The sequence below is a fragment of the Hyperoodon ampullatus genome (assembly GCF_949752795.1).
Source record: "Hyperoodon ampullatus genome assembly, chromosome: 1".
Classification (NCBI taxonomy): domain Eukaryota; kingdom Metazoa; phylum Chordata; class Mammalia; order Artiodactyla; family Ziphiidae; genus Hyperoodon; species Hyperoodon ampullatus.
Window position 1 is genome coordinate 155,882,510 of NC_136914.1, and position 72,089 is coordinate 155,954,598.

The 72,089-nt window shown below is 38.7% G+C and overlaps 1 protein-coding gene across 1 annotated transcript; it reads right to left on the reverse strand.

Annotated features, from left to right (window-relative positions):
* Positions 1-23,838: 23,838 nt before the first annotated feature.
* RPL34 (ribosomal protein L34) lies at positions 23,839-28,531 on the reverse strand. The gene is made up of 5 exons (XM_079724829.1): positions 28,479-28,531; positions 26,394-26,467; positions 26,213-26,312; positions 25,797-25,900; positions 23,839-23,966 (listed from the first exon to the last, which is right to left on the reverse strand). The coding sequence occupies exons 2-5, from the start codon at positions 26,456-26,458 to the stop codon at positions 23,882-23,884; spliced, it is 354 nt and encodes a 117-aa protein (XP_079580955.1). The 5' UTR covers positions 26,459-26,467; positions 28,479-28,531; the 3' UTR covers positions 23,839-23,881.
* Between the last annotated feature and the right edge of the window lie 43,558 nt (positions 28,532-72,089).

Genomic DNA, 72,089 nt, shown 5'->3' on the forward strand with positions numbered 1-72,089 from the left:
TAATTACATAGGAACACTTCCAGTAGGCACTTGGTTCTTACTGAAACAGATATTTACACTGGATACAAATTTTCCTTCCTTGCTCACAACGTGGCTACCAAAATCACTATTGTGTGGACTTGGGGAATGCCTTATTCAGCATCATGTTAAACCACAAAGCATTGCTTCTGGCCAAGAAACTTGTTTGACAGCAGATGAATTGTGGCATCTGGCTCATGTTCATGGAATTCACTGGTTTTATCATGTGCACCATCACCTTGAAGCAGCTGTGTGGAATGGCGGAATGGGCTTTTGAAAAGTCAGTAATTATGCCAGATTAATGTCAGCACCTTCTGGGACTAGGACAATGTCTTCTAAGATGAAGTATGTGCTGTAAATAAGTGATCGATATATGATGCTATTTCTCTTAGAGCCAGGATTCACCAAGTCCAGGAATCAAGTGTCAAAGATGGGAATGACTCCTCTCATGGTTACTTCTAGTGATCCACTAGTGAATTTTTTGCTTCCCATTCCCTAAAACTTTGGGCTCTGCTGGTCTAGAAGTTTTAGTCCTAAGGGAGGAATACTTCCACCAAAGGACACTTCAACGGTTCCATTATGATGAATGAGACTCTCACCTTGCCCCTCAGTGTCCTCATGCCATTGAATCAAAAGGCAAGTAGGGGGTACTGTATTGACTAGGGCAGGTTGACCTTAACAACCAATTATATTGTCACCACAAAACGGCAGTAAGGAAGAGTGTGTCTAGAATGCAGGAGGTGCCCTGAGGTGCCTCTCAGTACCTCCGTATTCTGTGATTAAAATCTATGGAAAACTTAATAACCGCATAGGGGCAGGGCTCTTAACAGCTCAGACCTTTCAGGAATTAAGGTTTAGGTCACTCTGGCAGGCAAGAAACCACAACTAGCTGAAGTTTTTTGCTGAGGGCAAGGGGAATATGGAATGAGTAGTGGCAGACTGTAGTTATAAATACCAGCTATGCCCATGTGAACAGTTGTAGGAATAAGCACTGTAATAGTTATGAGGAGTTTTCTTTATTTTGATACAAACATATTTATATGTATATTCACCATTTTTCTCTTTTTTCTCTCCCGTTCTCCTACCAGGTATAGAATATTTGCTGATGGTATTTTACCTCTCAGTGTTTAAGTTACTGGATATCAAAGAAGGAATATGACTTATCTAGAAGACAGATGATTATCACCCCAAAATGGATAAAAGGACTTTTTTTTTTCTCTTTGGAGAGACCATGTTACAGTCGTATGAGGGATAGTTGCATTATGTTAGGAAGAAGCATATTGTTACTATTGCTCTTATTTGAAAATTAAGTTAAATACAGTTCAAAAAGGTAAACATGGATGCCAAGTTGACAAGGGATAGACTGTGGTGGATTTGTATCATATCAATTTAGCTAAGCTGGAACTATATTTCCCAGAATCCCTTTACTGTGTTGTTCTGAATTAGTGTGGGCCCCAAGTGACACTATTATTTTTTAGACATTTTTTAAGCTAGTGAAATAAATTTCCAAATAATTATCAGTTTCTTATGAAACATTTAAAATATCCAATTGAAAATAGCACATTAACTAAATGAATTATGAAGCATCCATACGGTAGAATACTACACAACCATTAAAAATGATAGTGTAGAATTTTATCTTCTGAAATGGACAGATGTTCATAATAAGTTTAAAATTATGAAAATCAGACCACAAAATTGTATTTAGGGTATTGGCCCAGTTGATATTGTATGCATTTTCTGGGCATTATATGTTGAAAAAAGTCTGAAGGGACATAAAGGTTATTAATAGCTATGTGATGAAATTATAGGTCTTTTCCCCTTCTTTGAAACTGTATGTATTTTCCAATTTTTCTATAATAAACATATATTACTTTTGTAATTAGGATTCAAACTTTTAATAGTGTTTTGTTGGAACACAGCAGATATCTTCTTTCTGGTGTTTCATTGGCACATCTGTCTCTCTACCCAGGTATCGCTCACTGCTGTATTCTGTAAGGTATAAATAATAATGCTTCCCAAATTTGCTTCCATTCTAAGTAAGAGTGGTTGGATGTTTATTACTATGCACCATCAGATAGTCAGCTGCAGTATCAGAAACTCAGCATCTTGAAGTCAGGGTCAACATGTTTTTCACCACTGAATTTCCTGCACCTCTCACAGTGCTGACACATAGCAGGACTCATTAAATATTAGTTGAATGAATCGATGAACAAACAGACCCTTGGCGCTTCCATCTCTTTGATCTTCCATCTCTTTGATCCTTCAATGTATCATCTTAACAATTGCACTTCCTTAATGTTTCTTTCAGGTTTTTTTCCATATAAAGTTATTTATTTATTTATTATTTATTTTTGGCTGTGTTGGGTCTTCGTTGCTGTGCGTGGGCTTTCTCTAGTTGCGGCGAGCAGGGGCTACTCTTCGTTGGGGTGCGTGGGCTTCTCATTGCGGTGGTTTCCCTTGTTGCAGCCCGGGCTCTAGGCGCTTGGGCTTCAGTAGATGTGGTGCGCCGGCTTATTTTCTCTGCGGCATGTGGGATCTTAGTTCCCGGACCAGGGATCGAACCCACATCCCCTGCACTGGCAGGTAGATTCTTAACCACTGCACCACCAGGGAAGTCCCAGTGTTTCTTTAGTTTGCTCCCGCCTCTCCATCTTCCCTACAACGTGTTAGTCCAGACTCACATCATCTCTTGCCCCAGTTCTCTTCACATTGAAGCCAAGATGCTTTTTCTAAGAAATTGAAAAAAAAATCTCAAAATGCCAATCAAGATGACAAACTTACTGCTAACTAGAGAGAAGTAAGCTGGATCAAAAGTAAAATTTGGACTGTTTTTATTCGTTATTATCTTCTTTCTTTTCTATCTCATAGCTCCCTTCCATATTTTAATATCTGTTTTGTGGAAATTGTGGGTATACTCTGAAAGCATCTGTCTTCTCTTCAGGAGAGATGGGGACCAAAAATGGCAAGCAGTGGTGCTGGTCATGATAAAGTTCACCATTTGTTTCCTCCTACATTCATCAAGCATTTGTGGAGCATGTAGCAGAGACAAGCACTGTTCTATGCAGTGGGGGTATCTGATTCCTGCCTCCAGGAAACTCATTCTAATCAGAGGAGAAACACACACGCAATTAATGGCAGAGCTGTCTGAGAAGGGCATGCTTATTGGAGGTTTGCACCAATTGCTTTGAGAGTCCTGGAGTGATTCATTATCTCAAGTAGGAAAAGGCAGGTTTACAGAGGAGCTCGATTTTTTTTTTTTTTTTACATCTTTTTTGGAGTATAATTGCTTTACAATGGTGTGTTAGTTTCTACTTTATAACATAGTGAATCAGTTATATATATACATATGTTCCCATATCTCCTCCCTCTTCCGTCTCCCTCCCTCCCACCCTCCCTATCCCACCCATCCAGGTGGTAACAAAGCACCGAGCTGATCTCCCTGTGCTATGCGGCTGCTTCCCACTAGCTATCTATTTTATGTTTGGTAGTGTATATATGTCCATGCCACTCTCTCACTTTGTCACAGCTCACCCCTCCCCATCCCCATATCCTCAGGTCCATTCTCTAGTAGGTCTGTGTCTTTATTCCCATCTTACCCCTAGGTTCTTCATGACATTTTTTTTCTTATATTCCATATATATGTGTTAAGGAGCTTGCTTTTGAGCTGAGCACCAAAGGAAGAGCTGGATTCCTTAAGAGTCAGGAAAAAGCTGTTCAAGAATGAGGACCAGCCTATGCAAAGGCAAAGAGGTGGGAGAGTCCAAAAGAAGCTGAGTGGTTGTGTACAACAGAGAGTAAAGGAAGAATGGCTGGAGATATGACTCAAAAAGGAAAGAGGAACCTGATTGTAGAGGGTCTTTCATGATGCATTTAAATTTTATTATGTAGGCAATAAAAAACTGTTGAAGGATTATTTTTTAAATGAAATAGTTGTGTGTTTGGAAGATGGATGAATAGCAGGAAGATGTGAGGCAGAGAGAACTTTTAGGACCTTCATGTGGGAGTCTATGTGGCAGATGATGAGTGTCTGCGATAGACAGGAGGAATGAGGAGAGCAGGGGGGTTGATGATGATGGAAAGATTACAAAAGATCTTTCACTTGTGGAAGCAGTTGAATTTGATCAACAAATAGATATGAGGCCTGGTTACTCTGGAGAGAGAAGGCTCTGGTGAAAGTGAACTGTGAATTATGGCCCCAGGCAACTCTGCAGCTTTGCCCAAGAGCTGGACCAAAGAAGAAGGTCTTTCCTGGAGCCGGAGGTGGAGCCTGGGGAAATGGCCAGCATCACTCAGGGCTTCGGTGGATACAAGAGCCAGGTCGGAGCATGTCCCCCCAGGGACTTTGATTATAGGTACACACCCGGCCCATCACCTCCAACCCACACAAGGCCTCTCGGAGGGAGATACAAGGAACAGGTTGCTGAGGTCATGCCATCTGCCTGGTGAGAACTATTGTTCTAGAAGGACCCTCCAGGAGTGGACCTTCGTAGGATTGGGAGAGAGGCCAGGGTTAGAGATCCAGGAGTCAGCAGCATCTGGGTGATAGTGGGAGTCATATCAGTGGATGAACTGCCAAAATATGAGATGGAGCAGGCAGGGCTTTTGTCTGGAGGGATCATGGATCTCCTTATGGAGCTGATAAAAGCTATGAGCTCTCTTCCCAGAAAAGTGCCCACACACACCCACTGAATGTGGCTATAATTATAGCAAATTCATAGAGTAAAGTTAAAAGGGTGAGAGGGAAGAGAGTTGAAGACGATGCCTAGGGAATCACCCACATGCTTAAGAGGATACTACAAAGGAGATATAGCAAGATCAAAGGGCCATGAGAGAACAGGAGCAGAGAAAGCTCAGGAGGGGGAGTTTCCAGCAAGTCACGTGGAGTGAAACTGAACAGAAGCCACTGGATTTGACAATTGGTCATCAGTAACATTTGTCCAGTAAATATTTTATTAAGTGCACAATATTATGGTGACTTAAGTGCGGATCTGACTCTATTACCAGACACTGTCCTAGAACATGGTATCATGATCAATGCCCATAAATGTTTGGTGAATTAATTCATTAATTTCAGTACCGTGGTGGCAGGAGAAGCCAGACTGCAGAGGGAGGAAGTGAATGGGAATTTAAAAAATAATAGTAGTGAATTAATATAGGATTTATCCCTCCCAACACAGCTGGGTATGAAATGAAGAGGAGGGCTGAGGTGGTAGCTGAGAGGGGTTTTTAAAGATGCTGGAACTTGGGCATGTTTGTATAAGATAGGGGAAGAAAATTGTGGAGAAGGAGGGACTGAAGGTGGCAGAAGGAGGAGAGGGGGGTAACTAACAGCAAAATTAAGGCCATGGTGAGAGTGTGTGGATGGAGCCCACCAGAGTGAAGTTTACTTTGGAAAAGATTTGAGCCTTTTTTTTTTTTTTTTTTGGCCATGTGCAGCATGTGGGATCTTAGTCCCCCAACCAGGGATCGAACCCATGCCCACTGCATTGGGAGCACAGAGTCTTAACCACTGGACTGCCAGGAAAGTCCCTGGAGCCATCTTCTTTTTTTCTTTAATTTTTTATTTTTGGCTGCGTTGGGTCTTCATTGTTGCACGTGGGTTTTCTCTAGTTGCAGTGAGCTGGAGCTACTCTTCATTGTGCTGCATGGCCTGCTCATTGTGGTGGCTTCTCTTGTTGCAGAGCACGGGCTCTAGGTGCGTGGGCTTCAGTAGTTGCAGAACACAGGCTCAGTAGTTGTGGATCCTGGGCTTAGTTGCTCCGCGGCATGTAGGATCTTCCTGGACCAGGGATTGAACCCGTGTCCCCTGCATTGGCAGGCAGATTTTTAACCACTGTGTCACCAGGGAAGTCCCCCTTGAGCCATCTTCTAAAGAAAGAGAGCAGAAAGAAGATTAAAGGCACAAAGAAACCAACACTTAGTACCCTATTAAGCTGTCTTCCTTAAACCATCCAATGGGTTTATTAATTCCATTTTTTCAAATGAGGAAACTTAGGTTTACAGACATTGACAACATGCTCAACTTGACATAATCCGAAAGTGGCAGAGCCCTGGTCTGCTGATTACAAAGCCCACAATTTTATGTACATTAAAGTTTTGAGGTGCCAAATAGGCAAAGGGAGCTGCAGAAGTTCATGCCTAGTGGTTTCCATACTTTCAGATATTATTAGACCACTTGGAGTGAGTGTTGGGTCGAGGAGAGAGGCAAAGAGTTTGAGACAGCCTTTGTGAAGAGTGGATTACTATGTAGCATAAGGATCTAGACTTTTAAAAAAATTAATTAATATAAGATAGCCTCATCCACCAGAGGGCAAACAGCAGAAGCAAGAAGAACTACAGTCCTGTAGCCTGTGGAACAAAAACCACATTCACAGAAAGATAGACAAGATGAAAAGTCTGTACCAGATGAAGCAACAAGATAAAACCCCAGAAAAACAACTAAATGAAATGGAGATAGGCAAAATTCCAGAAAAAGAATTCAGAATAATGATAATGAAGATGACCCAAGACTTCGGGAAAAAAATGGAGGCAAAGATCAAGAAGATGCAAGAAATGTTTAACAAAGATCTAGAAGAATTAAAGAACAAACAAACAGAGATGAACAATACAATAATTGAAAACTACACTAGAAGGAATGAATAGCAGAATAACTGAGGCAGAAGAACGGATAAGTGACCTGGAAGACAAAATGGTGGAATTCACTGCTGTGGAACAGAATAAGGAAAAAAGAATGCAAAGAAATGAAGACAGCCTAAGAGACCTCTGGGACAACATTAAATGCAACAACATTCACATTATAGGGGTCCCAGAAGGAAAAGAGACAGAGAAAGGCCCCGAGAAAATATTAGAAGAGATTATAGGCAAAAACTTCCCTAACATGGGAAAGGAAATAGCCACCCAAGTCCAGGATGCACAGCGAGTCCCATACAGGATAAACCCAAGGAGAAACACGCCGAGACACATAGTAATCAAATTGGCAAAAATCAAAGACAAAGAAAAATTATTGAAAGAAGCAAGGGAAAAATGACAAATAACATACCAGGGAACGGCCATAAGGTTAACAGCTGATTTCTCAGCAGAAACTCTACAAGCCAGAAGGGAGTGGCATGATATACTTAAAGTGATGAAAGGGAAGAACCTACAACCAAGATTACGCTACCCGGCAAGGATCTCATTCAGATTCGATGGAGAAATCAAAAGCTTTACAGACAAGCAAAAGCTAACAGAATTCAGCACCACCAAACCAGCTCTACAACAAATGCTAAAGGAACTTCTCTAAGTGGGAAACACAAGAGAAGAAAAGGACCTACAAAAACAAACCAAAAACAATTAAGAAAATGGTCATAGCAACATACATATCGATAATTACCTTCAACATGAATGGATTAAATGCTCCAACCAAAAGACACAGGCTTGCTGAATGGATACAAAAACAAGACCCATCTATATGCTGTCTACAAGAGACCCACTTCAGACCTAGGGACACACACAGACTGAAAGTCAGGGGATGGAGAAAGATATTCCATGCAAATGGAAATCAAAAGAAAGCTGGAGATGGGCGTCCCTGGTGGCACAGTGGTTGAGAATCTGCTTGCCAATGCAGGGGACATGGGTTCGAGCCCTGGTCTGGGAAGATTCCACATGTCACAGAGTAACTAGGCCCGTGAGCCGCAACTACTGAGCCTGTGCGTCTGGAGCCTGTGCTCCTCAACAAGAGAGGTCGTGACAGTAAGTGGCCCACACACCGCGATGAAAGGTGGCCCCCACTTGCTGTAACTAGAGAAAGCCCTCACATAGAAATAAAGACCCAACACAGCCAAAATTAAATAAATAAATAAATTTATATTTAAAAAAAAGAAAGCTGGAGTAGCAATACTCATATCAGATAAAATAGACTTTAAAATAAAGAATGTTACAAGAGACAAGGAAGGACACTACATAATGATCAAGGGATCAATCCAAGAAGAAGATATAACAATTATAAGTATACATGCACCCAACACAGGAGCACCTCAATACATAAGGCAGCTGCTAACAGCTTTAAAAGAGGAAATTGACAGTAGCACAATAATAGTGGGGCACTTTAAAACTTCACTTACACCAATGGACAGATCATCCAAATGGAAAATTAATAACTAAACAGAAGCTTTAAATGACACAACAGACCAGATAGACTTAATTGATATATATAGGACATTCCATCCAAAAACAGCATATTATACTTTCTTCTCAAGTGTGCATGGAACATTCTCCAGGACAGATCATATAATGGGTCACAAATCAAGCCTCAGTAAATTTAAGAAAATTGAAATCATATCAAGCATCTTTTCTGACCACAACGCTATGAGATTAGAAATGAATTACAGGGGAAAAAAATGTAAAAAACACAAACACATGGAGGCTAAACAATACCTTACTAAATAACCAAGAGATCACTGAAGAAATCAAAGAGGAAATCAAAAAATACCTAGAGACAAATGACAATGAAAACATGACGATCCAAAACCTATGGGATTTTGCAAAAGCAGTTCTAAGAGGGAAGTTTATAGCTATACAAGCCTACCTCAAGAAACAAGAAAAATCTCAAATAAACAATCTACCCTTACACTTAAAGGAGCTAGAGAAAGAACAACAAACAAAACCCAAAGTTAGCAGAAGGAAAGAAATCATCAAGATCAGAGCAGAAATAAATGAAATAGAAACAAAGAAAACAATAGCAAAGATCAATAAAACTAAAACCCGGATCTTTGACAAGATAAACAAAATTGATAAACCATTAGCCAGACTGATCAAGAAAAAGAGGGAGAGGACTCAAATCAATAAAATTAAAAATGGGGTTTCCCTGGTGGTGCAGTGTTTGAGAGTCCACCTACCAATGCAGGGGACACAGGTTCGTGCCCCAGTCAGGGAAGATCCCACATGCCGTGGAGCAGCTGGGCCCGTGAGCCATGGCCGCTGAGCCTGCACATCTGGAGACTGTGTTCTGCAACAGGAGAGGCCACAACAGTGAGAGGCCCGTGTACTGCAAAAAAAATAAAAATAAAATGAAAAATGAAAAAGGAGAAGTTACAGCAAACATCACAGAAATACAAAGCATCCTAAGAGACTACTACAAGCAACTCTATGCGAATAAAATGGATAACCTGGAAGAAATGGACAAATTCTTAGAAAGGTATAACCTTCCAAGACTGAACCAGGAAGAAATAGAAAATATGAACACACCTATCACAAGTAATGAAATTGAAACTGTGATGAAAACTCTTCCAGCAAACCAAAGTCCAGGACCAGATGGCTTCACAGGGGAATTGTATCAAACATTTAGAGAAGAGCTAACACCCATCCTTCTCAAACTCTTCCAAAATATTGCAGAGGAAGGAACACTCCCAAATTCATTCTATGAGGCCACCATCACCCTGATACCAAAACCAGACAAAGATACTACAAAAAAAGAAAATTACAGACCAATATCACTGATGAATATAGACGCAAAAATCCTCAACAAAATGCTAGCAAACAGAATCCAACAACACATTGAAGGGATCATACACCATGATCAACTGGGATTTATCCCAGGGATGCAAGGATTCTTCAATATATGCAAATCAATCAATGTGATACACCATATTAACAAACTGAAGAATAAAAAGCATATGATCATCTCAATAGATGCAGATAAACCTTTTGACAAAATTCAACACCCATTTATGATAAAAACTCTCCAGAATGTGGGCACAGAGGAAACCTACCTCATCATAATAAAGCCCATATATGACAAACTCACAGCAAACATCATTCTCAATGGTGAAAAACTGAAAGCATTTCCTCTAAGATCAGGAAGAAGAAAAGGATGTCCACTCTCACCACTGTTATTCAACATAGTTTTGGAAGTCTTAGCCACAGCAATCAGAGAAGAAAAAGAAATAAAAGGAATACAAATTGGAAAAGAAGAAGTAAAACTGTCACTGTTTGCAGATGACGTGATACTATACATAGAGGATCCTAAAGATGCCACCAGAAAACTACTAGAGCTAATCAATGAATTTGGTAAAGTACCAGGATACAAAATTAATGCACAGAAATTTCTTGCATTCCTGTACACTAATAATGAAAAATCTGAAAGAGAAATTAAGGAAACACTCCCATTTACCACTGCAACAAAAAGAATAAAATACCTAGGAATAAACCTACGTAGGGAGACAAAAGACTTGTATTCAGAAAACTATAAGCCACTGATGAAAGAAATTAAAGATGATACCAACAGATGGAGAGATATACCATGTTCTTGGAGTGGAAGAGTCAATATTGTGAAAATGACTATACTACCCAAAGCAATCTACAGATTCAATGCAATCCCTGTCAAATTACCAATGACATTTTTTACAGAAGTAAAACAAAAACTCTTAAAATTTGGATGGAGACACAAAAGACCCCGAATAGCCAATGCAGTCTTGAGGGAAAAAAAATGGAGCTGGAGGAATCAGACTCCCTGACTTCAGACTACACTACAAAGATACAGTAATCAAGACAATATGGTACTGGCACAAAAACAGAAATATAGATCAATGGAAGAAGATAGAAAGCCCAGAGATAAACCCATGCCACCTATGGTCAACTAATCTATGACAAAGGAGGCAAGGATATACAATGGAGAAAAGACAGTCTCTTCAATAAGTGGTGCTGGGAAAACGGGACAGCTACATGTAAAAGAATGAAATTAGAACACTCCCTAATACCATACACAAAAATAAACTCAAAATGGATTAGAGAGCTAAATGTAAGACCGGGCACTATAAAACTGTTGGAAGAAAGCATAGGAAGAACACTGTTTGACATAAATCACAGCAAGATATTTTTGATCCACCTCCTAGAGTAATGGAAATAAAAACAAAAATAAACAAATAGGACCTAATGAAACTTCAAAGCTTTTGCACAGCAAAGGAAACCATAGACAAGACGAAAAGACAACCCTCAGAATGGGAGAAAATATTTGCAAACGAATCAACGGACAAAGGATTAATCTCCAAAATATATTAGCAGTTCATGCAGCTCAATATTACAAAAACAAACAACCCAATCCAAAAATGGTCAGAAGACCTAAATAGACATTTCTCCAAAGAAGACATACAGATGGCCAAGAGGCACATGTAAAGCTGCTCAACATCACTAACTGCTAGAGAAATGCAAATCAAAACTACAATGAGGTATCACCTCACACTGGTTAGAATGGGTATCATCAGAAAATCTACAAACAACAAATGCTGGAGAGGATGTGGAGAAAAGGAAACCCTCTTGCCCTGTTGGTGGGAATGTAAATTGATACAGCCACTATGGAGAACAGTATAGAGGTTCCTTAAAAAACTAAAAGTAGAATTACCATATGATCCAGCAATCCCACTACTTGGCATATACCCAGAGAAAACCATAGTTCAAAAAGACACATGCATCCCAATGTTCATTGCAGCACTATTTACAATAGCCAGGTCATGGAAGCAACCTAAATGCCCAACGACAGAAGAATGGATAAAGCAGATGTGGTACATATATACAATGGAATATTACTCAGCCATAAAAAGGAACGAAATTGGGTCATTTGTAGAGACATGGATGGATCTAGAGACTGTCATACAGAGAGAAGTAAGTCAGAAAGAGAAGAACAAATATCATATATTAACGCATATATGTGGAACCTAGAAAATGGTACAGATGAACCAGTTTGCAGAGAGAGATTGAGACACAGAAGCAGAGAAAAAACATATGGACACCAAGGGGGGGAAAGTGGTGGTGGGGTGGTGGTGGTGTGATGAATTGGGAGCTTGGGATTGACATGTATACACTGATGTGTATTAAATGGATGACTAATGAGAACCTGCTGTATAAAAAAAATTAATTAAATTAAATTTTAAAAGAAACTATTAAAAAATTAATATATAGAATTAATTATGTATAATCTTCATTAATATAAGTAATATATATACACACTCATTTTACATTAAATTTATTAAAGGAAAATAATTGTAAATCTGCGCATTTTTTAGCTTTCCTACAAAGCTGTTGCAGTTCAACTCAATAACTTTGTTTTTCTGACAGTTGTCCACATGTAGTTCCTTTCTGTGGCCACAGCAGGGCAGGAGTTCTCTTTTATAAAAATCACAGTCCCCTATAATTTTAACTTTGCCCAAACATATTTTCCATACCTTGAGATTTATAAACTCTATTTGCCGGCATAATGAAAAGGCAAACTTATTTAAAAGAAACTTGCCTCAATGCTGTGATCAAATAAGTGCAATGAAACATTACACAAATGGAAAAGGCTGATCTCACGCAGTCAAGGCTATCTTTAAAATGCAGATAGTTTGCTCGTTTAATGATGAAAGAAAAATCTTGTGGAAAGTAGTATTTTCAGATGAATAAAATATCAAACCCAGGACATTTTCTTTTCTATCTAGTTGCTTTGCAAATCATATAGACATATAAAAGCAGAAAAAGAAATGTGTATTTGCCTGGCAAGTTTTCATTATTAAATCTTAAAAAGAAGAATTTGTAGTGAAGCTTTTTAAAGTAAACTTTAAAAAGTTTATTTTTCAATACAGAAATTTTTAAAGAATAAATAACAACAGTGGCCTACAGCACCCTCATACAGAGGATTCCCGTTTCTTAAAAAATAAGATCACCTGTTCAGAGTTATAAAATTCCAAGAGTACAAAGGATAAAAATATGAAAATCAAATGGCAACTCCCCCTTATCATCTCCTTCCCTTCCCTAGTTGTTTTCCCCGAAAGTAACCACTATTAGTAAATTCTTGTGATGAAGTATATTTTCCTAGGAATGTTTTATCCCACGATTAGGAACGGCATTTAAAACAACAGACTCTAATCTTTTCAAAAGAATTTGAACCAGAACCCAGACTGCAGTTTGGTTGCACATGTGAAATGCGGCAATGGCCTCAGAACCAAAGGCCTGACTAAGTGACTCACCACACCACCGTCAGCCCCACTAGCACCTTTCAGAGTGAATGAGAAATCAAAGTGCCTTCTCACCTCCAGAAATGGTCTTTCCAGAGGAACGGTATTTGGGGTACATTTGAACAGCAGCTGCTCCTGCTGTATGCCAGAAGCCTGGAGAAAATACCACTGTCTCCAGGGCTGTCAATTTGGCCCTTTCAGACACACTGAAGTGGATTTAACAAAACAAAACAAAACAATTCTGGCTTGGGAATGACAAGGGACTCTTTAAGACATTGATTTATCCATGTTTGCACACATGGAAGAGAAAAGTATGTTTTATATATATACCGAATAAAATATCTAACTTTTTAAGAATGTTGTAAAATATTTCCATATGTACATTATATCAAAGTACTTTCCCCCCCAAGTTCGGTTGAAAGGAAATACCCAGAGCATTAGGCCCATCAGAATAGATGTCTCCAGTTGTGGTTTTCAGATGCCCTAACATGCTTCTGCCCAGAACTAATCAAATACAGCTTGGCACTTTCAGGCGGGGTGTGTGTGTGTGTGTGTGTGTGTGTATGCAATTCCTTACAAAGAGAAAAAAAATCATTCTCGGTAAAACATGATAGAGGAGGATAAGATATCACTTGACTTTTCGGTTTATTTCCAACATTATCACTTGTCTTTAATCATTCAAAATGAGAAGTCTCCATCATGACCATCTTGATGCACTGTGTTTGTTTCTCCATAAGTATATGAGAAGGCAGTTTTTGTACCAGAAGCAGGAAAAGGTCATGCATTCTGTGGTGTGGATAACACAGGATATTTCACTGAACCGTTAGAACCTCTGAAGTTATATTACCTTCATTTTATAGGTGAGGTGACTAAGACCTAGAGGGCATAAGAAACTTGCTCAAAGTCACCTAAGTGGTTAATGATGGATTCTAAGATTTAAACCCATCTTCATCTAACACTAAATTGTATAAACAGTTGACTCCTGAACAACACAGGGGGTAGGGGTGTCAACCCTCCCTGCAGTAAAAAATCCGAGAACAATTTATAGTCAGCTCTCAGTATCCGCGGTTCTGCATCCGAAGATACAACCAACTGCGGATCCTGTAGTACTGTAGTTTTTACTATTGAAAAAAAAAAATCCATGAATAAGTGGACCTGCACAGTTCAAACCTGTGCTATTCAGGGTCAGCTATACTTTCTACCATACCCTGTGAAAGGGCAGGCCAAGATCCATCTCTGTGATCTTGTTAAAATGCAGGTTCTTGGCCAGACCTTCAGAGATTCTGACTGAGGAAGTCTTATGTGGGGCTCAGACAGCTGTATTTAAAAAATCTCCCCAGCAGATTCTTACAGGAACTATGTGAAGACAGCCATTGGATGACAGAGGCAGAGATTAGACTGACACAGCTGCAAGTCAAGGAATGTCATGGAATGCCAGCAACAACTAGGAATGAGGAAGAGGCAAGGAAGTGTTCAGTGCAGAGTCTCAGAGGGAGCAGGACCCTGCCAATACCTTGATTTCAGTTTTCTAGCTTCATAACTGTGAGACAATACATTTTTGTTCTTTTTTTAAGCCAAAAAAAAAAAAATCTCCCCAGCAGATTCTTATGTGACTCTAGAGTGTGAGAACCATTGTCTACATGGCAATGCTCAGATTTTTAAAACAGAAAGGGAAGTTTCATATGACAATCCTCCTTCAAGCCCCTGATGTCTATTTGTAAAGAGGTGGCAATCCTAACTCGCTCTTCACCGTTGACCGTGTCCTTGGAATTACCTGTTAGCTTCGTATTTATATTTAATAATGTGCATGATCCTTGACTCCCAACAGGTTGAACTACCAGCTTCACCTGCTTGAAATTCCTTTAGTGGAAGTCAGTCTTTCAACCCACTGTCAGAAATCATAAAGCTAGAATGTAAATAGTTCTAGAGGGAAAACACTGACTCTTGTTCACACAATGGCTGTTGGCAGACGTGGTCTGAGATTAGGTTTTGAAGAGAGATGGAAAGGGACCCAGAACTAACATTTGTTAAGTACCTGCTAGGGGCCAGGCACACTTAATCTTTATAAATCTTGGAAAATAAGTATTTTTACACCCATTTTGGGGGTTCATAAAGCAGAGAATCAGAGAATTTAAGCAACTTCTCAAGGCCACATAACAACAGTAGTGGAGCCTATGCTTTGTCCACTACACCAAGCCACATGCGTGGAAAGAGGGGGCAAAGAAGGGAGATGGGAGACTCCATAAATTCTCCCCAGGGTAAGTGCCAGCATAGTGCCTGGCATACACCCAGTGCACAGTTAATGTTTGTTGAATGAATTGATGTTAATTCTTCATGCCATCAAAGAGAACTTTCTAAATGCCAATGTAATTAAAACCCTTTGCTACTGGGCATATACCCAGAGAAAACCATAATTCAAAAAGACACCTGCACCCCAATGTTCATTGCAGCTCTATTTACAATAGCCAGGTCATGGAAGCAACCTAAATGCCCATCGACAGACAAATGTATAAAGAAGATGTGGTATATATATACAATGGAATATTACTCAGCCATAAATAAGTACGAAATTGGGTCATTTGTGGAGATGTGGATGGACTTAGAGACTGTCATACAGAGTGAAGTAAGTCAGAAAGAAAAATAAATGTCATATATTAACGCATATATGTGGAATCTAGAGAAATGTTACAGATGAACCTGTTTGCAAGACAGAAGTAGAGACACAGGTGTAGAGAACAAACGTATGGACACCAAAGGGGGACAGTGAGTGGGGGGGTGGGGGGGGATGAATTGGGAGATTGGGATTGACATATATACACTAATATGTATAAAATAGATAACTAATAAGAACCTGCTGTATAATAAATAAATTAATTAAATTAAAAAAAAACCTTTGGTGTCTCCTGATTGCCCATAGTAGGGGTTCTGTAACTTGTTCAGAAATCAAAGCACTTAGAAATCATGGTGCTCTTTTCAGAACATATATTAAGCCACAAATTAATTTATTGTTAATCAGATTTTTTGTCAAAACAATATCCAGCACTAAAGATTTAAGAAAAAAGTATATATCAGGGACTTCCCTGGTGGCTCAGTGGTTGGGAGTCCGCATGCCAATGCGGGGGACACAGGTTCGAGCCCTGGTCTGGGAACATCCCACATGTTGCGCAGCAGCTAGGCCCGTGCACCACAACTACTGAGCCTGCGCTCTAGAACCCCGCGAGCCACAACTGCTGGGCCTGTGTGCAGCAGCTACTGAAGCCTGCGCACCTGGAGCCCGTGCCCCACAACAAGGGAAGCCACCGCAATGAGACTCTCGTGCACTGCAGCAAAGAGTGGCCCTGCTCGCCACAACTGGAGAAAGCCTGAGCGCAGCAACGAAGACCCAATGCAACCAAAAATATATAATAAATAAATTTAAAAATATATATATATATCAATACATTCACCCATACATTTATACTTTATTCTAAAAATTGGGAATCTTAGATTACCTTGCAGAACTTCAAAACTTTATGGTTTGCTATTTCTTTTTTCCAAAATGTTGAATTTCTCCAGATAATGTTCAGAAGAAAAATATAATCTCCCTGGTTTTACATAGCGCATTCCTGGAAATTTTAGTATTTATTAAAGTCATGCAAAAATACTCTTTGGTTTATATTCAAATGGTGTTTACCAAGGCTGAGATAATAGTAAACAGGTTTCCCACCTACATGCAAATCTGGTTGGGTATGGAAGGTCATGCAGGACTCAGGATGACTTGCTGAGCAGGACTGTCCTGTACATTACAGAACATGCAGCATCAGTGCCTCAACAAAGTGCCTCATAGGTGTCATTCCAGCCTGAACAACTGATTTAAACTAATTACCAAGAGTCATAAGTGATTGAACTAAACAGCTAAACTATAAGCTCCTGGAAAGCACCAGTGTTATCATATTTACCCTCAGAGCCCCATCCAGTGGCTGAAGCACAGCAGTGGTAAGGCTTTGTGTCTTTCGCTGTCCTACACATAAGGGAAATGGTAGACGTGGAGCAGGATATCCTGGCCCACATTGGGATGACCTGAACTGAGATGTAGTGTAGAATGTAGAATGTAGGTGACGACCATTTTCATTTAACGTCCTCACCTCTTTTATCTCCCCCAAATTGTCAAATGAATCATTCTTGAGCAAGAGTCCCTTAAGAGTAGAGCAAAGAGAACAGGGTTGAAAAAGCACTGATGCCTTATTTTATCCAGAGGACAAATGGGTGGCAAGACTCCAGGCCCCTCTAGTTTGGTTTTTCTTTCTTAGAAATAGAACCGTGGGAATTACCAATCAGGAAAACACTTCCAACATAAAAACATAGTTTAAAATTCCACAGAGGAAATGGAATGGTAACATGAGTCCAAAAAAAAGGAAGACTATAAAAATTCCAACTGTTAAGAGAGCTTATCTCTCTTTTTTTTAATGGTTGCTATGTAGCTTCTATTTGATATATTTAAAAAGTGATAGAACAGTTTTTTTTTAAAATTATTCATATCATTACTATGCTGGAAATTATATCCTTTGCAATGATTTAAATTTATAATGAAAATTTTTGGATGATAACCTAAAAATTTGCAAGGGTCTACACAGCTTTTCAAAATTCTTTAAGGAATATGCAAGCAAAAAAATTTTTTTCAAGACTATTGCACTATACCACTGTTTCAGTGGTATATTGCTATGTAACCAACCTCCTCAAAATTCAGTGGGATAAAAACAACCATTTTATTTTTTCTCACTGTCCTTTGGGTTGATTAGATTCAACAAGACAGTTTGCTGCTGGTCTTGCTTGAGGTTTCTCATGCAGTTGGTCAGCCGGAAGCTGTAGCTGGAAGCAGGAGTCATCTAGAGCAGGGAGGTCCACAAACTACAACTTGCAGGCCCAATGTGACCCAACATCAGTTTTGTAAATAAAGCTCTATTGGAACACAGCCATGACCATTCATTTAGGTATTGTCTATTTCTTTTTTTTTTTAACATCTTTATTGGAGTATAATTGCTTTACAATGGTGTGTTAGTTTCTGCTTTATAACAAAGTGAATCAGCTATAGGTATTGTCTATTTCTGCTTCCACACTCTATCAGGAAAGCTGAGTAGTTGCAACAGAGACCATATGGTTTACAAAGTCTTTATATAACTTATGGTAAGATGCAATAAACATTTGAATTTCCTTTAAGACCATTTGTTTTGTAGGCATGTCAATTTGTAAGCTTATTTCCAACCAGAGAGAGAGAGAGAGAGAAGAGGGCATAGTCCTGAGGCTATTTGCACAGGCCAAGGAATATAGAAGCTGAATGAATATCAGGGGAATTGAGTCAATAATTTTGATCCTGTTCCTCCTTAATAATAGGTTGATGCCTAAATTATCTAAGGGATTGCATAATTTAAATATCCTCTAATGCAGAAGGGTGTCTTTGCTCCTAACTAAACAGTTTAGGAAAACTTTTCTTTCACTGGTCTCCCTTAGGAAGGAAAAGGTGGAACAGATCTTTTGGCTCTGGGGCCGCATAGGTGGACTAAAATCTATGTGCTAACAGGGATGCTCCTTCTCAGTGATTAATAATTTGCTCACACACATTAGATTTACTGGACTCTAAATACTGAGAGTGAATTGAGTTGCATGTATTGCTTTTATTTTTTTAATACAAGTTGTTTCTTAGGTGATTTGTACATGTTGGTTCTTATGTCTGGAATGTTCTCCCTACTTGGCATCCAGCTAACATCTCCTTGCTCGGAGCGTAAATGTGACTTCCTCAGAAAAGTCTGCCTTCACTCCCAATGAGGTTCTTTTCTTACACAGTTTCACAGCACTGTGTACTCCTCGTTTGTGATTCCTACCCCAATGTGTGCAATTAAAAACATATTTGTATCTTCATTTAACAGTGTCCCCCATATACCACGAGAACAGGAGAAGAGTCTGCTTTGTTAACTGTCAGATTAATATTTAGCTGGAACATAGTAGTTTCTCAAAACTATTTGTTGAGTGAATGAATGAAATCTAAAGCAAGTTATAAAGTAATGTAAATGTATGGCAAAAATATTTATATAATCCTTCAAATTAACCAGAAACATTTAAGACTTACTCAAAAGTATTGACTAGCTAATATTTTCAAAACCAGAAAGTATCTTTTCATGCAGAATTATTATTTTTTAAAATATTTATTTATTGGGCTTCCCTGGTGGTGCAGTGGTTGAGAGTCCGCCTGCTGATGCAGGGGACACGGGCTCGTGCCCTGGTCCGGGAAGATCCCACATGCCACGGAGTGGCTGGGCCTGTGAGCCATGGCCGCTGAGCCTGTGCTTCCGGAGCCTGTGCTCTGCAACGGGAGAGGCCACAACAGTGAGAGGCCCGCATACAGCAAAAAAAAAAAAAAAAAGAACCCCAAAAAACAAAACAAAACAAAACAAAATAGTTATTTATTTATTTAGGCTGCGCTGGATCTTAGTTGAGGCACGTAGGATCTTAGTTGCGGTGTGCGGACTTCTCAGTTGTGGCATGCAAACTCTTAGTTGTGGCATGCAGGCGAGATCTAGTTCCCGGACCAGGGATGGAACCCGGGCGCCCTGCATTTGGAGCTCAGAGTCTTATCCACTGGACCACCAGGGAAGTCCCTGATCCAGAATTATTGTGGATCTTATCCTTTAGAAAGGAAACTCATGGAGATAGTCTTAACTTTTCTATTCCTGGTTTAGAATACAACGTTTATCATTGTTCAAAGAGATGAAACTTTCACTTTTGCAAGATTTTAAATTCTGTTTTCCTCTACATTCACAGAACTGGATTCAATAATATCTTTGTTTTATCTTTTATAAAATCAAATTCCAGGATATTCAGAGATTCAAAGTATTAATAAGAATTTATTACAACAAATTTTTCAGTGCAAATCATAATCAAACATGCACCAGATATATATAGAGAGAGCTCCTGGTACCAACAGCATCATGCCTAAATTGTGATAATAGACTGTAATTTGAATAATATCCAGTGACTTGCTGGTAATATTAAACATCAAGCTCCCTCGGTGGGTGGGCAGGCAGGGAAAGGATTTTGTAGCATTCACTGATTTCCCAGGAATAAATACTCATACCATGCCAATTTCAAGGTACCAAACTGACATCATGGAACACAGTTGACTCTCACAGCCAGGATGAGCTGGATCCACACACCACGGATTCTATTGGTTATATATAATAATTATAGGACTCTTACCAGCAATAAGTAATCTAACTCACAGAAAAAATCATAATCTTCAGCCGTGCTTCACAATCTTACTCCACAAGAATTGTATATGGTTTTGGTTTTAGTTGGTGTGATAAGATAGTTTACAGTTAAAGCTAGACATAGCCCTGACTATCAAAACTCTGGGAGCCCAAGCTCCAAGTCATTAGGGTAAAAATTGTAGGTATACTATTACACTGCTGAAAATAAACTTGATTTACTTATTTAAACATATGGAGATTTTCTGCTTTTAAGGGTGAAAGAACTCCCCTTCCCCCCAGTCCTTCTAATAGAATTTATAAGCAATTCAGTGGAAGGAGAAATACTAGACTTTAAAAAGAAACCACTGACTACATTCACATGTCTTTTTAGGAACCTGTCAAGAATACTTTAAGTCACGCACACAGAACTGGATTCAATAAAAGCTTTATTTTTTTTTTTTATAGAATCAAAACCCAGAACAGTGCAGAATCCATTTTGGTCATTTGGACAGAGTTGGTACTATGTTCCCACCAATCTTTGCTCTTCTGTGTCTACACATCACAAGACGAAGTCTGCACTCCTGGGAGTGGTGGAGTGGGAGGAAGAACTGGATGGGGCAGTGTGAGAGGGTGAGGTGAAGAGGAGAGGCCTTAGCAAAGGGAGCATGAAGAAGTGTGGTCTGTGGTCAAAAACTTAGTGGCTAAACTAAGATAGATGAAGAAATGGTCACCAATCAGTCATATTTCATATCCTGTCTTATGGACTGCATGTCTGTGCTCCCCACAAGTTTGTAAGTTGACACTTGAGTCCTCAGTGTGATGATACTAGGAGGTGGGGGCTTTGGGGAGGTAATTTGGAGGAAGGAGCCCTCATCATGGCATTAGTGCCCTTGTAAGAAGAGACAAAAGAGGGACTTGCCTGGTGGCGCAGTGGTTAAGTATCCACCTGCCAGTGCAGGGGACACAGGTTTGAGCCCTGGTCCAGGAAGATCCCACATGCTGCGGAGCAACTCAGCCCGTGTGCCACAATTACTGAGCCTGCGCTCTAGAGCCCGTGAGCCACAACTACTGAGCCTGCATGCCACAACTACTGAAGCCCACGTGCCTAGAGCCCGTGCTCCCGCAACAAGAGAAGCCACTGCAATGAGAAGCCCACGCACCGCAACGAAGAGTCGCCCTCACTTGCGTCAGCAACGAAGACCCAATGCAGCCAAAAGCAAACCAACAAATAAATAAATTCATTTTTTTAAAAAGAGAAAGACAAAAGAGAGCTTGCAGAAGGCAGCCATCTGCAGACGAGGAAGGGTGGGGGACCCTCACCAAGAACAATCTGCCAACACCTTGATTTTGGACTTCCCAGTCTCCAGAAATGTGAGAAAAAAACGTCTGATGTTTAAATCACCCAGTGTATGGTAATTTGTTACAGCAACCTGAGCTAAGACTCTTAGGAAACATCATTGTAACCCCAATAATTAAACTTGACTATTGTACTGTACTTCAGTACCAGCTTATGAATTAAAAAAAACAATCAGCATAAATGAAATAATCAGCTGTATAAGAATGCTCACAAGTGTTAAAATAGAGAAAAATTGGATATAGCCCAAATATTCAAAAGAAAGGGACTATTTAAATTATGGCACATAGATCTGATGACATATGTAAAACTAATTTTTCAAAATACGCTCACAGGGGTTGGGGGGGGAAAGGGTTGAATTTTTACACATACAGTATGCTTACAATTTTTACTTAAAATGTCTATCTTGGCAATTCCCCGGTGGTCCAGTGGTTAGGACTCAGCACTCTCTCTGCTGGGGCCCTGGGTTCTATCTATCCCTGGTCGGGGAAATAAACTCCCATAAACTGCGTGGCACGGCCAAAAAAAAGAATAAATAAATTTAAAAAAATAAGTAAAATGTCTTCCTTATGCCTAGAAAACAAAATGGGAGGAAAGACATGAAACTGCTAAAAATGATTTGTCTGCATACTGAAACTGAAGGCGATTTCATCCTATTTTCCCCTACTTTCCAAATTGTCTGTAGTTTTTTTAAGACAAGTGACATTTCAAATTTAGGAAAGGTTAAACCATCTAACATTATGAAGAATCCTTTTAAACGTACGAAACTTTAATGCTTTAGCTTTCTCAAATTTCTAAGTTAACCCACTTATTTTCCAGAAACTTGATAGTCCTCAGTTCATCTGTGTTCAGTCAAGTTGTTCCACGAACTTCACGAAGCAGGGAGAGAAGAGTCCTGACAGGGAAGAGCTCATGCTGGGCTGGCAAGTGGAGGCTTTCCCCTCCACAGCTGTTATTAAAATATTCAACTCAAGACTTTCAAAATGTAGATTTAGGTTACAAGCCAATAAAGTAATTGAATTTAAATAAGGCATATTGTTTCTGTATTTTAAAAGTACCAACTTTTAAGTCCTTGTATCAAACAGAATACTACAGGATCACAAAACACATCCATGCAGTATACATCAACCTAGGTCACAGAGAAATGTTTAATCTACCTCCTAATCCAATGCTTTTCAATTGCATCCCCATTAAAAATTTTAAGTGATTAAACATCACATAAGATAATCGTTATTATCCTGGTTGCTTAACAATTCTTGGGATCTGCAGGTGTTCAGGGAAGCCTGATGGATGTCTTGAGACTAAACTTTGACAATAAAGGGCTTCAGCTATCATTTCTTGTGCCGAAGTGTTTATTAGGCGTGCCCACTCAGTCTCAAAACACTAAATACACCACTTGCAAAAATCCTACCAACACAAATGGCTCTGGGTAACACATACAACCTGAGCACCTCAATGCCCTCACGTGTCAAACAGAAATAGGTATGAAAGGGTTGTCGGGAGGACTAGATTAAGATGTTAAGTGCTATGGAGATGCCGTTAAGTACCAACATTAATAAATTTTTAAGTGCCCTGAGTTCAAGGGCCACCCAGCCACTTAGTTATGCTGCCTTTCCTCTTCCGCAAAAATGTTAAAAAATTTTTCTACCAAGAACAAGTTAGCTGGCTGTGGTACAATGAAGGTTTTAAGAGGCCAGAAAGATTTCTGCCTTTTTCCTTCGGAAGAAAAGCGTAATTTTATTCTAATCAAGGAAACACTCCTCTGCATATGACATTTAAGCCTCATCGTGCCAGCAGTAGTAAATGACTAAATGGAGGAGGATCGAATTTTACAGAATTCAGATACTCTTTCAGCTTCTAGATTGGCTTGTGAAAACCACCTGCTCTCTACTTTCCCTTGAGATGGGAAATAAGCTTGACATGGCCTGAAGAAATCGTCCTGGAAGACAATTCAGAAGACCTTATGTAGAATACTTGGGAGGGCTGCTTGATACAGTCTAAGCACTGTAAGAAGGAGCTATTATTAAAATCCTTAGATACTTTTGCATTATTAAGAGTTAACAGGAACACATAACATAGTTCCTAAGAGAAAATATATTACGGTCCATATTTTAATGTTGTCTAGAGCTACCATCAAAAAAATTTAGCCATCACTGACCTCCAATTACTTTTAGAAAAAGTAATCAACTAAAAATTGTGTGTGTGTGTGTATTGGGGGGCCCTCTAGTTACTACAGAAACCAAACGTGTACACTAACAAACCACAATAGAAATAACAGAACAAGGCTTTTTGATTTTTTTATTACTCAAAGAAGCTTCATTTTTTTATTTAGCTTTCTGACTCTGTGCTTGTGCTTTCAACACTTTCACAACGATTTTCTGCTCCTCAATGAGGAAAGCGCGCTTGATCCTAGAAAAGAAAATGTTAAATACAGTTTTTAAAAAATCAATTTAACACAAGAAAAGTGTCATAAAAGAACCGAGTAAAGCAATCAGGTAAGATACCCAGAAAAGGAAACGAAACCTACACAAGTACAGATTTAAAACTTAAGAGCTGAAAAAATTCTATGGACAGACCCTTCCGCTTAAGGTGTCCTTCTGGTACCCCTGGTTATCTAATACCCTCAAAAGCCTGGGATTTCTGACTCCTTCAAATGTCCTGGACATAACCACATTACAGAAATAGAGCTGATGTCACTCTTATCCAGAGCAAAGGCTACACAGACTCCCTCAGTATCACAGCAAATGCTATCCTTTAGGCTACCTTATAGATCTACACCCAAATCTCCAGAAGCTAGGGCCTGAGAATTTTCTTTTTTAACAAATGTGCTCATGTAGTTATGTTTAGCAAAGTCTGGGAACCAAAGACTGGTAAGAAGCCAAACTCCTCTAGCTTGCAACTCATGACTCATTCATCTCCAACATTACCCTTCCAATCTCATTTCCATTCCTTTTATACCCTCAATGTGCCAGATCAAACTATGTTCATTCCCTGCCTGCAATGCCCGCTCGACCTCTTGTCTAAAACTTACCTGTCACTCAGGTTCCACCTCGAATACCACTCCCAGATTCTCAGCTACTTTAAAGTCATTTCTCCTCCAAACTTCAACCATAGTTCTAAGTTCTCCTATATTTCATGGAAGTTATATTTAGCTTGTATTTGTATTAATGTAACATGCCTAACCTCCCCTTACAAATTAACTCCTGAAAGGTAGAATGAACTTGCAAAGTTTGATGTCAGATTTGGTGTAGAGACTTAGCCAGAGCACTTTGTAGAACAAAAGCTGAATAAACTGAAGGCAAACCACTCCTCTGAACCAACTTCTTCTCTTATAAAGACCAATCACCTCTCAAATCTTTCCACTTAGGTCTCTGGAGAAAACTTAATGTAGCCAGTAGGGTTATTTAAGAGCAAAAGCCTCAGTAAAACCTGGAAGGAATCCTCTTACCAGCTACGTAACTTTAAGCAACAAACCTTGGTTTCTCCACCAAAAAATAAATAAAAATTACCTCCCAGATGGACTTTTGGCAGAGCTTATCATAAAAATGCTGAGCAAATATTATCACCATAAATCCCTGCTTCTATTCCCATCTATGCCACTACCAATCCTTTTGCACATCCACAAGACCCAGTCATCTCCCAATAACCCCATTCACCCCCAATCCAGCCTTCGGTCTTCATGTAGGTGCCACTTCCTCAGCCTTGACAAAGTAGAGAAACTGTTCCAAGCACTCACCCCCATCCTGCTGCACATTTAGTCTCTGGCACACCAAAGGTTTCCCTGCCCTGCTCAAACCCCATCAATTACCACATTTTAAAGAATCAAGCCAAAAAATCTGTCCTATGAGGCCCTTCATTACCTGTGATTTTTCTACCTTTCCTGTCTATCATCTCCCAAAACATTCTGCTCCTGCCACACTAGAACTACGTATGGCGATTTTGTTCGTACACTTTTAGGACCTTCCACTCTCCATCAACCTGAGACTTTCTTACATGCCTGCCCCACCCAACCTTTTAATTTCTACATCTAGCATAAAGATGTCCCAACATCATAACTGAATAGGAGCTAATATCATTTATTAGTTTGTTCAGCATCGATTATCCCTAGTCAAGGAGGATTCTACTGATACAATATGCAACTTTTGTTATTTTTTCACCAGTCTTCTAATAATGATTAGCATGCAATGCAACAGACACAGACACACTTAAGATAGTCCATGTGATTTCATAGTTATTTACCTGTCACGGACACATTTAGCACACATGGAACCACCATAGGCCCGGCTAACATGTTTTTTCGTTTTAGACAACCTCATAAGAACTTTAGGTCTCACAGCACGAACCTGCATAAAGAAAACGCTGAGATTATTTTGTGATGCTTTAACAGAAACAGAAATTGTCCTAGATTTCTGATGAGTATTAAGTATAAACATTAATCTAGGTTACAAAGGGAAATGGTACACTGATCTACCTGAAAGGCATTTCACTGTATTTGCCATATAGGCTTTAAAAGAAAGTCTACGTTCTTCACAGATATGGATCATGAAGGCTTAGTAATTCTCAACCCTCCTAGTGGCGACCTCTCCTTCACTCACTCACCAAAGGAATTAGTGCTCAACCCTTCTGATGTTATTCACAGCAAAAGGATCACTTACTCCTCGAAGTCGGCCTGGGCACACGCCACATGCGGATTTTGGTGCTTTCCCAACTTTCTTGGTATAAAGATAAACAATTCTATTACCAGGGGTTCGGGACCTAGAAAGTGAGAGAATAGACAATAGCTTAACATTTTGCAGAATAAATGACAATACGTATATGAATTTTGGGAATACTTACAGTCTGGTTTTGTTAGAGGCTGTATTGTAGGACAGCCTACGACGGTACGTCAAACGCTGAACCATCCTGAATGCCTAAATCAAGATGAAATAAAACTGCATTGTAGAAAAATTCAAACCTTAAAACAAAACAGCATCAGCGTTTACACATTACCTATGTACATTCTTACATATAATATCCTTATCTTAAGGTATCTTATGAAAAGGATTCCATATTTTAAAACTACAGATGATTTACATGAGGATGAACCGGAGAGTAGAATCTCAGCCCAGAGCTGAGGTGGAGGGGGAAAGAAGATGCTTTAGCTGCCTGGGTTGGCTTAATCAGGGGGCTTCCTGGAGGAGGGGAGCCAAAGCCAGTGATTTAAGCAGGTGAAGGAACAGGGAACATTGATCCTTTATGCCCCAGGAAGTCCCTTAGCATCCTCTTGGTCTTTGGGACCTAGGGCTGGACCCAGTGCAGACTGATCCATCCTGAATATGATGGTTATTTAAGATTATTGACCATTTCTCCCCGACCCTGCAAAACAAAGGGGAACTTGGAGATCCTCTTTTCCCTGAGGTTCTACTGTGCAGTGGCAATTAAATTCCCCTAAAATAAACACATTTGTATACGAAAATAAATAAATAAACTACTGTGACCCTTTGCACCCGCAGGTTCTGCATCCGCAGATTCAACGAACCGCGGATCAATACTCAGGGAAAAAAAACTTCACAAAGTTCCAAAAAGCAAAACTCGAATTTGCTGCATGCCCACAACTATTTACATAGTCATTTACATTGTATTACGTGTTATAAGAAATCTAGAGATGATTTAAAGTATATGGGAGGATTTTACACAAGTGACTTGAGCATCAGCGATTTTGGTATCCTCGGGGATCCTGCAACAATCCCCCAGGATACTGAGGGACAGCTATACTTATATTTAAGGGTGATTGGGAAGAATGCTAAGGGGCGATGTTTGTTTTCCTGACGGTAATCAAACGTGGCACTTGGTTAAAATTTTGATTACCCGGCTTTTCTCTCAAAGAGTCTGATTCTGTGTGGAGTAGTATCCAGAAAAGTGCTACCAACAGGCAAGTTTGAGAAATGCTGGTCTTAAAGGAAGAGTACACGAGCACACCTACATTTAAGTTGAATCCTTAGCTGTACCATTTACTGAGACTATAAAGCTCCATAGGCCAGCTTGCTTATCTGTAAAATATAATTTTTGACTATTTCACACAACTGTCATTAGATTAAACGACAGCAGGCATTCTGCCCCAACCTAGTGGCTGCGCAGGGTTCAGTGTTTTGCCCCCAAAGCAGCATCCGGGACAAGTTAGGTGCCATTTAATACTAATTTTGGTACTGGATCAAGTGTTTCTGGATTATGGCATCAAACTGGTTTTTCTTTTTTCAGTGAACTACCTAAAATACCATAAAACATAGGCAAGACTTGAATCAACCTAATTTTTCCCAAATTTTGTAAGCATTTCGTCACAGCATGTTACTTAAAAGGCAACAGCCTGCATCTGGTGTTGCAATCTCCTTACTATCATTACGCTGGAACTGTCAGACACCAAAACCCACACGGAAGGCCGGTGCGAGTGACCCAATCAGCCGTTTGCCTCTCCAAAACGAAGACAGAAAACTCCCAATTAAAAATTTTTATCTTATTTGCTATTGGTCTTAGAACACATTTTGAAATGACCCGAACATGCCGGTCGTCGACCCTCCCAGAGCCTGAAGAACAGCTACAGGCGCGGGGTTAAAGCATGACCGTAAGACATAAGAACGTCCGGCGACTTCGCAGTCTCCACCAGCCGGAACTCACAACTCATTTGTCACCGAACGTCGGACTGCAAAGGCGGCAAAGCCAGGGGTGGTGAGCTCCTGCCACTCAATGCTGCGGAGCGGAGGTCGGGATCGAGAGGTGTCTGAAGCTAAAGTCCGGGGAACTGCTCACTACCAACCTTCCTCCTAAGCCCTTACCCCCACGCCAGCTCAAAAGACTGCGCCTGAGAGACCCCGTCTCCTGCAACTCCCCGGATGGCTGCCGATTGTAAACGCAGTAGCAATAAAGACAAGGAAAAAGCAACCATACCTCTAGGTACCGTCCCCGGAAGAGGAAGAAGAAAGGACTCGCGACTTCAAGGGTCAAATATGACTGCGCATGATAGGAAGTACGTCACAGGAAGAGGCGTGGCGGTGAGAACGCCACCATGTTGTACGGAAGCCACGCAGCTCCCCTCGGTGGGCGGGGACTCATAGCACGGCCGCGTTGTACGTCAAGCGACGTGCTGCCCTTTTTGGGTTGGGATGCGCCCAGCCTTCCACAACAGCGCCACCCGAAGGTCTTTCTGGAGTCGCTGTAGAAACAAATACAAATGACAAAGGATCTACGAAGGGCGGAGGTGGGACAAAACCAGGCTTTTTCCGTTCTCAAGGGCGCTAAGACATATTTGACTTAAAGAGCGCCACCTTTGGGCTTAGGCCTGAGTTTAAAGCCCAATGCTGACACTTATCACTCACTAGGTGACCTTTGAGGAGTTACTGTCCTTAACCGGCCCTTCTTTTTTCTTGTCCTTCATTCAGAGCACAAATTTTACACATTAGGATTTTAATCCAATATCTGATAATTATTAGCTGTGTTATGTTGGGTGAGTCCTTACATCTCGAACAGGAAGCTATTAGTAACCTTGCAGAGTTATGTCGTGATCAAAAGCATCATGAAGTTAAAGCACTCAGCACGGTGTCTTGTAGAGCAGTGGTCCCCAACCCTTTTGGCACCAGGGACCGGTTTCGTGGAAGACAGTTTTTTTGGGGGGGTGGGAGGGGATACGGGGGATGGTTCAGGCGGTAATGCGAGCGGTGAGGAGCCGCAAGTGAAGCTTTGCTTTCTTGCCCGCTCTTCACCTCCTGCTGTGCGCCCGGTTCCTAGCAGGCCGCTGACCGGTACTGGTCCACGGCCGGTTGCGGACACCTCTTGTAGAGAGTGAGTGCTCAATAAATGGTGGTTAATCTTATGATTATGTACAAAGAGTTTCTTGAGGCTTCACATGGGTGGTACTGCTTTAACAGGGCCTTAAAGATGAGGAGGAAGAAAAAAAAAAAGACCTCTCTAAAATAGCATGTGAAAGTTTACATTAAGTGCTTCTGTGTATTTTTCTGAGAAGAGGATCCTTAGTTTTCATTATATGGTCAAAGCGGTTCATGACATCCAAAAAAGTAAACACTTTCCCTGGGCTCTGAGGAAGACTGCTAAAAACGGTCTTTACATTTTTAATCTTAGATTCAGCTCCCTGGAAACATACTGAGAGAGTTATATGTTGGTGTACTGGGGAGTGCTCTTAAAAAATACACCTGTAAGGGAGTGAGTAAGGGAGGATCAGGAGACCCACAGTGTTGTTACAACTGAGGCCTCAGCTGTTCCAACGGGGAGCTCTGGAATTGGGATGGCTCTTCATAGTTGTCCCAAACTGGCAAGGAAGCTGGGCCTTTGCAACCCACATCAGGCAGTCTTTGGTCTGGCTGCTCCCTGACCAAGGGTGACGCCAGTTTCCTGAAGCTGAGAGCAATGTCCAGTGACCCAGCTAATATCCTTGGCCCAGAAGAGAAGATTTGAGTAGAGTATCCCAGTGTCCACTCAAGTTCCCTTTCATGTTTTCCAGTCCAATTATAGAGGTGAGAAAGCAGGCATGTGACTGAGGGCAAATGCCCTGTCCATACAGAGATCTGCCTCAGACTGTGAGGCCTTTAATTCCATCTTGCCTCACATCACTTCCATCTTTGTCACCACACCAGATGGAAGGCTCTGGTTATATATCCCTCCCTTTGCTGACTCTCACATAGCTGCTTCTCCCCTGACCTTGACATAGTTCCTTCTCTCCTTCCCAGTTCTTTACTTTCTGTCCCCTGGAATTCCTTTTGTCTCTGTACCAGGTATTGAGATGGAGGCTGGGATTGAGAGCCAAATGTGGTTTTTGAATGAATGAACAAAAGAATGCATTTATTTGGAATACATTCTCACTATTTCTGGAGAGACTTTGCTGGGCAGCTGAGTATAACAGAAGATGGGAGCCCTTAGCACGCTGTAGTGTACTTAATGTACTTTACCTACCTTTCTGTACCCACCTCCACCCCAGTAGATAAAAACAATAGTCTCACTGTCACAGTTTTCCCAGTTCTATAACATGACTTTTCTTCTCTTTCTATCTGTGTTTGCATTTTTTCTTGATCAGACTTGCCAGAGATGTGGCAATCTTAGTAAACATTTCAAAGAACCTCACTTGTTTTGATTAATCTTTCTCCTTTTAGCTCTTTGTTTGTAAATTTTGGGTACACTTACTAAATATATCCAGTTATATACTGTATTCTTATCGCTGTATTTCTAGGCCCCTCTTCTGGCTATCAGTTGCTGTTGTAACAAACCACCTCAAACTAAGTGGCATAAAGTAACACCATTTTATTATGCTTATGGATTACATGGGTCAGGAATTTCTTCATGGCATAGTGGGAATGGTTTGTCCTTGCTACGGGATAACTGGGGGTGCTTCAGCTGGGGGTGAGTTGAACAGCTGGAGGCTGGAATCATCTGAACACTTTTTTAGTTAATTCCTGGGTTGGGATACCTCAAAGGCCAGTCTCAGCCTGAGACTGTCAATCAGAGCACCTCTACATGGCCTCTCCATGGGGCTTGGACTTCTCACACATGGCAGCTGAGAGGGAGTATCTTGAGAGGGAGCATCTAGAAAGCAAGCAGTCTAAGAGAACCGGTAGAAGCTGCAGGGCCTTTTATGATCTAGCCTTGGAAGTTACATAGCTTTATTTCCACCATATTCTATTGGTCAAAGCTGTTACGAGCCCCCCAGATTCAAAGGCAGTGGACATATATCCTTGATGGATAGAGTGTCAATGATTTTAGGATTATATTTTAAAGATACCACAGATTCCTACACTCTTTAATATTTACTATCCTTTTGCTTTTCCATGCTTTGTTCTGTATTCTTTTCACCTGTCTTCCAGTTCATTAATTCTCTTTTCAGTATAACTCCAGTGGGCTTTTGATTTCAGTTCTAAGCTTTCCATTTATTTCTCTTTTTATATTTCTCATTCTATGCAGAAATTTTTTTTTTTTTTTTTTTTTTTTTTGGTACACGGGCCTCTCACTGTTGTGGCCTCTCCCATTGCGGAGCACAGGCTCTCCCGTTGGACGTGCAGCCTCAGCGGCCATGGGTCACGGGCCCAGCCGCTTCGCAGCATGTGGGATCTTCCCGGACCGGGGCACGAACCCGTGTCCCCTGCATCGGCAGGCGGACTCTCAACCACTGCGCCACCAGGGAAGCCCCTATGCAGAAATTTTTAACCTTGATTTTTCTTTCCTTGAGTACCTGAGTATATTTAGCAGAATTATTTTAATGTTTTGTGACTGATAACTCCATTCTCTGAATCCCCCAAGCATGGCTTTCTATTGTGTGATATTTCTCTTGGTTTTTGTTGTCTTGTCATCTCATGTGGCTGATTGCTTTTTATTGATTTCAGGATATTTTATATGAAAAATTAAAATAATTTTTGGCCTTGCATATCTACTCACATACACATTTTAGAATCAACTTGTCTAGCTCCAGACAAAAACTTGTTGACATTTTTATTACATTGAATTTATCTGTTAACTTGGGGAGAATTGACCTCTTTATGATTTTGAGTCATCCTATCCAAGAACATGGAATGTCTTTCTATTTATTCATCTTTATTTTTAAAGCTTTATTGATATAGTTTTTCTGCATTCTTTTAATTAAGTCTATTTCTAGGTATTTTATCTGTTTTGCTGCTAATATAAATGGCATTCTCTTTTCCATTAGTCCATTTAACTGTTTTCTTTTTATGGAAGTCTATGAATTTTTGTTTATTAATTTATATTCTACTACCTTACTTGTTATTGGTATTTAATTTTTTAATTTATTTTAGAGGGGTGTCCAGGTATATTATCCAGGTATATTACCTCTTCCTTTCTAATTCTTATACCTCTTGTCCAATTCTATTGGCTGATACTTCAAACACAACATTTAATAGTAGTGCAGATAATGGACTTTTTTTTGCATACTCCTGACTTTAGCAGGAAAGCATCCAGTGTTTCCCTGCTAAGTTGTGTTAAGGAGATAGCCATTGATTATTATTTCTTAATCTATTTAATTTTTTTGCCATGTCAGGAAGGGGTGTTGAATTTGTTAATTTCCTTCTCAGTATCCTTTAAGATTCTAATTAAAATTTTCTCCTCAGATCAATGGGGGAAGCAACACCTTTTCTAATTTGCACAAAGGCACCATGGTGTTTCTGTTTCACTGGCCATTCCTCTGCCTGGAATGCTCTTCCCCCAGATGTCTGCATGGCTTACTCTTACTTACTTCCTTCACTTGTTTGCTTAAGGTCACTTTTTGGTGAGGCCTATCCTAACTATCCTATATATTGATAAATCGTACATGTCTATCGTTCATTGGCACTTATAGATCCCCTCAACCCTGTTCTGTATTTTTTCCTGCATTTATTTTCTACATACTATATAATTATTTATTGTGTTTATTATATGTTATCTGTCTCCATTAGAAATATGCTCCATGAGGTAGGGAGTTTCGTCCTTTTAAAAAGAATTTTTTTTTAACTGATTTTTTTTTTTAATTTATTTTTTGCAGTACGCGGGCCTCTCACTGCTGTGGCCTCTCCCATTGCAGAGCACAGGCTCCAGATGAGCAGGCTCAGCAGCCATGGCTCACGGGCCTAGCCGCTCCGCTGCACGTGGGATCTTCCCGGACCGGGGCACGAACCCGTGTTGCCTGCATCGGCAGGCGGATTCTCAACCACTGCACCACCAGGAAAGCCCTGACCTGATATACTTTTAAAGCCTAGAGTGGTGCCTGGCATGTAGTAAGCACTCAAAATAATTTTTGAGTGAATGTATGAGATTGGAGCTTATCAAGGAATGGTGAGAGGGAGCATTTGAACTCGAGCCTCCTGTTCCAGAGAGCTTGAAGTTAAGAATTTAACATTTTTTCTAGATGAGGTTATATTTACAGTCATTGAGATACAGGAAAGGGATTGAAAGACTTTCATTGTAGAACTTGTGTACTTTGTCCCATTACTGGGTGTCACAGCCTATAGTGCTCCATGAATTTATGCATTTTATTGGTACTGTGATTATTTATGAATAGCCTAATTCTGTTATACCATATTTTGTGTATTAAAACATTAATTGGTCCAATGTAAACACTTAAAATATGTCATGGTTTTGGTAATCTTGCTTTGGCATGTCTTCATTTTTAAATTGATACTTGGGAACCTCAGGAAAAGTAGCCTCAAGCTTTTCTCAACCTGTGAGAAGCCCTGGCAGAGACGACTGCTCAACTTACACTGTAGCTCCAAGTCTTCTGAACTACTATTGAGCCCTTTTGTTAATTGCGTCACCTGCATCTTTAATTGCTTTGCCAGTTTGAGCTGTAATTTAGACATAATTTTTGCTACAAAGAGTTAAAATATGAGAGCATTTTAACCACTCTAAAATTTAGAAATAAGAACTTGAGACAAATTAGATTTTTCTAATAGAAATGTTCTGAGCCTAAAGCCCTAAAGGAGAGTAAGGAAACCAATTAACTTTAATTTAAATAATCATGTCTTAAGCAGTAAATGAACCAAGTTCTATTGTTAAAGAACAACTGTATTAAATCCCTGAAAGGTTAGCTTCAAAATGGCATTAATGCAGTGGTTTCAGGTCTAACTAATGAAATAAATTTCTATTGGTCACCATAACCTCTGTTTGTTGTCTTACTGGGCATTGTTATTGAGGTAGTGGAGGGGAAAGATTGAGAGATCAAGGATAGACTAATTCCCATTGATGTTCCTATTGTTAGTAACTTTTTTTTTTAAGCCACAAACAAAAAAGCTAATCGTTTTACTCCTGGGAAAAAAAAGAAAAGGAAATGTGAGAAAAGATTATTTTCTTATGCTAAAACTTGCATATATATGTGCTTTTCTGTTTGTACTTGCTATTTTAAAATAATATATTTATGATGATTGAGATTACTATTTATAACTACAATGACTGAATTTCAGCCAATGTCTATAAACATTAAGGCAACCATCGATGATGTTTTAATAAGGTATAATGCTAGGATCTGGCACTGGGTTAGTGCCTGGAGATGTATTTTGGATGAGTTTATGTAATAGAATAGAAAGAACATGAGTTTGGCAGGCAGTATGAAGTCAGATCATGGAGGGCTTTAAATGCTATGCTCAGAGACTTAAACGTTATTCTTCTTATGCCTTCTGTATTTCTTCATCCTCATATGCTACCTTTGTGACCTTAGGAAGGCCAGGTTAACCTCACTGACACTGTCTCATCTGTAATATGGGAATAATAATCCTTTATTATTGGTATGCTGGAAGAATTAACAGAAGTAACGCATGAGACTGAGGCTGATACACAGTGGAAGCTTAATAAATATTGGTCTTAGTATTGTTTTCTAGAATGAAATGCTGCTTTCTGCATTCCCTTATTAACCAATTTTGCACATCAGTGTTATATCTTGTGCTTTGCTAATGTCTGTTGTGTTCTTGGGAGAACCTTTTTATTTCCTTGTGGTATATTAGGGAAGAAGTCTAAAGAAACTAGTAGAGAATTTACTAAAATGGAAATTAGCATGGATTGACAGGCAAGGGCAGAAAGAGTTAACAGTGTTGGTATATCAAAGCCTTGACTTTCTGGAGATACTTTTTTCTTCAAAACATAGCCAGTGCCTTTACTGGCAACGTGACCTGTACCTTGTTCCAATTATTTATGCAAATCAAGGTAATTTTTTTCTCTGTGAAGGACTTGATGAAACGATGCTATAGAAAAATCCAGTGCATTTCCATTATTGCTTGCTTAACAGCAGTACTATTTTGTAGCAAGAGGAAAATAGTTTTGCAGAATGCTCCTCTACCCCTGCCTAGAGAATACATAATATCATGTTTGTGTTGAAACTTTTTCTTCCAAAATGTCATAACCCCATAAAAAAGAGAATTAAAATCCTATTATTTTAATTTACATCTCGCCACAAGATAAGTAAAGTTATCACTGAAATTCTAATTAAATGGGATGATTGACTAAGGTAGCACATCAAAGAAGAGACGTGAATACGATAAGTCGAAGACTTATTAATTAGTCTGCGTGGAAGAAATTCCAGGGATGTCAAGCTGAGCCTGCTGCAAGGAGAAAAAAAGCAGACAAGAAAACGTTCGTTTCTTTGAAGTTAGGAACTGAGATAGTGATGGAGGTAATTGTGTCTGACTGGATCCAGTAATGAAGAGCTGTAAATCAGACCTCAGAATTGAAGGAAAGATTCAAGTAACGAATGTGGCTGCCCCCCTGCTGCGAAGAAACAGAATGCAGAAAGCACTAATTGACCCAACCTATCTCCCAGTAGTTCTCTGTTATTATTTATTAATTTTTAATTTCTGAATTATTTACGTCCTGGGAAATTATTCTTGACAGCCTGTTAGGCGTGCCAAAGTTAATGGAGGATGAAAGGATTGGTACCGGGATTAGCAGGGAGGTAGTCACAGGCTACTGGATTTAATGATTTTGGAAAGAAAAATTGATTTCACACAGCGTGTCACTTTATACTACTTTAGGGATACACCAGCTATTTGATTAATTGAGGAAGAACCAATTCAAAGTATATTTGAAGTGTAAATGAGTCACACTGCTCAGCTGTTTATTTTTCCCTCTTTCGGAGAGATCTGAATTTTCTTGAAGCTGATGATTAAAAGCTGATGAAGACACACTTGCACGCTTTGAATGCACACCTGTTTGATTCTTATTAAACACAGAAGGGAAGAAAACCCTGAAATACAAAAGGAGATATTTTCACTCATCTTATTTCTCCTTTCTAATCTCTTCATGCGATTTTTTTTCTTATTCCAGCATGTGGCACAGCAGTAGTTGCAACCTGCATCCCTTAAAAACTAGGCTCAAGAAAATTTCTCATTTGTTTTATGGCCTATGAAACAATTAGAGAGAAGCAGTGCTTGCTAATGAATAGAAAGAACAAATAGAAGAAAAATGTATTAAAAGGAAACAATGACTTTAATGAATAAGGTAAGAGGATTAATCTATTAGGAAAATGAGTGAGGCAGCCTAAAAGCTCTGTGCCATCATGCCTTCTCCCTTTTTGGCCAATCCCATTAGTCTTGGTGTGTCTGCTGCTCTCACCTTTGTTCATCTCTCTCTGGCCTAGTCTTCCAACTGGTCTCAAGTCAAATCTTCCTCTTCCACTGTATTTGACATCAGGGCTTCTCAAAGTTTAATGTGCGAGTAGATCACTTGAGGGGTTCTTGCTACTCTACAGGTTTAGATTCGCTGGCTCTGGGAAGGGAGGCTGAGATTCTGCATAGGTTCCCAGGTGAAATCATGCTGCTGGTCCTTGACCAGACTTTGAGCAGCAAGGTCCTACAAAACTCTGACAAACTCATTTTCTTTAAAAACATTGCTTTTAACCATGTAACTCTCTCATTCAGACACCTTAAGTGATTTCCTGTACCTACAATTAAAGGCAGATTCCTTAGCCAGGCATTCAAGTTCTTCCTAATATGATCACAACCTGCCTCCTGGGCATATCCTCCATTCCCCAGCTCCATGCTTTTGGTTTATGCTATTTCTTCTTCCTGAAATGCCTTTGAGAATTCTACCAGTGCCTCAAGTTGTACTTCAAATATCATATCCCCAGTGTTGGCTATTCTAACATTCTCTCACTCAAAAAGACATGCATTCTCCTTCAAAGGCTTCTCTCATATTTTAATTTTACCTCTTTCTTGCCATGTGATATCTTCAATCTTACATTATTACCATTAATGTACTTATTTTTCCCTAGGCAGTACTTTCCATCCTTAACCCCTATACCTTCTCAAATGTAGAGGGAAAAATATTTTTTTAACTTAAACCTCCTAATTTCATATCTACCATAAAGATTCAGACAAAAATAAACCACAAGAAATTGTGTCATGGAGTGTATGATGGGGAAATGTTCAGGAGTCTAACTACAAATAAAAAAGAGACAAAATTGTATTGTGGTTCTTTGGTGGCAAGCCAACTCTGGCTAACAAGCAAAAAGAGAAGAAGGCTTCAAGGGTTGCCCAGAAAATAGAAGATAGAATTCAATAGAATTTAATTTAGCTGAGCAAGAATGCCACCCAGTAAGAGACTGATCCCTTAGTGCCCATGTTAAGAGGGCTTGCTTGGGTCTAGATCTTATTCTCTCTCCTAAGGATTGGCTCATAAGTAGAGAAACACAAAAAGGGAAGAGGATTAGAGCCGGTCCATTCTCCTTGGGAAGACTGGTTATTGATCCTATATCCCAGAGCTGTATTCATTCTAGCTCTTCTTAAGTCCTGGCTGTTCAGCTTTTACTTCAACTGATTTTTATCACTGGCAGCCAAAGAACTCTAAGTGATGTGAAAGACAGTTACAGTAGTAGGTGTTCAGTAGAGGTTTGCTCATCATCCACATGGTGATTCAGATCTGAATTTTATACATTCTCAGGGACAAGTCCTTAGTCTCTTAATACACAAGCATATTACCTTTGTGCCTTCGCGCAAGCTTTCCCATACGCCTAGGATGTCATCCTCCCTGCTCCCCTTCTCTGCTTGCTTAATGCCTACTCTTTCTTTATTTTTTTCTAACATTAATATCACCCAAAGGAGAGAATCAAGTTATTCTAAGTTTTATTATGAAAAAAATTCCACATACATCAAAGTTAAAAGAACTATAAAATGAAACACCTCCTCTGCTTGGAGTCAATAACTGTTAACATTTTGCTGTATTTGCGTTATATTTTTTCAGAGTAAATTTGACATCATGAAATTCCCTGCTAAGCACTCACCATGCAACTCCTAAGAATAAAGATATACTCCTGTATAGCACAATTCCATTATTATGCCTCAGAAAATTAATAGTAATTCCGTACTGAATTAATCCAATTGTTTCAAGAATGTCTTATATATCTTTTTTAAAAAACAAAATCAGATAAAGTTGTTCACTCGTATTTGGTTGCTGGGTTTCTTTAGTCACTTTTCATATAGAATAGTGTACTATCTTTTTTTTTTTTTTTTTTTTTTTTGCGGTACACGGGCCTCTCACTGTTGTGGCCTCTCCCGATGCGGAGCACAGGCTCCGGACGCGCAGGCTCAGCGGCCATGGCTCAGGGGCCCAGCCGCTCCGCAGCATGTGGGATCCTCCCGGACCGGGGCACGAACCCATGTCCCCTGCATCGGCAGGTGGACTCTCAACCACTGCACCACCAGGGAAGCCCCCACTGACTATTTTTTTAATCTTCTGATCAAATGTGATACTGTAATCTCTTCTCCTTATGTATTAAATATCCCTTACTTTGTTAGTGATATATGTGTATTGTAATACTTCTACTCTGTATTAAGGTAATAGTTTTGACATGTTTTCCTTGCTAGATAGTGAACTCCTTAAAGGGATGGTTGTTATTTTATTAACTTTATTTTCTTTAAGTTCTCTCTGGGGAAAGAAACAAGATATAAATGTATAAATAAAATGCATTTCATTTATATTTGAAACTCCAATGTCCAGCATATGAAAGATTCTTTATAAGGAATTCTGAGCCCTAGCTGCTCCATGCCTCAGAATGGTCTATCAGTGAATGAAATAATTTTGAATTTACTCATTGGTCATAGATTGTTTTCACTGACCTTTGGAACCACAGTTTCAAATAGCTGGGAGCTGCACCACTTGAAATAGTGAAGTCTGGAGGATATTCCTAAAGATCCAGTCATTCATATTGATCAAGCCCCTATACAAGCCTTATACTGAGAGGGTTATTTTACTGGGTTCTGGGTTATGTTGTTCAAGTATTATCCAATGTGTTCAGCTCATGAGACCAGATAACTCTGTCTAGAATGGATAGGCAGATTTTTACTCATTAACAGTTCTAAAACACTCACTGAGAAAAACCTCCTTAAAGAAAAGGCAGTCACACTTTGTTATAAAGCAGAAACTAACACACCATTGTAAAGCAATTATACGCTAATAAAGATGTTAAAAAAAAAAAAAAGGCAGTCAAAGGGAGTACCAATGGCAGTATGTATTAATAATATTTAAATGGTCAAAACCTATAGCTGACTAGACAAAGCAAAGGGAAAATATAGAAACTCATTTGGTGGGATGTTTATAACCGATATCAGCATAGGAATGAGCAGTGATTCAAATTATTAGTTATTAAGAAACATTACAGTATGGTTCTGGAGTAGAAACAGAACAATGGAACAGAATGGAGAGTTCAGAAATAAATCTGTGTTTATGGGAATTTGATATAAATGTACCATAAAAAATGGACAAGGATGCCTTGTTGTGATATATGATATTAAGAAAACTGGCTCTTCACCGGCAGAAAAAGCTGAACTTCTCACTTAACGCTATACAAAGATGAACTCTAAATGGATTAAAACCCTAAGTGAGAAAGGTAAAAATACAGAGCCAGTAGAAGAAAAAGAAGAATATCTTTGTCAAGTTTATTAAACCGTGAAAGCACAAATCATGAATGAATAATTGATGATTTAACTGCATCAGAATTAAGGCTTATTGTTCATTGAAGGATACAAAAAACACAGTTAACAGATAGAGAGTATAGTTGCAGCGTTGAAAACTAACAAAGGATTAATATCTACATAAATGCTGTCCACTAAAAATATAATGCGAAGCTCATAAATTATTTAAAATATTCTAGTAATCACATTAAAAAATAAAAAAGTGAAATTAGTTTTAATGATATATTTTACCCAAAATATTAGCATTTTAACATGAATTCCAAAGAGAAAATTATTGAGATTTTTAAAAATTGTTTAAATTTATTTTATTTTATTTTTTTACACAGCAGGTCCTTATTAGTCATCAATTTTATACACATCACTGTATACATGTCAATCCCACCACTACCACCACCCCCTGCCGCTTTCCCCCACTTGGTGTCCATACGATTGTTCTCTACATCTGTGTCTCAATTTCTGCCCTGCAAACCGGTTCATCTGTACCATTTTCTAGGTTCCACATATATGCATTAATATACGATTTTTGTTTTTCTCTTTCTGACTTACTTCACTCTGTATGACAGTCTCTAGATCCATCCACATCTCTACAAATGACCCAATTTCGTTCCGTTTTATGGCTGAGTAATATTCCATTGTATATATGTATCACATCTTCCTTATCCATTCGTCTGTTGATGGGCATTTAGGTTGCTTCCATGACCTGGCTATTGTAAATAGTGCTGTAATGAACATTGGGTGCAGTGTCTTTTTGAATTATGGTTTTCTCTGGGTATATGCCCAGTAGGGGGATTGCTGGGTCATACAGTAATTCTATTTTTAGTTTTTTAAGGAACCTCTATACTGTTCTCCATAGTGGCTGTATCAATTTACATTCCCACCAACAGTGCAAGAGGGTTCCCTTTTCCCCACACCCTCTTCAGCATTTCTTGTTTGTAGATTTTCTGATGATGCCCATTCTAAGCCGTGTGAGGCGATACCTCATTGGAGTTTTGATTTGCATTTCTCTAATAATTAGTGATGTTGAGCAGCTTTTCATGTGCTTCTTGGCCATCCATATGTCTTCTTTGGAGAAATGTCTATTTAGGTCTTCTGCCCATTTTTGGATTGGGTTGTTTGTTTTTGTAATATTGAGCTGTATGAGCTGTTTATATATTTTGGAGATTAATCCTTTGTCCCTTGATTCATTTGCAAATATTTTCTCCCATTCTGAGGGTTGTCTTTTCGTCTTGTTTATGGTTTCCTTTGCTGTGCAAAGCTTTGAAGTTTCCTTAGGTCCCATTTGTTTATTTTTGTTCTTATTTCCATTACTCCAGGAGATGGACCAAAAAATATCTTGCTGTGTTTTATGTCAAAGATGGTTCTTCCTATGTTTTCCTCTAAGACTTTTATAGTGTCTGGTCTTAGATTTAGGTCTCTAATCCATTTTGAGTTTATTCCAGTGTATGGTGTTAGGGAGTATTCTACTTTAATTCTTTTACATGTAGCTGTCCAGTTTTCCCAGCACCACTTATTGAAGAGACTGTCTTTTCTCCATTGTATATCCTTGCCTCCTTTGCCATAGATTAGTTGACCGTAGGTGCATGGGTTTATCTCCAGACTTTCTTTCTTCTTCCATCGATCTATACTTCTGTTTTTGTGCCAGTACCATATTGTCTTGATTACTGTAGCTTTGTAGTATATTCTGAAGCCAGGGAGTCTGATTCCTCCAGCTCCGTTTTTTTCCCTCAAGACCGCTTTGGCTATTTGGGGTCTTTTGTGTCTCCATACAAATTTTCAGATTTTTTGTTCTAGTTCTGTAAAAAGTGCCACTGGTAATTTGATAGGGATTGCATTGAATCTGTGGATTGCTTTGGGTAGTACAGTCATTTTCACAATATTGACTCTTCCAATCCAAGAACATGGTATATCTCTCCATCTGTTGGTATAATCTTTAATTTCTTTCATCAGTGGCTTATAGTTTTCTGCATACAAGTCTTTTGTCTCCCTAGGTAGGTTTATTCCTAGATATTTTAATCTTTTTGTTGCAATGGTAAATGGGAGTGTTTCCTTAATTTCTCTTTCAGATTCTTTAACAGTAGTATATAGGAATGCAAGAGATTTCCGTGCATTAATTTTGTATCCTGCAACTTTACCAAATTCATTGATTAGATCTAGTAGTTTTCTGGTGGCATCTTTAGGATTCTCTGTGTATAGTATCATGTCATCTGCAAACAGTGACAGTTTTACTTCATCTTTTCCCATTTGTATTCCTTTTATTTCTTTTTCTTCCCCGATTGTTGTCACTAGGACTTCCAAAACTATGTAGAATAATAGTGGTGAGAGTGGACATCCTTTTCTTCTTCCTGATCTTCGAGGAAATACTTTCAGTTTTTTGCCATTGAGAATGATGTTTGCTGTGGGTTTCTTATGTATGGTCTTTATTATGTTGAGGTCGGTTCCCTCTATGCCCACTTTCTGGAGAGTTTTTATCATAAATGGGTGTTGAATTTTGTCAAAAGTTTTTTCTGCATCTATTGAGATGATCATATGGCTTTTATTCTTCAATTTGTTAATATGGTGTATCACATTGATTGATTTGCATATATTGAATAATCCTTGCATCCCTGGGATAAACCCCACTTGATCATGGTGTATGATCCTTTTAATGTGTTGTTGGATTCTGTTTGCTAGCATTTTGTTGAGGATTTTTGTGTCTATATTCATCAGTGATATTGGTCTGTAATTTTCTTTTTTTGTAGTATCTTTGTCTGGTTTTGGTATCAAGGTGATGGTGGGGTCATAGAATGAGTTTGGGAGTTTTCCTTCCTCTGCAATGTTTTGGAAGAGTTTGAGAAGGATGGGTGTTAGCTCTTCTCTAAATGTTTGATACAATTCCCCTGTGAAGCCATCTGGTCCTGGACTTTGGTTTGTTGGAAGATTTTAAATCATAGTTTCAATTTCATTACTTGTGATTGGTCTGTTCATATTTTCTATTTCTTCCTGGTTCAGTCTTGGAAGATTATACCTTTCTAAGAATTTGTTCATTTCTTCCAGGTTGTCCATTTTATTGGCATAGAGTTGCTTGTAGTAGTCTCTTAGGATGCTTTGTATTTCTGCGGTATCTGTTGTAACTTCTCCTTTTTCATTTCTAATTTTATTGATTTGAGTCCTCTTCCTCTTTTTCTTGATCATTCTGGCTAATGGTTTATCAATTTTGCTTATCTTCTCAAAGAACCAGCTTTTAGTTTTATTGATCTTTGCTATTGTTTTCTTTGTTTCTATTTCATTTATTTCTGCTCTGATCTTGATGATTTCTTTCTCCTGCTAACTTTGGACTTTGTTTTTCTTTCTCTAGTTCCTTTAGGTGTAATGTTAGATTGTTTATTTGAGATGTTTCTTGTTTCTTGAGGTAGGCTTGTATAGCTATAAACTTCCCTCTTAGAACTGCTTTTGCTGCATCCCATAGGTTTTGGATCATCATGTTTTCATTGTCATTTGATTTCCTCTTTGACTTCTTCAGTGATCTCTTGGTTATTTAGTAAGGTATTGTTTAGCCTCCATGTGTTTGTGTTTCTTACATTTTTTCCCTGTAATTGATTTCTAATCTCATAGTACTGTGGTCAGAAAAGATGCTTGATATGATTTCAATTTCTTGTATTTACTGTGGCCTGATTTGTGACCCAAGATGTGGTCTATCCTGGAGAATGTTCCATGCACACTTGAGAAGAAAGTGTAACCTGCCGTTTTTGGATGGAATGTCCTATAAATATCAATTAAATCTATCTGGTCTATTGTGTCATTTAAAGCTTCTGTTTCCTTATTTATTTCCATTTTGGATGATGTGTTCATTGGTGTAAGTGAGGTGTTAATGTCCCCCACTATTATTGTGTTACTGTCGATTTCCTCTTTTATAGCTGTTAGCAGTTATCTTACGTGTTGAGGTGCTCCTATGTTGGGTGCATATATATTTATAATTGTTATATCTTCTTCTTGGATTGATCCCTTGATCATTATATAGTGTCCTTCCTTGTCTCTTGTAACATTCTTTATTTTAAACTCTATTTTATCTGATAGGAGTATTGCTACTCCAGCTTTCTTTTCATTTCCATCTGCATGGAATATCTTTTTCCATCCCTTCACTTTCAGTGAACTATGTGTCCCTAGGTCTGAAGTGGGTCTCTTGTAGACAGCATATAGATGGGTCTTCTTTTTGTATGCATTCAGCAAGCTTGTGTCTTTTGGTTGGAGCATTTAATCCATTCATGTTTAAGGTGATTATTGATATGTGTATTCCTATGACCATTTTCTTAATTGTTTTTGGTTTGTTTTTGTAGGTCCTTTTCTTCTCTTGTGTTTCCCACTTAGAGAAGTTCCTTTAGCATTTGTTGTAGAGTTGGTTTGGTGGTGCTGAATTCTCTTATCTTTTGCTTGTCTGTAAAGCTTTTGATTTCTCCATCGAATCAGAATGAGATCCTTGCTGGGTAGAGTAATCTTGGTTGTACGTTCTTCTCTTTCATCACTTTAGGTATATCATGACACTCCCTTCTGGCTGGTAGAGTTTCTGCTGAGAAATCAGCTGTTAACCTTATGGGAGTTGCCTTGTATGTTATTTGTCGTTTCTCCCTTGCTGCTTTCAGTAATTTTTCTTGGTCTTTAGTTTTTGCCAATTTGATTACTATGTGTCTCGGTGTGTTTCTCCTTGGGTTTATCCTGTATGGGACTCTCTGCACTTCCTGGACTTGGATGGCTATTTCCCTTCACATGTTAGGGAAGTTTATGACTATAATCTCTTCAAATATTTTCTCGGGTCCTTCCTCTGTCTCTTCTCCTTCTGGGACCCCTATATTGCAAATGTTGTTTCATTTATTGTTTTCCCAGACGTCTCTTAGGCTGTCTTCATTTCTTTTCATTCTTTTTTCTTTATACTGTTCCACAGCATTGAATTCCACCATTCTGTCTTCTAGGTCACTTATCCGTTCTTCTGCCTCAGTTTTTCTGCTATTGATTCCTTCTAGTATAGTTTTCATTTCAGTTATTGTATTGTTCATCTCTGTTCATTTGTTCTTTAATTCTTCTAGGTCTTTGTTAAACATTTCTTGCATCTTCTTGAACTTTGCCTCCATTCTTTTGCTGAGGTCCTGGATCATCTTCACTATCATTAGTCTGAATTCTTTTTCTGGAAGGTTGCCAATCTCCACTTCATTTAGCTGTTTTTGTAGGGTTTTATCTTGTTCCTTCAGCTAGTACATAGCCCTCTGCCTTTTTATCTTGTCTATCTTTCTGTGAATGTGGTTTTTGTCCACAGGCTGCAGGATTGTAGTTCTTCTTTATTCTGCTGTCTGCTTTCTGGTGGATGAGGCTAAGAGGCTTGTGGAAGTTTCCTGATGGGAGGGACTGGTGGTGGGTAGAGCTGACTGTTGCTCTGGTGGGCAGAGCTCAGTAAAACTTTAATCCACTTGACTGTTCATGGGTGGGGCTGGCTTCCCTCCCTGTTGGTTGTTTGGTCTGGGCAACCCAACACTGGAGCCTACCTGGGCTCTTTGTTGAGGCCATGGCGGACTCTGGGAGGGCTTATGCCAAGGATTACTTCCCAGAAGTTCTGCTGCCAGTGTCCTTGTCCCCACGGTGAGCCACAGCCACCACCCACCTCTGCAGGAGACCCTCCAACACTAGCAGGTAGGTCTGGTTCCGTCTCCTATGGGGTCACTGCTCCTTCCCCTGGGTCCCAATGTGCACACTAATTTGTGCCCTCCAAGAGTGGAGTCTGTTTCCCTCAGTCCTGTTGAAGTCCTGCAATCAAATCCTACTAGCCTTCAAAGTCTGATTCTCTAGGAATTCCTCCTCCCCTGTACCCCCAGGTTGTGAACCTGACGTGGTGCTCAGAACCTTCACTCCAGTGGGTGGACTTCTGTGATATAAGTGTTCTCCAGTCTGTGAGTCACCCACCCAGCAGTTATGGGATTTGATTTTACTGTGATTGCGCCCTTCCTACCATCTCATTGTGGCTTCTCCTTTGTCTTTGGATGTGGGGTATCTTTTTTGGTGAGTTCCAGGGTCTTCCTGTCGATGACTGTCCAGCAGCTAGTTGTAATTCTGGTGTTCTTGCAAGAGAGAGTGAGAGCACATCCTTCTCCGCCATCTTGGTTCCTAATCTCAATGAGATGTTTTCAAAAAATTTTATACTTAAGTAGTTGTAATCTGGTATATATTTTACGCTTAACAGCACATTTCAATTTAGACAATAAATTTTCATTGGAAATATTATATTTCATAAAAAGTAGACTAATATGCCCCAGTTGTTCCAACATACTTAAAATTTTTCCAATAAATATATAAAATCCCCCAAAATATTTTCCTTTAATATTTATCTATGTTGACAAAACTTGTTCATCTTTTTTAGAAGAATTGATTTGACTTTGAAACAAAAGCATATCAATTTTAAAACTAAATTAATTCAAGGTAAGTACATTCACTAACTCTTGTGTCACTTACTATTAAATGTTGAGTTCAAAAGGGTATTGTATTTGAAGAGCAACTCTAAAGTTACCAATATTAACAAAACAGTCTTCAAATTTTTCTTGTGTTTTTTTGCTCTTTACAATCAAATCATGTCATTGATTACAATTAGAATCTCCTGCACTTTGATTCATGTTAGAAAAATGTGTAAAGTCATTATTATTGATTTGTATTATAAAGAGTTTCAATCGCAACATAAATTCTCGTACCTGTCTAGTTAGGTCAAAATTACCTCTTTTTGGAGTTTTAAATTTAGTTTGTTCACATGTAGTTTGATACCTGTAAGAAAATGAAAATCACACCATTATTTTCTGTCTTTGATTATCAAATATTTAACATACATCCCTTTCATTTCAGGAAAATCTTAAGTTGGACTTAATTCCTTCCATGACTATTATCAATGGGCATTGACAACGAGCACTGAAAAAATCACTAAAATCATTGTCTTCTACTTCTTTGAACAAGTTCCATAAGTCAGCAGTGGTTCACAGCATTTGTACATATATTCCAAATGACTTTTAAACAGCTGCACCCATAGCACTTTTCATAGAGTCTGCTTCAGAAACCTGAGTACAAATACTTTCAATTTCAATACTTTGAATGAAGCAGTAAGGGAAACAGAAGTCTCTTTTATAAAAGTTCCAATAAATCTGGATTTTTAACCTAATAAAGATGGACCACCATGTGTCATGTTAGAAACACATTTTTTTATATAGTTGAAATTCTTTGATGGCTATAAAAGAGTAAAAAATATCTGCACCAGAAATTTAATTTTCAACCCATGAGAAATGGGTGATAGATTGGGTGCTGTGGTTATCTTGTAGGTGTCTTAATCCCATCAGGGCCCTAAGCTGTCTTTGCCCTCCTATCTTCCAGGTTTCTTGCTGGCGACTCTCTGGCTGAACACAGCCATAGGGCATAAAGTTCAGCCTCACTGACAGGTTAGAGTGCAGAAACAAACTCTTCAGCACACCACGTCTTCCCCTTTCTTGACTTTTTTATTTTGGAGGGAGCATATCCTCACTATCTTCTTGAGAAAAAGTACATAGGAATTAAGTTTTTGAAATCTTGCATACCTGAAAATGTCATTTTTCCCCTCATATGTATTTGATAGTTTGGCTGAATCTAGAATTGCAGTAGGAATACTTTTCCTCAGGATCTTGGAAGGTCTTTCTCCCTTGTCTTATTGCAATTCAGCTGTCTGAAGTTATATTGATTCCTGATCCCTTGTATTTAACCTGTTTTTCTCTCTGAAAGCTTATAGGATCTCTTGGTGCCCAGTGTTCTGAAATTTCACAATGATGTACCTTGATATAGATCTACTCCAGTCTACTTTTTTTGGCAGGGGGCCCTCAGTGGGCCCTTTTCACCTGGCAACTGATGTCTTTAGTTCTGAGAAATTTTTGTTGACTTATTTTATTGATGATTTTTCCACTTAGATTTATCTCTGCTCTTTTCTAGGAAAAAAATATCCATTATTAAGATGTTGAACCCTCAGGTTGACCCCTTTTATTTTTCTTATATCTTTTCTCCTATTTTCTTTTTGCTTTTGTCTTATTGCTCTGCTTTCTCAGATCTTTCTTCAACTTTATCTTCCAATTCTTCAATTGAAATTTTAAAAATTTCAGCTATTTTGTAATTTTCAAGAGGTCTTTTTACTCTCTGAATTTTCCTTTTATGTAGCGCTTTTTTTTTCTTTTTTTAAGTTTTCACAAGAGTAATCTTTTCTTCTGATTTCTCAAAGATACTAGTAGTTTCATTGAAGTGTTCTTCTCTCTATATAGACTCTGTTTTCTCCAAGTTACCTTCTTTTGATCATTGGTTTTGGCCTCTGTCTTCTATGGGAGAGGTCTTCCACAAGGATCTGGTTGTCCTCTCTTATATGTTCATGATTAAGAATGAAGGGCTGACTGAGCTCTGCCCAACAGAGCAACAGCCAGCTCTATCCACCACCAGTCCCTCCCATCAGGAACCTTCCACACGCCTCTTAGATAGCCTCATCCACCAGAGGGCAGACAGCAGAAGAAAGAAGAACTACAATGCTGTAGCCTGTGGAACAAAAACCACATTCACAAAAAGATAGACAAGATGAAAAGGCAGAGGGCTATGTGCCAGCTGAAGGAACAAGATAAAACCCTACAAAAACAACTAAATGAAGTGGATATTGGCAACCTTCCAGAAAAAGAATTCAGAATAATGATAGTGAAGATGATCCAGGACCTCAGCAAAAGAATGGAGGCAAAGATCGAGAAGATGCAAGAAATGTATAACGAAGATCTAGAAGACTTAAAGAACAAACAAGCAGAGCTGAACAACACAATAACTGAAATGAAAACTACACTAGAAGGAATCAATAAAAGAATAACTGAGGCAGAAGAACGGATAAGTGACCTGGAAGACAGAATGGTGGAATTCAATGCTGTGGAACAGTATAAAGAAAAAAGAATGAAAAGAAATGAAGACAGCCTAAGAGACGTCTGGGACAACATTAAATGCAACAACATTCACATTATAGGGGTCCCAGAAGGAAAAGAGACAGAGAAAGGCCCCGAGAAAATGTTAGAAGAGATTATAGGTGAAAACTTCCCTAACATGGGAAAGGAAATAGCCACCCAAGTCCAGGATGTGCAGTGAGTCCCATACAGGATAAACCCAAGGAGAAACACACTGAGACACATAGTAATCAAATTAGCAAAAATTAAAGACAAAGAAAAATTATTGAAAGAAGCAAGGGAAAAATGACAAATAATGTACAAGGGAACTCCCATAAGGTTAACAGCTGATTTCTCAGCAGAAACTCTACCAGCCAGAAGGGAGTGTCATGATACACTTAAAGTGATGAAAGGGAAGAACTTACAACCTAGATTAATTTACCCGGCAAGGATCTCATTCGGAATCGATGGAGAAATCAAGAGCTTTACAGACAAGCAAAAGCTAACAGAATTCAGCACCACCAAACCAGCTCTACAACAAATGCTAAAGGAACTTCTCTAAGTGGGAAACACAAGAGAAGAAAAGGACCTACAAAAACAAACCAAAAACAATTAAGAAAATGGTCATAGGAATACACATATCAATAATCACCTTAAACATGAATGGATTAAATGCTCCAACCAAAAGACACAAGCTTGCTGAATGCATACAAAAAGAAGACCCATCTATATGCTGTCTACAAGAGACCCACTTCAGACCTAGGGACACATAGTTCACTGAAAGTGAAGGGATGGAAAAAGATATTCCATGCAGATGGAAATGAAAAGAAAGCTGGAGTAGCAATACTCCTATCAGATAAAATAGAGTTTAAAATAAAGAATGTTACAAGAGACAAGGAAGGACACTATATAATGATCAAGGGATCAATCCAAGAAGAAGACATAACAATTACAAATATATATGCACCCAACATAGGAGCACCTCAACACGTAAGATAACTGCTAACAGCTATAAAAGAGGAAATCGACAGTAATACAATAAAAGTGGGGGACATTAACACCTCACTTACACCAATGGACAGATCATCCAAAATGAAAATAAGTAAGGAAACAGAAGCTTTAAATGACACAATAGACCAGATAGATTTAATTGATATTTATAGGACATTCCATCCAAAAACGGCAGGTTACACTTTCTTCTCAAGTGTGCATGGAACATTCTCCAGGATAGATCACATCTTGGGTCACAAATCAGGCCACAGTAAATACAAGAAATTGAAATCATATCAAGCATCTTTTCTGACCACAGTACTATGAGATTAGAAATCAATTACAGGGAAAAAATGTAAGAAACACAAACACATGGAGGCTAAACAATACCTTACTAAATAACCAAGAGATCACTGAAGAAGTCAAAGAGGAAATCAAATGACAATGAAAACATGATGATCCAAAACCTATGGGATGCAGCAAAAGCAGTTCTAAGAGGGAAGTTTATAGCTATACAAGCCTACCTCAAGAAACAAGAAACATCTCAAATAAACAATCTAACATTACACCTAAAGGAACTAGAGAAAGAAAAACAAAGTCCAAAGTTAGCAGGAGAAAGAAATCATCAAGATCAGAGCAGAAATAAATGAAATAGAAACAAAGAAAACAATAGCAAAGATCAATAAAACTAAAAGCTGGTTCTTTGAGAAGATAAGCAAAATTGATAAACCATTAGCCAGAATGATCAAGAAAAAGAGGAAGAGGACTCAAATCAATAAAATTAGAAATGAAAAAGGAGAAGTTACAACAGATACCGCAGAAATACAAAGCATCCTAAGAGACTACTACAAGCAACTCTATGCCAATAAAATGGACAACCTGGAAGAAATGAACAAATTCTTAGAAAGGTATAATCTTCCAAGACTGAACCAGGAAGAAATAGAAAATATGAACAGACCAATCACAAGTAATGAAATTGAAACTATGATTTAAAATCTTCCAACAAACCAAAGTCCAGGACCAGATGGCTTCACAGGGGAATTGTATCAAACATTTAGAGAAGAGCTAACACCCATCCTTCTCAAACTCTTCCAAAACATTGCAGAGGAAGGAAAACTCCCAAACTCATTCTATGACCCCACCATCACCTTGATACCAAAACCAGACAAAGATACTACAAAAAAAGAAAATTACAGACCAATATCACTGATGAATATAGACGCAAAAATCCTCAACAAAATGCTAGCAAACAGAATCCAACAACACATTAAAAGGATCATACACCATGATCAAGTGGGGTTTATCCCAGGGATGCAAGGATTATTCAATATATGCAAATCAATCAATGTGATACACCATATTAACAAATTGAAGAATAAAAGCCATATGATCATCTCAATAGATGCAGAAAAAGCTTTTGACAAAATTCAACACCCATTTATGATAAAAACTCTCCAGAAAGTGGGCATAGAGGGAACCGACCTCAACATAATAAAGACCATACATAAGAAACCCACAGCAAACATCATTCTCAATGGCAAAAAACTGAAAGTATTTCCTCGAAGATCAGGAAGAAGAAAAGGATGTCCACTCTCACCACTATTATTCTACATAGTTTTGGAAGTCCTAGTGACAACAATCGGGGAAGAAAAAGAAATAAAAGGAATACAAATGGGAAAAGATGAAGTAAAACTGTCACTGTTTGCAGATGACATGATACTATACACAGAGAATCCTAAAGATGCCACCAGAAAACTACTAGATCTAATCAATGAATTTGGTAAAGTTGCAGGATACAAAATTAATGCACGGAAATCTCTTGCATTCCTATATACTACTGTTAAAGAATCTGAAAGAGAAATTAAGGAAACACTCCCATTTACCATTGCAACAAAAAGATTAAAATATCTAGGAATAAACCTACCTAGGGAGACAAAAGACTTGTATGCAGAAAACTATAAGCCACTGATGAAAGAAATTAAAGATTATACCAACAGATGGAGAGATATACCATGTTCTTGGATTGGAAGAGTCAATATTGTGAAAATGACTGTACTACCCAAAGCAATCCACAGATTCAATGCAATCCCTATCAAATTACCAGTGGCACTTTTTACAGAACTAGAACAAAAAATCTGAAAATTTGTATGGAGACACAAAAGACCCCAAATAGCCAAAGCGGTCTTGAGGGAAAAAAACGGAGCTGGAGGAATCAGACTCCCTGGCTTCAGAATATACTACAAAGCTACAGTAATCAAGACAATATGGTACTGGCACAAAAACAGAAGTATAGATCGATGGAAGAAGAAAGAAAGTCTGGAGATAAACCCATGCACCTACGGTCAACTAATCTATGGCAAAGGAGGCAAGGATATACAATGGAGAAAAGACAGTCTCTTCAATAAGTGGTGCTGGGAAAACTGGACAGCTACATGTAAAAGAATTAAAGTAGAATACTCCCTAACACCATACACTGGAATAAACTCAAAATGGATTAGAGACCTAAATCTAAGACCAGACACTATAAAAGTCTTAGAGGAAAACATAGGAAGAACCATCTTTGACATAAAACACAGCAAGATATTTTTTGGTCCATCTCCTGGAGTAATGGAAATAAGAACAAAAATAAACAAATGGGACCTAAGGAAACTTCAAAGCTTTGCACAGCAAAGGAAACCATAAACAAGACGAAAAGACAACCCTCAGAATGGGAGAAAATATTTGCAAATGAATCAAGGGACAAAGGATTAATCTCCAAAATATATAAACAGCTCATACAGCTCAATATTACAAAAACAAACAACCCAATCCAAAAATGGGCAGAAGACTTAAATAGACATTTCTCCAAAGAAGACATATGGATGGCCAAGAAGCACATGAAAAGCTGCTCAACATCACTAATTATTAGAGAAATGCAAATCAAAACTCCAATGAGGTATCGCCTCACACGGCTTAGAATGGGCATCATCAGAAAATCTACAAACAAGAAATGCTGAAGAGGGTGTGGGGAAAAGGGAACCCTCTTGCACTGTTGGTGGGAATGTAAATTGATACAGCCACTATGGAGAACAGTATAGAGGTTCCTTAAAAAACTAAAAATAGAATTACTGTATGACCCAGCAATCCCCCTACTGGGCATATACCCAGAGAAAACCATAATTCAAAAAGACACTGCACCCAATGTTCATTACAGCACTATTTACAATAGCCAGGTCATGGAAGCAACCTAAATGCCCATCAACAGACGAATGGATAAGGAAGATGTGATACATATATACAATGGAATATTACTCAGCCATAAAACGGAACGAAATTGGGTCATTTGTAGAGATGTGGATGGATCTAGAGACTGTCATACAGAGTGAAGTAAGTCAGAAAGAGAAAAACAAAAATCGTATATTAATGCATATATGTGGAACCTAGAAAATGGTACAGATGAACTGGTTTGCAGGGCAGAAATAGAGACACAGATGTAGAGAATAAACATATGGCCACCAATGGGGGAAGGTGGCAGCGCAGGGACGGTTGTGGTGGTGGGATGAATTGGGAGATTGGGATTGAAAAAAAAAAAAATGAAGGGCTGAAATATAATTGGTTTCTCTGAGTACTTTTGTGCAGCTTGTTTCCTTTGAATGACACTGTCAGGTGATGTGAATGGGCTGTTCGTTGGTGAACTCCTAATGTCAGTATTTTCAAATCTTTCCTCTTTGGTTGGTTATGTTTAGCAGAAATGAATCTTCCACTCTCTCGCCTAGAGGGAAATGGTCATGCTGCTGGCATTCTGGGAGCCAAGTCAGGGAAGAGATAGATATTGTTGGTGCTCAGCATTCAGTCATGATATCTCTGTGTTTGGTATGATAATAATAACATACCTTCAATTATGTGTAATGTCTCATAATCCAGAGGCCTTCTGTACCTACTTCTGAGAATAAACTATATACTATATGTTTTATATGTGTATAATTTAATATAAATGCCATATATATTAAAATATAGCAGTGTGCAATGTGAGCAGAGATAGAGAACTAGCCTGGTGGAACAGCTTTCACTGAGTCCTCCCCTTTTGTTTTGTTTTGTTTTCTGCGGTACGCGGGCCTCTCACTGTTGTGGCCTCTCCCGTTGCGGAGCACAGGCTCCGGACGCGCAGGCCCAGTGGCCATGGCTCACGGGCCCAGCCGCTCTGTGGCATGTGAGATCCTCCCGGACCGGGGCACGAACCCCTGTCCCCTGCATCGGCAGGCGGACTGTCAACCACTGTGCTACCAGGGAAGCCCGAGTCCTCCCTTTTTTAGCCACCTCGTTATTTCAGCCTCCCCTTTACACCTAAAAAACCAAACAGAGGTACAGAGTGCTGCCAGTTGTCAACCTGCTTTCTAGATTCCAAAGTTTCACTGCTCTTGTATTCTCTTGTCTTCATGTTCATGTGGGTTTAGGCCTTTTAAAGAAACTCTTTACTCTAGTTTTAGTGGAATTTTGCAGAGAAGTGAAATTAGGGGTGTGGTTTACTCTACCATCTTCACCCAGAAAACCATTTACGTCACTTGTGCTTCTTTTAAAATAAGCAATGAGGCAGAAGTTGCAGGTTATTGAGATAAAGACCAATCAAGGGGTTCTTCCGTCTCCTTTATTCTCTTCCCGTGACAAGGTGAAACAATATTTAGATCGAACAAGTACGTATTCATTTAAGCTCTCTGCTGTTGAGAAAACTAGTTTTGAAAGTTTGAACAGTCTGAGCAACCACATTTTGGTCTTTGAAGCCGACTCATAGGGCTTTTTCCACAACCCGTGACTAAACTTTGTGCCCATTGTAGCTGGTTACTTAAGGAACAGAGGCATCCATCTTATTACCTCTCTTGGGTCAGAAATGGTTGGTTCTTCTGAGCAAATTCAAACTATTCTGTCTCATTTGAAGGAAATACAGTGTCCAAGTTTCCTCTAATAAACACATTAAATAGCATGCAAGTTTGATTTCTGAACAAGAAGCTTTTCTTGTGTCACTTATCACACAATTACATGTTAATTATTGAAATATGGATAAATTGTCTTCTGGGAAGGGTCATTCAGGGCTTAGTATGTAGTACAATAATAAATAAAAAGTTGGGAAAATATTGATTCCATTCATTTCCCATAGAAATGAGAAAAAGAAATCATTAATTGTATTATAACTGTTATGGATACTTCAGGACTGTAAAATGGGAAATTTGCCAACGACCTCTCTGGCTGACCTTAAATAACATTTAGCTGTCTCCCTTTTTTCCTTTATCCTCTCCTTCCTTCCCTCAAACATGTTTCTTGATCCTCAGTGTGTGCAGGGCTCTGAACTTGTTTCTGGAGCTCTAGCTATGAACAAGGCAGGCCCTGTCCCTGCCCTCTTGAAACTATGCTCTGGCAGAAGGGACAAGCGTGAAACAAGTGACTACAACATGACTTACTGCGATAAGAATATGAAAGAGGAAGACTCACTCCAATCTCAGGTGTAGTATTTGAGCTGATATCTGAAAGGAGTAAAAGATGCTTGCTTAGGCAAATGAGCAGATGTAGGGAGCCCGGGAAAGCAGTACCAGACCTAAGTAACAGTAAGTGTAAATAAATTCCCAGAGGCACTCCTGGATGGCCAGAACCTAGTGACAGAGGGTGACAGAGACAGAGAGAGATCAGAGATGAGGCTGGGCCGAAAGCCAAGTCCACATCATGTCTGGCTGCAATATTCCCTCAGAAAAAACATAACCCCTTACAGCAGAAACATCAGGCAGGGAGTTTACTTGCTCAACAGTTTAAATGGTCATCCAGCTTCAATATGACAATACATTTCAATGAAAACATTTTACTGAGGACAAGTTTTCAAAAAGTATATATGTATATATTTTTTTAATGGTTTAGACTTTTATTAGACTACAAAATGGGTTTTCTAATGGGTGAACACAAACAGGATCTATTAAGAATACCCAACACCATCTATTATGTTACCTGCTAATGTGTCTACCTCCCAGTGTTTTTGTTTTGTTTTGTTTTAATCACAATTCAGTGTTTAAAGGATAAAGCTTTTTAAAAAAAATAAATAAAAGATAAAGCTTTTTTTAGCATTCACTATTGCTCAATAGCTGAATGTGTGTGCTGTCTAAAATCATGAGGTTAGTGGTGCTTATTTCAATATTAAATAAAAGGATTCATTTTCATTGAAGCAAGCAGGGAATTAAGCTTACAACTTCAATTACCAATAATTAATTCCCTACACTGCAAGCCATGCAGTTTGCATTTAAACTCCCAATGCCCAAAGGATAACAAAAATCTATTTTGATCACTTTTTATTTTCATCATTTAAGGAGTACATCTTACTTCAATTAGGCACATGCATTTCCAGATTATAAAAGAGAACAAATGCCCCTTCTAAAAAACTAGGCAATCGGAGTGGGGGAGACTTTTAAGCATGACAAAGAAATCCTAGGATGTTTTCATTTCTCTTGCTTTTACTAAAGGAGTGCCTGATATTGTGTAGAATTAGCTACCTCATTTACGAGAACCTGTTATTTACAAGCAGATGGATCATTTCCCTTAATTTGTTTTTTTCTTTTTTTAAAAATTGAAGTATAGTTGATTTACAATGTTGTGTTAATTTCTGCTGGCTGTACAGCAAAGGAATTCAGTTATACATATATGTACTTTTTAAATATTCTTTTCCAATATGGTTTATCATAGGATATTGAATATAGTCCCTGTGCTATACAGTAGAACCTTGTTGTTTATGCATTCCATATATAATAGCTCACATCTGCTCACCCCAGTCTCCCACTCCATCTTTCCCCCATCCCCCGCCCCTCTAAATTTGTTTTTCCTTATGCGTTAAACCATTCTTTGGTGGCTTTTCACTACCTGAGAAAAATTTTAAATTCAAAATGAAGCAAAATTAAGTCCTGCTTCAAAGTCAAGCCCACCACCTTGGGCAGGAGGCATAAGGATCAGAAGAACTCTTCAGAGAGGGAGACTTGACCTACAGATGGATGAGAGAGACTGAGCTCATCAGGATGGTCCTCATTTTTGGGGACAAGTTCTGAGCAAAAGAAAGAAGCCGCCAACGTGTCACCAAAGCAAAGACACAATCAGAGCCAGAGTTCTTAGAGATGAAAAGAGGTGCTTGGAATTAGGTTTCACTGGAAAAAGGTAGACCTGTGTGTCATGCAGAAAAGTAAGTTCTAAGAAGGCTTTTCTTTCAAGTTTTGAAGACATTAATTTTCTTCCTGCTTGCAAGTGTTAACTTTGCCCCAAATCTCATTATTTATAATAATTGACCATGTTATAGTAATATCTCATTTAAGTGGAGCTCAGTGAAATGAAACCATAAATTAACTGGAATTAGCTTCTTCATTTGGCTTTCAGGAAAAAGGATGCAGTATCAGTCATTTAATAAAAAGTAATAGCTACAGTGGCAAGTTCTAACTTTAGTACAAATCCATCCCAATCTTCAATCCATGCTGTACAATGTCCAAACATGTTTAGAATCTGGTTCCCATACCCTGCAATATCCTTAATATAGCAGTAACACACTAAACAAAAATTATACCTCCCATTTTAAGAAAACAAACCAAGATCAACCAATATATTTTTTAAATGATTCTATTTTTAAGGGTTGAAGCAAAAAGGATTTTCTGGACAAGTGAACCTTAATGATTAAAAATGGTAATAGTTATTCAGTCTAACATTCAAGCAGTCTGATTAATCAATCAACTTTTTGCATCATCAAGTAAAAATATATACAACATTGAAAGAGACCCAGCCATCAAATCAAATTCCATCAACAGTTTCTAAATGCAAGGAGAAAAGAGAAGGATTTGCTGGATATTAGCATACAAACCAAACAAAAACAGATTTCATGCTTCTGGAGGCCAAAAGCCACATCTACTAAAATCATTTAAACACAGAGGCCTACCACTGGCCCTGGTGTGTATATGCTTGATGCATTGTCAGCACAGCCAAATATTTCTACCCTAGGAAATCAAATCTAAATAATATAATAAGTGATTTCACATGACAAACTTAGAGAAAGCATTAATTTTTCTTTAATTGTCAAGTTTTTGTTAATGAACCACTCTGATAAAGGAAAGTTAAAGGAGAAGATTTAATTTGCTTGGGAATGAAGATTAACTATGTGACATTTGTTTCTTGGTTTCTGTCTTCATGATATTTTTAAGGTCAGACCTTAAACAATAAAGGTAAGTCACTCATCTCAGTCTCTTAGTTGCCTCGCTGCTCCACACCATGTTTTAGACACAACTTCTCTCTCTGCTGATGTTTTTAACACAGACAAGCAAATTCTACCCAGGAACTTTCTTGTGGTACATACAAATGTAAGTTTCCAAGCACAATGGATATTATTAGCTCAAAATATCCCTACTGGACCACACAGCTCTGAACCCACCCCTTAGTCATAGATAGCCAAAGAGGAGAAAGAAGGCCCAAATTTGCTGGGAAAGATAGGCCAATTCTGGAGGTCCATTCAAAGCCTGATGGATTTGCTATTACACAGCTGTTCTTGCCTGGGAAGAGGAGCAGGGAACACTTGAATTGCGTTCCAAGATTCTGTCAATGATGAACTTCTGAAGACAACAGCATACCACTGGTTAAAACCATGTCGATAAGTACATGAGAACTCAAAACAGACTGGATCAGAAAGCCAGCAAGATCTTTGTTGTTTCCCAGTTGGAACTAGAGGCTGTCTCAAGGTTAACAGTCAGCCAAAGCTTGCAGATATGCTACTTTTCCCAAGTAAAAGAGACAGTTTATGGCCATCATCTGTCACTCAAGCATTTTTGAGTTGTTTTCCCACTAGAGATAATGATCTCATACTTCTCTGCTCTGTGCTCCTTGTTACCAAATTACAGTTTTTGAAGTGAATACCTAGGTAGGGGTGCAGACTTTGGCAGTGCAACACCACTCTTACTGCACATGCCCAGAGTTCAAGTGACTTAAAATTAATGGAGGTCATAAAACTAGTTAATAATCGAACACAGGCTTGAATGCAGATCTCTTATCTTCTTACTTTACCATGCCGACTATATAAGTCATTCCAGTGTTTCAGATAGATTGTTATTCCTCACTGTCATAGCTGGAACAATGGCCCCACCACCACCAAATGTCTACACACTAAACCTTAGAACCTATGAATGTGTTTTGTTATATGGCAAAGAGAATTAGGGTTGTAGATGAAATTAAGGTTGCTAATCAGCTGAGTTTAAAATAGGGAGATTACCCTGGATTATCAGGATGAGTTCAATGTAATAACAAAGGTCTTGAAATGTTGAAGAAGGAGGTAGAAGAGTCAGTGTCAGGGTGATCTAATGTGAGAAAGACTTGATTGGACATTGCCGGCTTTGACAATAGAAGGGGGTCACCAGCCAAGGTATGTGGGCAGCCTCTAGAAACTGAAAAGGCAAGAAAACAGATTTTTCCCTAAAGCCCTCAGAAAGGCAGTGCCCTGCTGACATCCTGATTTTAGCCTAGTGAGACTCATTTTGGACTTCTGACGTCCAGCACTGTAAGATAAAAAATTTATGTTGTTTAAACAACTAAATTTGTGTAAATCAGTCACAGCAACAATAGAAATCTAATACAGTCTCTAAAGTGTCTGAAAATAACCACACGATAACAAAATTCAATAGTACATCCCACTATTTTAAAAAGTATTATTCCTTTGAGGTTTGATCTTTAGCAGGTTGTAACAGTTAAGAACAGCAGCAAATACTCAAATATAGTACCTATTACATGTCAAAAACTGTTCTAGATATTAGATATATTTACTCACTTAAACCTTTTCAGAACATTGTGAGGTGGTTCTATTATCACCCCCACTTTATAGAGAAGAGAACTGAGGCAGCACAGAGAAGTCGTGCAACTAACTTGGCCAAGGTTACAAAGCTGGAAAGTCGCAGAACTGGGATTGAACCCAGACTTTAGCCAGTCCACTGCTGTGCTATTTTGCTTCTCTCAATGGTAGTGGCCCAACAGATGGCATCTTTAACCAGGATCAACACAGATGATCTTGTCTTTTACCCAAGAACGTAACAAAATTGCTATGGAGATACGTTGTTTTCTAGTACATAGATTTTTTTTTCTTTGAAATATTTTTAGCTTTTTCCTGAAGGCTTTCCATACTATTACTTAACCTTTTCTCCCCTCTTAGCACTGAGACTGTTTTTATGTTACTCACCAAAAATGTCATAGCCTTGCAGATATGGATTATTTAAGAACTGATCAATATGTCTGGTTTCCCAGCTCAGTTGTCTCTGTTCCTTTTTGCCTCTTGCCCTATTCAGATACCTTACCCCATCTACTAGTCTACTTACAGTGAAGGGCAGAGGAGGTGCAAATAAACTCTGCAGACTTAGTTACTTGTCAATAGCTCTTGACCCATGGTTGCCTACCATGGATTTTCTTTTTTTCTATTTGTTTTTAAGTGAAACTTAAGCTTCTTGTGTTCCTATGATGTCTTATATTTAGACATAATTTTCTTTTAAGTCTTCATTTCTAATGTAGGCTTTTGAGATTTGTTAATTTGATTTGCTCATGCTATGCCATACTCTCTATTATCACAGATGATCAAGAATTGGCTTTAATCATGTTTTGCTTTGCTTTGCTTTGTTTTGGTCTCTAGACACAGAAAACCAAAATAAGAAGTCAAAATCAGTTTGTTCTTCAAGGCTTCCTTCCCACTTAAAACATACTCCAGTCACTGTGATAGCCCATGAATGGAAATAGATTAGCAGTGGCTGATAGATCAACAGGGACTGTCTGAAGTATTTTTGAAAAGGAGTTTATGGAAAAATCTGGGCTCTTTTAGAAGAGTTCAGTGATCTAGATGTTCATTAGTAGATGTGGATGTAGATTTTGGAGGTGAGCTGGGTCTTACAACTGCCACCCATTTGCCTTGCTTGCTGGCCTGAGTCAAGAACTGTTTTGCCATAAATTCCTGCTGAGCTTCTGTGTGGATGAACTTGGGTCTGAGTGGTACCTTCTGTTTCAACCTTACCATTTTCCTGAATCCCCAGAGTTTTAAAAAAACTTGAAACTACTTTAAGCTACATAGACTACATTGTGTAATTCTCTAAAATGTAGCCTAAAATGAATGGAATTAAGATTAAATTAAATACAGTGTTTTAGGCTTCAAATAATAGTTTACCAATTTGAAGGATTATTAGATAATGCAGAAGTTCATTGGCAGCTGGTATAAACTTTCTTTTCATAATAACAATAGCTATCATTCATTGGGTTCTTTTTATTTGTGAGGCCCTTTGTTCGCTGACTTTAAATATTTATTTTATCCTCATCCAAACCCACAAGAAAGGTATTTTAAACTCCCATTTTGCAGAAGAGAAAACTGAGGCCAATGCGGTTAAGTAACTTTCATTCAGTCCCATAGGAATCTCCCCTGAAGGCTTTGGTGGAGGATTGCCTCCTAGAGAAAAAACAAATCAGATGGATGCCTTCTGAATGCACCTCAGCCCAGAGATGAAATTGAACCCACTTCTTACTATCCCCATTTGAAAAAGTAAGAGTTACTAAAATAAAAATGTTGAGCGATATGTTTGAAGCCATCAAGGGATTAGACAGGGCCAGATCTCAGGAACATCTACCTCTCAGGACTGTGTTAGGACGGAGCAGCCAGTCTCTCTCAGTGCCTTTTCTCTCTCTTTCTAGGTCAGTCCCTGCAGGGTTTCAATCCTGTCAGTTACTCTTCTCTGCATTGCCTATCAATTATTTGCTGTCTTGCTCTGGGGTTGTGATATTTAAAAGACACATATCAAGCTGTGAGGATTTGCCTGAATTTCCTGGGTCCTTGCCTCAATTTTCTGCTTAATTTTTGCTTCAGAGACCAGTTATACAAAGGGGTGGATTTCCTTTTGCATCAGAGGTCAGTGCAGAAAATTTGGAAAGCTTGGTAATTAACAAGGACTCATGAAATCCGACCTCTGGCAGGAACTTAAACCGCATGAAATATCATTTGAGCGACTATTTGGATGTTCTGTTGAGGCTTTGTCTAGGTTCAGGCTCTCAGAAATACATAGCTTAACACACACACAGCTTCAGCTTCAAATTGGTTCGTGTGGTGTATTGATTTGGGTCACGCAGGCCAGGAAAAAATATTTGGGTGATATTATTTGGATTTATTCCAGCTCTCAGGATTAAAGTTCAGTGAAAGTTACCATGTCTGCCATTTTTTTCCAGCCTGGTGAGAAGAAAAGTACTTCAGAGATTCAGAGAACTTCAAGGAAAAATTGAATCCATGTGCTTTGAAGAGGCACCTGAGACAATGATGATTAAACATCATGTTCTGTAAATGGTTACTGGTTACTTAATACCTTTTAGTTAGAATAGTACTTTAAGTGTTACTACATTGGCTTTATATCTACTATTCAATTTAAAGGCCAAATGATGATCTCTCTTGTTATAAGAACAATGATGTGATTATATTCCTTTTAGCAAGTTCTTGCCGAGGCTATAGAGACTTGTGACAAGATTTCTATGTGTTCACCAAAACCCACTTCTTACTGTGCAGACAGCCAGCCTACATTTGCCAGCCTCCCCAGTACTTAGTTGTGACCATGTAACTGAGTTCTGACCAATGAAATGTGGGTGGAAATGAGGTACATTACTTCTAGGCTTAGACTCTCCTCCCTCAAAACTCCTGCAATACTCCTAGTTTCTCTGACGTCTGTCCTCTGACTATATGATCCAAGAGAGGACTCTGAGACCCTGGTTATTTTGAAGCCACAGATGAAACAACCACATTGGACATCGTGTATGAAAGAAACTTTTATTCTGTTAAGCCACTGAGATCTTGCTGTCTGTTATGGCAGCTAGCAGTACTTACCCTAACTAATAAAGAAATGGTTTATGCAAACTAGATTTAAAAAATAGTGTTATAATTAGCAGGCCTGAGTAAATAAAACTGCGTCACTTTTACAAGTTAATTTGGATTTGAATTGCGATCTCAAAATCTATACGTTTCCTGTTGCTCTAGCATACAGTACCAAAAGAACTAATTGAAAATTCAGTACATTGATCATTATGTGATTTGTTATCATGTCCAACAACTGGTTTGTCTGATATTTATTTATTTATTTAATATATTTATTTATTGATTTTTGGTTGCGTTGGGTCTTTGCTGCTGCGAGCAGGCCCTCTCTAGCTGCGGTGAGTGGGGCTACTCTTTGTTGCGGTGCGCCAGCCTCCAATTGCGGTTGGCTTTTCTTGTTGCAGAGCGTGGGCTCCAGGCACGCGGGCTTCAGTAGTTGTGGCTCGAGGGCTCTAGAGCACAGGCTCAGTAGCTGTGGCGCGCGGGCTTAGTTGCTCCGCGGCATGTGGGATCTTCCCGGACCAGGGCTCAAACCCATGTCTCCTGCATTGGCAGGCGGACTGTCAACCACTGCACCACCAGGGATGCCCTGTCTGATATTTAAATTAAAATTAACAGGTATTTAAACTCAGGAAGCAAGTAGTTTATGTGACATAAAAGGTTTACAAGTGAGCTTCTTGCTTATGTTAAGAACATCATGATTTTATTTTTTCATCTGTTTTCAACAATAAAATTAACAGAATTAAAAAATTTGTTTAAACCTTAAGCTTATCTGAAGGCATTTGAATATTCAACTTAAAGTAACAACATTTAATTTATCTTGAGTATCTCAAGGATACTTTAACCAATTTAGTTTATTTTTGTACTTAATCTTTTGTTTCCTAGAGAACTGTCTGAGGGAGTTTAAAATCTCTGGGGGGAAACCGATAGTGAATATGATATAAAACAGTCAATTATTTATTATAACATTCATTATTAGACTATCCTGTGAAAAGCAAAGTAGTAACAGGACAAGTATTGATACTTTATGAACAAATGTGCTTTCAAATAATCTTAACCTGGGATAGGAGAAAGAAATGGAATTTAAAAAATAAATCCCAGTGGGAGAACTTGGATGCCTTTTGGAACACAAATTGGAAGCTACTTATTAGACAAGGGTAATTTGTTCTGGGTCTACACCAGAAAATGGCTTCAAACGCTTTTAAAGTAGGTCATTCGAGTGCTCTAAAATGTTTGGCATATGGTAGCCTTCTTTAGCATGTGCATGTGATAGAGTGCATCCCAAAGCATCCTTGGGATTTCTGACCATATCAAAGCATCATCAAGGAACTCTAATGAGACAGTTTGTTTAATTGAAATACTTTAAATTACTATGTAGTACAGCATGAAAAAATTATTATTTTCATTAGCTGAACTATTTCTGCTAGCCCCAAACTAAGATTCCTAATATTGGAGCATGATATAATGCATTGTAAACCTGTTAAACAGCAGGTCACAAAGAGGAATTTAAATGAAAGTATTTATCTAATATACCAAGATTTTGCCTTAAACATTACTCTTAGGCATCAATACCAATTCTGCCAAGCCAGAGGAAATATCAACCAGAAATAGACCCCATGTATACAAATAAAAAATGAATTATTGTGGCATCACCATTTAGTCACTCTCCTTGTCTTCATAGGCAATACCGCCAGAGTGGGTTGGTTTAGACACAGTCCATTTAAGAGTTTTTCTTTGAGTATTTTTATTACTGAAGGTAAACTTATTTTGATTTAAGAAGAACCTGTCTATAGTCAAGTGGGAAAATTCACATAGCATTTGTCATGATTGTCTTTCCATTGAAAGACAATTGAAAGAACTGGCTGTCTAACAGCAGAATATCAGAATGAAATTTCCCAATTGGTTAAAATAGGATCTACCTCAACATGAAACATTTTTGTTTTTAAGAAGCACCAAAAAGTATCCTAAGACTTGTGTCCCTCAATCAGCTGATCTGTTTTATGAGCTAGATCAAGAGGGTCCCATGGAAATGGATGGAGTGTGAAAGAAGATGTCTATCAGAGGGAACAGGAATCTCCTTTGTAGGGAACTTAAGATCGCCTAAGGGTACACTTTGCTTTAATATGTTAATCATAACTTAAGAAAAAGAGAGACTTAGGTCTGGTGACTGAGAAGTGGTTTACGATGGATTTTAAAAATTTGGCCCAGAATGTTAGCAATAGAAAAAGACTTTCTTTGCCTTTTTTGAGTGATAGCAGAGGTTTGAATTATTTTTGTTTTGTGCAAAGGAATAGTTATAATGAGAAAAATTTCTTTTTTATGGGTTAGTTATATGGAGGTGATTTGAAGATTTTTTTTTCATTTATTTTTCTGTAATTTTTGTGGGATGTTAATTTTTCTGGTCTGTTTTGTTTTGTGGTTAAATGTTTTAGGTGCTATTTTACTAATCTTTATCCCAATAATCAAGTTCAAAAATTTCCCCAGGTTCATACAATAAGTATCTTTGGACAAGGAGAACTGGACCCAGGAATCTTTGTTTCATGAGTTTTCTTATACTTCTGACATTTTGTGTATGATTTTGTGTATGATGACTTTTATGATTTTAAGCATCCTTTTTTAGGGAACCTGGAGGCACTCCTCTCACAGAAAAAAGTATTAATGTATTAATAGACTATGTCAGTTATTTTTTTCTCACGTTATAAACTAGGAAGTTGAATTTTCCAGCTTGTAAAAAAAACTTGAATGTTTTGATCATAAGTCCCTTGAGCTCTGTACTTGGTTGGAGTTTTATTTTCCCATCCCTGATCCAATCTGAAGTTCTTTGTCTGCAATTCAATCTCTATGGCTTTAATCATTTTGGATTGTACCGATGGCTTCTCAGTAATAAAAGAAATGGGGAGCCAGGCTTGGCATGGGCCAAGTCTCTTCAGCTGGAATAAGACATTACATATGAGTTGTCTACCCACAAAAGGGCTCACTGTCAGATTAAATTAATGAGTTGCATGTTTTAGTCATTAAGGTAATAGCAACATGTGGATTCTTTGCCTCTGTTTTAATCATTTCTATGTTTTTACCAGCTAGATCATCAAATGCTTTCTTTTGAGGTCTTCCCGTTTCATTGCAGAGAATAGCTTCTATGTGGGGCAGAAATAAATGCTTCAGAGTCCTAAGAAATACTAAATAACTTTATATATCAGGGTTCAGTGAAATTTATAGCTACGTCTTTGTCCATCAGTGCAGGAATTTGGAGAGACAAGGCTGTAGCCACCATTAGCAAATGGAACCAGCACGGGTTCCAATTTGCAAAAATTCGAAGTAGAAAAGTGAATCGTAGGTCTCAGTTGCTGAGGTTGAAATGGACTATGATTTTATGGACCATGGGCAGCATTTAGACCAGGTGAGTTGAAAGAGATACTACCAGCTAAGCCAGTGGAGGGGGCTCTGAATGCTTTGCCTCAGCCTGAAATTGCTTTATGCAGACTTTCAATTTGCAGGTTGGTATCTGCTTGGCAAATGTTGGCAAGAGACTTGCTGTTCACAGGAGAGTCCACAGGGAGCAGATCAGGACACATCTCCTAGACCAGATAGACCTAATAAAGCACATTTCAGGACAGGACATATGTGTTTTAGCACCATTTGTATTCTCCTCAGATATTTAGGCTACGGCCAAGTGAAACCTAGAGCATAGGTTCAAAAAGAGAAGAAAATCCAATATATTCGTTATTTTGTTGGGTGATACCAAACACATGGCTTAACTGATTTTTCACTTAGTTTGCTAAATTAAAACAATCATTTTGTGAGCTCTGTGGGATTATTGCACTGTCCGATGTGTTACCACAGCAGTTGTTTATAGCTTGAACAGAGCTTGTCCTAGATGTGTTACAGTGGATTACATCATTCAACTGTCAGCTTCTAGAGGGCAGGGCCAGTACCATACTTGTCTGTGTGTCTTCAGTTCTTCGCACACAGTTGACGCTCCATAAAAGACTGTAGAACAGAATTGATAGTGTAGGGAAAAACAGGAAGTTTCTGCTTTCCTTTCTGGAAACTGGGTGAGCCCATGGGGCATGCGGGGGAGGATTTACAAATATAAAATTATAGATTAGACAGGGTGTCAAAGATCATGGAGTTCAACACCCTTATTTTACAGATAAGGAAAGTGAGGTCCAGAGAGGTCAGCGATTTGATAAAGGTCACCTGGTGGCAGAGCCAGGATAAAGATGACTTAGTATTTACCAGAAGCTGCTATAGGCAGGGAATGTGCTAGATGTGTGTGGTCCGTTATTGTAGCGTGTTAGCCAGGGTTCTCTAGAGAAACAGAACCTGCATTATTTATTCATTCATTCACCTATTAATTATGAAATTATGAGGAATTGGCTCACACCATTACGGAGACTAAGAAGTCCTATGATCTGCCATCTGCAAGCTGGAGACCCAGGAAAGCTCATAGCGTAATTCAGTCCAAGTCCAAAGGCCTGAGAACCAGGGAAAGCAATGGTATAAATCCCAGTCTAAGGGCAAGAAAAGATATCAGATGTCCCAGCTCAGCGGTAAGGCAGGAAAAAAGAGGTAGATTTCTCCTTCCTCTGCCTTTTTGTTCTCTTCAGGCCCTCAACAGATTGGAGGATGTCCACCCACACTGGTGAGAGCAATCTACTTTAGTGAGTGCGCTGATTCAGATGCTAATGTCATCCAGAATCACTCCCACAGACACACCCAGAAATAGTGTTGAATCTGGGCCACCCACTGGCCAGTCAAGTTGACACATGAAATCATCTATCACAGTTAGCTACTAGCCTCACAGGGATAGTGGGAGCCAGAAATGTGGCAAGAGACATAGAGATACTGAATTTCAGAGTTTGCTTAATTTTATTTAACTTTAATTTAAAAACTGAAACAGTGTAAAATATCCTTCCATTAAAGACAACTTCATTGCTTTGGTAGAACCACATTTCACATTTCACAATAATCATTGAAAATTTTGTGTCTGAATTGAGATGTGCTGTCAGTATAAGATAAACACTGGATTTTGAAGACGTATCATGATAAAAAGAGTGTAAAATAAATTGTTGTTTTTTTCTTTTAAGCGTGCAAAATAAATTGCTAATAATTTTTTATGTTGCTTGCATGTTGAAATGATAATATTTCTTTCTTTATTTTTAAATTTATTTTTTGGCCATGCCATGGGGCATGTGGAACACGTGCCCCCTGAAGTGGAAGCATGGAGTCTTAACCACTGGACTGCCAGGGAAGTCCCAAAATGATAATATTTCAACTGGGTTACATTGGGTTAAATAAAATATAAAATTAAAATGACACTCATTTGTTTCTTTTTACTGTCTTTAGCATAGCTCTGGAAAATTTTAAGTGACACATGTAGCTTGCATTATATTTCTATTGGATCGCTTTGTGCTGGACACTTGACATACATTATTTTATTTAATCCTCACAACAACTATCTCCATGTTACTCTCTCCAGTTGATAGATGAAGAAACTAAGAATGAGAGGAATTAAAGTATTTGCAGAAAGTCAAACCACAAGGAAATGACAGACAAGATGATACCAGGTCTGGCTGAGCTGGCAGCCTATACTCTTTTTGGGGACTGTTTTGGCCCCAGCTTTCCAGATACTGCCTCAGTATCCAAATGTACTTCAGATATACAAAACTGAACTGTAGATTCTAATACAGAGATTCATCATTCTTTTGTTTATTTTCACTGACCACTTCATAGGAAAAAAATAGGACAGTTCTCTTGGCTGACCATTGAAAAATTTTAAGTGACTGACCTTCAGGTTCTTGGGTTCTGCTCCACATGTGTCTCCTTCTAAAAACTGTGAAAACAAATAAGCACATATAATTAATTCATCTTAGGGTGTTTTCTTATAGTTTTGTTTGCTTCTATTTTAATACTTAAAAAAAAAAGTTCCTAACTCAACAGTTATGCTTCTGATTAAAATCATATATGAAATTGATGTATCTTTTTTTTTTTTTTTTTTTTACTGATTCACCCACTTTTCTATGAGAAGTGGGTCATATGTTTGGAAAAGAACTAACATGAGTTTGGAACTAACATTACTTGGAAAAAATTAAAGTTAATTAAAATTGAAATTAAATAACTATTTAATTTAAAACCTAAAATAATTAAAATAAATTAAAAAATAAATGTCATATTTAAATATTTGCTTTGTCCTTGTTTCTAGTATAAGTCTGATTTTTGCCCAGGCAGAAAAAACAAAAAGATAATCTTCCAGCTCTGTGTAGATCATATTTTCTGCACAAGTAAAGATACCTCTTTCTTTCTTACTGCTGTTTGAGACTTAGAAATTCTATCACAATTTTGCTCAGAGTTCTAATGTTGACTGGATGCAGATGCCCAAATATGTGTCAAAAAAGTTCAGATGCATGAACCCAGAAACACCACTTTTGATGAAAGAGTAGTCGGATTTTCCCAAAGACTGTAAATTCACCCAGAATCTGTATTTGCCTCCGCCTAACTCTCCCACCTAGGAAAGAACTTGGTATAATTTCTCTGCAATTGAGTTACCGTCAATAGAGGGCGCCAAAGGATGGAAAAGTAATTATCGGTGGATTTGTTTTATTTCCCCAGGTCAATTAGTTATTAAAAATTAATTAATTAATTTAAAAAACCTTTGAAAAGTAATCTTGAAAAAGGAGGAATCAGTACTGTTGTCCATATGTGTAATCTCATGTCTGCAGATCCAGACATGGCCAAGCTGAATAGAGCACCCTGAAGCTAGGGTTTGGTGCCTGGGTAGTGTTGGAAGTGGAGAGAAAATCCCACTTTCTCGCTCTTTTACTAGAGGACATGGTGAACGTTTCCCCAGCTGGGACTCTGTCCAGCAGCTTCACTTGCACTGGTTCTTTCATTGTTAGCAAATTAAGATCTTTCACAGGGAAGTAAATTGACTTTGCAAATATTTCAGCTCCTGCCATGCTGCGGGCATTTTGTTAGTTTCCGGGGGGAAAAGGTACTAAAACAGACCTGCCTTCACGCAGCTTACAGTCTAGTGGGCAACAGAGACATTAACCAAACAATCACACAGACGTGCAGTAAAAACTTATCTTGACAAAGTGGTGTTAGAGCAGGGATCTTAAGACTGAATAGGAGTTAACTAGGTGAAGTAGGGAGGTTTGAGGAAGAAGATTCCAGGCCGAGAGAACAGCAGGGTCCGTGTATCTGAGCCAGGAGGGAGCACGGACACTCCAGGAACTGAACATCAGAGTGGCTGGAGCCTGGGAGGTGAGAGGAGAGTGGCCGAGGCTGGGCAGGGAGGCAGGGTTCCATCGTGCAAAGACTGATGGCAACATTGTGCAAGGATTTTGTTGCACGTGCAATGCAAAGTCCTTGATAAATGGATGTTTAAGTGGATTAGATTTATGTATTTAAAAATATCACTCTAGCTGTTTTGTGGAAAATGGATTAAAAGAGGGCAAGGTCACAAGGAGGCTACTGCAGCAGTTCAGATGGGAGATTCTGATGACTTGGACCAAGGTACTGATGTTGAAAATGGAGAGACGTGAGCAGGGAAGGAGATCAAACTGGCTGGATGTAGTTGTGGATGGAACGTGGTGGTGAGGGAGAGGATATTGTTAAGGATAACTTCTAGGTTTCAGGCTTGAAGAATGCTCACAGGTTAGATTTCACAAACTTAGAAAACACAGATGGCAGTGTTGAGGAAGTATTGTCATTACTGATGTGAGGTGGAAATTAGAACTTCCAGCACTGGGCAGTCTCAGTCCAGGCTGTTGGTCTTTGCATCACATCTCCAAACCTCTCTGACATTAAGTGAACATTTCAAGAAGAGCTGGCAATGACCAACAACATTGTAATGTGATATCTAAATACATAGCCAATACTAATATATGCTCATGACATGCATAGAAAAGATTCTGGAAGAATATAAACATGTTGTTACTGCTGTTATTTTTGGTGGGGTGAGATGAGAGGGAGCTTCATTTTCAAGTCTAGATGTTATTGGGTTGTCTGAAAAATTTTAAAGTAAGCCTTAATTGGTCTTCTAATTAGCAGAACCCATGAAATCACCATCGTTAGCAATAAAAAGCTTTTCGGCTGAGAAATTGAAAGCCTTCTGTGGAGCCCCAGTAATCTCCCACCTCCATTAAATCTCTCTGCTGGAATCTAGAGAGCCTTTCCATTTTGGGACCTTCTAGCCCCAGAGAGCATAGATTTCTCTCACTGTACCTCGTTAGAGATGCTCAGAAAATCAACGTGAGGACTAGCTACAGAAGCTCTCTCATCACCGTTTGATCTTTTCAGTAGTAAATGTGTCATTTGTAGCACGATTGGTCCAGTTCTTATGTGAGGCTAAAATAGAGTCACTCCAAGATGCTTTTGAGACTCCCTGAATTCCAACTACCAATCTTTCTCCCAATTGATGTATCAGTTCTGACATATCCCTGGGGACATCATTTCCACTTGCTTGGTAAATAATTAGCCTGCTGCCTCTGGCTATAGAAAGGATTATAAATATTTTAAGCACTGCAAGTGATTGAAACCATCTCTATTTGATTTTATCTATGCCTGCAATGCTTTGGGTGAAAACTTACCTCTAAATATGGAACACCCTTGGTCAGATAAATGTTCTAAGTGTGAGAAGAATAAGGCGTTGCTTAGGCTGCTTTGGTCAGTGGGCATTCAGAAACAGGCTCTAATAAGCCAGCCGTTTTGAACCTTTCCAGTTTTAGCTCACACCAGTCAATTTTTCTCACAATGAGAGAAATAAATGATCCCATTTCCCAAGAATATTTTTATGCTTACAGGATTTTTAAAAAAATAGGCTTTAGAGGGGTTAATATCCAAAATATATAAAGAACTCATACAACTCAATAGCAAAAAAAAAAAAAAATTCGATTAAAAAATAAGCAGAGGATCTGAATAGACATTGTTCTAAAGAAGACATACAGATGGCCAACAGGTACATGAAGAGGTACTCATCATCACTAATCATCAGGAAAATGCAAATCAAAACCACAGTGAGATATCTGTTAGAAAGGCTATTATCAAAAAGACAACAAATAACAAGTACTGGTGAAGCTGTGGGGAAAAGAGAACCCTTGTGCACTGTTGGTGGGAATGTAAATTGGTGCAGCCACTGTGGAAAACAGTATGGAGGCTCCACAAAAACTTAAAAATAGAACTAGCATATAATCCAGCAATTCTACTTCTGGGAATATATCCAAAGGAAAGGAAGACACTAACTCGAAAAGACATCTGCACCCCCACGTTCACTGCAGCATTATTTACACTAGCCAAGACATGGTAAAGACCTTAGTGTCCATTGATGGATGAATGGATAAAGAAGATGTGG

What these genes read in the sequence shown, in the direction of transcription:
- RPL34 (XM_079724829.1), bottom strand. Translation starts at nt 26,458, where the DNA reads ATGGTTCAGCGTTTGACGTACCGTCGTAGGCTGTCCTACAATACAGCC. An exon ending in GCCTCTAACAAAACCAGACT is followed by an intron (nt 26,313 to 26,393) that starts GTAAGTATTCCC and finishes CTCACTTTCTAG; the next exon opens with GTCCCGAACCCCTGGTAATA. An exon ending in GCCCAGGCCGACTTCGAGGA is followed by an intron (nt 25,901 to 26,212) that starts GTAAGTGATCCT and finishes TTCTTTATGCAG; the next exon opens with GTTCGTGCTGTGAGACCTAA.